General features: G+C 38.8%; 1 long non-coding RNA gene across 3 annotated transcripts; it reads right to left on the minus strand.

Annotated features, from left to right (window-relative positions):
* Positions 1-41,170: 41,170 nt before the first annotated feature.
* On the minus strand, positions 41,171-52,761 carry LOC141596907 (uncharacterized). Of its 3 annotated transcripts, none has more exons than XR_012522637.1 (4): positions 52,674-52,761; positions 52,507-52,560; positions 52,356-52,410; positions 41,171-41,257 (listed from the first exon to the last, which is right to left on the minus strand). It is a non-coding gene; the product is annotated as an uncharacterized LOC141596907 (long non-coding RNA). The 3 variants fall into 3 exon arrangements; XR_012522638.1 differs by lacking the exon at positions 41,171-41,257 and adding an exon at positions 51,056-52,135; XR_012522636.1 differs by lacking the exon at positions 41,171-41,257 and having other exon boundaries at positions 51,056-52,410.
* Positions 52,762-72,089: the final 19,328 nt, after the last annotated feature.

Raw genomic sequence — 72,089 nt, forward strand, 5'->3', positions numbered from 1 at the left:
GATTCTTCTTCCTGCTTTCATTCGGTAATTCTAATTCTGTAATTTCAGTTTACCTTTATTCATTCATAGATTAGAGTTGCATAGAGTAGTTTCTCCAAAGCCTTATTTCGTTTATGCGTCTTGTTTGCTTAGTTTATTTAATCATGCATCAAAATTCGTTAATTAATAATTTCATAGTTGTTATGAATTTTATCATGAGTAGCTAATCCCTTCGTGCTAAGATGTAGGGGACCTGTAGTGCAGGCGGCGTAGATTTCGTAGACTTGAGTCGCGTCATGGTCGATCGACTGCCTGACCTGGTCGATCGACTGGCTCACGTGAGATCAGCTCCGTCTTAATTAATTTAATTGCTATATTTGACGAATCGAGTGCACGCGACTAGTTGAATGCTTAGGAATTGACTGACCCAATAGATCGAAAGATAGGGGAGGGAAATAGACTACTTAATTAAGACGACTAAATTAATAAGATCGAGAGATAAGTTAATTTAGGCTTTTAAGAATCGCTTTTCAGGGCGAGAGTCAGTACTAGTGATATTAGGGACCCGTAGCTAGATCGAAAGATGCTACCTGTTAAGAATGGACCGAAAGGACTTCTTGTTTTCCCGTCTTACGTGATTATTTCAGACATACCTAGGATACTGCCGCCGAAACTACAGTGAACCGACCATCTTAACATCCTTTTAATATTTGATTTCATCCATTTTCTTTAATCACTCATTTATTTGTTTTAGTTTAATTTTAATTTGATTGCCTTCAGTTATAGAACTGTTCAAATCAAACCCCCTCGAGCTCACAACTGTCACTTTAGACTAAAATTAGACAACTATTAATTGCATCGCCTCTCTGTGGTTCGACCCTGACTGCCACTAGCTATAGTAGTAGTTTGGAATATAAATTTATCTTTGATACTCTACGACGGTATCAAATTTTGGCGTCGTTGCCGGGGAGGCAATTGTTTAAATTTTAGTTGTTTTTAATTTTAGTCTTTTTCTTGGTTTAAGGGACATCTGTTCCTTAAACTATTCTCATATTCTACTTGTAGTTTCTTCTTATGCGTAGGTCACAGGGTGATGAATTATGACCGTTAGATCCTGAGATCGAGAGGACTTTGTGTGAGTTGAGATGATCATCTAGAGTATTGCCGACAAAGGAAGAGCTGAGTACTCTGTCCAGTTACTACGAGAACGAGTTATTTGAGGAGGATCCACCTTCGTCTTCTATTTCTATTTCTTTAGCTGAGATCGTTACATCTCCAGATATGGATGAAGAAGCAAGTATAGCCAGTCACTCCGAGCCAAAAGCTGAGAATCTCTATAAGGGATTCGCGTTGCCAGCCGGAACAGAAAGAAAATTCGAAGCAAAACCGTCCTACATCAACTTGGTTGAGAGAAACCAATTTGGGGAAGCTGCGAATGAAGATGCAGCTAAACATATGGAGATATTCATTGACTATTTTTTTTCCATACCCCCACCAGCAGGTGTGACCCAGGACCAGATAAAAGAGACGATGTTCATATTCTCGCTCCGTGATGCTGCCAGGGAGTGGTACCGAGATCTGGATCGAGCTGCCAATGGGATCACTGATTGGAATTCGCTGGCCCTAGCATTTTATAAGAAATATTTCTCTGCATCGAAGACCAATGCGATTAGAGCTCAGATCACAAGTTTTAAACAGGGTCCTGAAGAAGATTTTCATGAGGCATGGGTCCGTTTCAAGAGGCTGGTGCGATCTATTCCGCACCATGGGTTCGAACAATGGTGCCTGTGTAATCAAATCTATAATGGGCTTTATAATGATCAGAGGGCTATCCTGGATGCTGCAGCTAATGGCAGATTCCAGGAGAATGTTGGAGAAACTAAGGGGTGCAAGATTATTGAAGATATGGCCACCCATAAAGCTGAGCATGGGAATTCTAGAGGAAATCAGAGAAGATCAGCTGAATCTCCTTACTGCAAGATTTGACAAGCTAGATTTTGGGGGATCCCAAAAAGGTGGGATATATAAAGTTAATGCAGTTTCAGACGGTCCCTTTACATGCAAAATATGTGGAGGAGAGGGACATGTTTCGGAGTTTTGTACTAGTTCGAATGAAACATGTGCTGCCTTTCAACACTTTAGGCAGACTGGTACTTATCCCGATCCCTATAATGTCCACCCCAATTTGAGGTGGACTAACCAGAATGTCCTTAATCCGGGTCTACAGCAGCAGCAGCAGCAGCAGCAAAACTATGTGCCCCCTCATAAGCAGCAGCAGTATTAAAAGCCTCCCTATGTGCCTCAGCAGCAGCAATTTCAAGGTTCTGATATTTCTGAATTGAAAAACATGGTTCAGAATTTGTCGGGTTTGCTGCAAAAGGAGTCTCTAGCTAGAGATACTTCTACAAAAATGTTGGAGAGTCAAATTGTCCAATTGGCAAGCAAAAGTGCAACTAGAGCTCCGGGGCATTTACCATCGCAGCCGGATCAAAAAGAGACTCTAAATGCAATTACTTTGAGGAGTGGGTCTACCCTTGATGGGCCCGCTATGGTCGAAGATGTTACTAGAAAAGATGGGGCGGAACCGAGTAAGAAAAAGGCTGGAATGAACAGTAGCAAGAAAAAGACGATCAGCAGGTACATCAGTCGATCGACTGACATACCTGGTCGATCGACCAGTTCAGGTAATAGTGAAGCTTCTGGTCCTGCAGAAGCCAGTCGATCGACTGACTTACATGGTCGATCGACTGAAGGTGCTGCTGATTGTGAACCTTTTCATCCTCCAATGCCAAATAACTTGAGGGACTACTTATTTCGGGGTACGACGGCTCCGAAATTATTGAGGCAAGATCCAAATGCTGATGGGTCAGTTCCGGTTCCAAAGTATGACCCTACGACGGTTAATGGTTCATTCCTGAGACGGTCTAAAGAAGGTTCGAGCTACAATAAGGACAAAGTAGTGGATTTTCAGCCTAAGTCCGTTGATGCCGGTATGAGAGACCTAGAGGAGAGGGCTAAGTTGCTTCTTACAACCCCTTATCCAGAGAGATTGGTGCCGACAAAGGAACAGGTATCATTTAACAAGTTTGAAAATGTTATTCGTAGTTTAAATGTGCAAGTTCCTTTCCTAGAATTAGTTAATCAAGTGCCTGCCTATATGAAATTTATGAAGCAGCTCTTGTCTAAAAAGAAGTCACTTGATACTGTGCAATCTGTCGCACTAACTGAGGAGTCATGTTCCTATTTGACTCATATTGCACCTCATAAGTTAGCTGACCCTGGTAGCTTTTCTAGTTCCATGTAATATTGGTACCTTCTCAATTGAGAAGGCATTATGTGATCTAGGCGCTAGCATTAGTGTTATGCCCTTGAGTCTTGCTAAGAAATTGAAATTGACCAAGTTTTCAGTTACTAATATGACTGTACAGATGGCTGATTGTTCTGCGGTCCAGCCTATAGGAGTCTTGGAGGATATTCCTGTGCAAATAGGAAAGTTCTTTTTCCCAGTTAACTTCATTGTGCTAGATATACCCGAGGATGCTCACATTCCTATCATTTTGGGTAGACCATTTCTGCACACTGCTGGTGCAGTTATAGATGTTGGCTCAGGGACATTGACCTTTAAGGTGGGAAAGCAGTCCATTATTTTTGCCCAGGCCTATAAGAAGAAGGATGATATGTACCCAGTAACTTGCAATATAGTTAAATCTTATGTTGTGTTGCCTGACATGCCTGCCCCTATGCCTAATCCTGCTATAACACCTCCGCCCCGGATTGGGAGCAAATTGGAGGAAGATCCTTCTGTTTTGACTGTTGCAGGAGCTGGTTTGGGGAAGGAAGAGTCGTTCATTGCTCCAGCTGTGAAGGAGCCAATCGTTCAAAGAGGCGGTCTAGGGTGTCTGAGATATGCAACTAATGAGGTTCCTGAGGAGGAGCCATTCAAGGTGACGGAGTCCGATTTGGATTTTGATGAGCCAGACGAGGTCGGTGATTGGGAAGATGTTAGAGGTGTTGATCCTTTGAGTTCTGCGGATATTGGAGTTGTTAGGAGCCCCGCTGAGGAGATGAGCACTGTAGAGGCTACTTCTTGTAGTCAGAAGCCGAGCAAGTGGGCCATTCCGTGGCCATTCTTGATCAACTTTTAGTTGATTAAGACTTTTTATAAAAACATTTTATTGCTTTTGTTAGACTTTTTATTGCTTTGGTGTGCGCGAGACTTCGCTTTAATAAGTTTGCTTAGGATTTAAAGATTTTAGACTGTTACTTTGGGTTTTGCGCAATTTTGGGCTTGTTATTATGTGTATTTACAGGTTCATAGACCATATTAGCTCAATTTATTGAGCTAATTCGAAGAAATCAGAAACTTACAGCAGGTATCTCAGTCGATCGACTAGCTTGTGTGGTCGATCGACTGTGCACGTGACTAGTTGAATGCTTAGGAATTGATCGACCCGATAGATCGAAAGATAGGGGAGGGAAATAGACTACTTAATTAAGACGACTAAATTAATAAGATCGAGAGATAAGTTAATTTAGGCTTTTAAGAATCACTTTTCAAGGCGAGAGTCAGTACTAGTGATATTAGGGACCCGTAGCTAGATCGAAAGATGCTACCTGTTAAGAATGGACCGAAAGGACTTCTTGTTTTCCCGTCTTACGTGATTATTTTAGACTTACCTAGGATACTGCCGCCGAAACTACAGTGAACCGACCATCTTAGCATCCTTTTAATATTTGATTTCATCCATTTTCTTTAATCACTCATTTATTTGTTTTAGTTTAATTTTAATTTGATTGCCTTCAGTTATAGAACTGTTCAAATCAAACCCCCTGACAACTGTCACTTTAGACTAAAATTAGACAACTATTAATTGCATCGTCTATTTGTGGTTTGACCCTGACTGCCACTAGCTATAGTAGTAGTTTGGAATATAAATTTATCTTTGATACTCTACGACGGTATCAATACTCCCATGTATTGTCATGGGTGATGACACAGCATTGTCTGTTGTCGCCTGTTTTGCTGGTGATGGTGTTGACGGTTCCATTGTTTTTATTGCTTTTCCTTTTCCTATTCCAGTACTCTTCCCTTTCCCCCTTTTCTTTCTTTTTTCCTCCTCTAATTGCTCTCTTCTTACTCGTCTTTCATCAACAAGCACAGGGAGCAACTCATTTCTCAAAGGTTTAAATTCTTCTACCTTCTGCAAGGTGTCATCTCTTGAACTGTTCAAGTCACTAAATATAAGAATTGACAACAACTCAGCACTGCACATAATCCTTGATGATATATTGTCTAGGGCACTGTCAAACAAACTGTCGACATAAAATGTCATGTGCATCATTAGGAATACCCCGCAGTCTGAATTATATTCTGCAGATTGCCACCTAAATGGCACATTAACCACTGGGTATTCGTACACTTCTGCCCCACTCTTATTGCCTTTGTCTACCAAATATATCCCCATTATATCAACCTGGAACAATGCAAAAACAAAGAATATAGTTATGGTGAATTATAACAAACCACATAATTTATGAAAATACAAGGAATGAGACATACAATCATCCTTTGTCACACCCTCATACCAAGGTACCTTACCAAGGACTACCCTATCATGAAAGGCTGTTACCATCTCGGTTGCCCAAGGTTACTATATCAAAAGCAACAACTCAAACACATTTATTAAAGTACGAAAGGTTTAAAGTTACATAGTCTCAAAATCCGACATAAAGAACTATCCAAAAACTAATAACTATAAAAAGACAACTAGAACTCTTGACAGTGGAAGCTAAGCTTGCGTGGTGACTCCCCATGACTGCCCCAAAGCTAAACGACTGCATCACGTGTCATAATCTACTCACCATCCCTGAATGGATCACCACGGATTTTACAAAACAACAACGGGGTCAGTTACCGAATAATTAAAATAAGACAAGTGCATAGAGTAACCAGCTGATCATCCTCCATCCCCGGTCTCCCGATCTCACACAGTAACCAACTACACACCGAGGTGTGTAGCCCTGCCAGACTACCCATCGCAACAGGTAGCCCACGCCGCCAATGGGGGACCGCAGCCAATCCCCGCCAAAATCCCGCTCATCAACGAGCAATAACCCTGTCCCTTAATGTGCACATCCCCTCCCGTGACGGGTTCCACGGAGGGCGAACTAGGGCGTGAAGCCACTCCCACAAGTGACTCCACCACATCCATCTTGGGAAAACCGTAGTATTACAATCTTCCCTCCTTAAAAAGAACTTCGTCCCCGAAGTTCCAACCCAACCTATAAAACATGTACACCTAACACTACCTCCACCAACCGCGCTTCCTTCCACAACATGACTCACGATATCGTCTCAACTACAACATAGGCTCCCAATACTAACTCCATAATACTATCGGATACCCACAACATAAGTGTTTCCAACTCTGTCTTACTTCCATAACGCTCACTAGCACCCTCAATTACCAAGACAATCCACCGGACAAGATCAACCATCAAGACGGAATGTTACATTTGACCACCCTTAAAACGAACTTCGTCCTCGAAGTTTACTCACACACATAAACATCCTCACACAATCCGTTAACACTATCGAAGTATACTCACACTCCTAAACATCACACTATTACGAGCACTGCCATTACCTGTAATAAAATCAACTACAACACGAATCCATCCTTTACTCTACACCAACCCTCAAACTTCCAATTGTACTATAACATGTATAACCACCAAACTCTCTTTTCCCCTTCTACTCCTCTTAAGATAAATGTTACGTCCTCGTAACTCACTATACTAGGTCATAGGTCCTTTGTTATACCTCCCATAAACCTCATTACCACCGCATGTCAACGATAACCCACTATAACCTCAAGACCTACAACCATTCCTATATCCAGGGCTCTCTTTCTCTAACGGTTCTCGTGCCTCCAATTATTCTGTACTCACATAACATATATCATAAAATCCTCAATACAACCACCACTCCATCTCTTCCACATTACCGCAAAACAACATATTTCTATATACTTATACACTCATCTCACATTAGCTTCTCAAGTTCATCTCTTTTATTACCACAAAACTCACCCTTAACATGACATGATACTAAGGTCCCAAAACTCCGTGCTCACTGTCCCAAGAAAAGGTGCTAAACCACCTGTAGTTTCCAGTTCATACCACACATGTTTATTGCCACAACTATGTCCACCAACGCCTTATCTAAAACAAGATTAAGAGTATTCTAACAACCTCTCACAGCTGTGTCCTATTGATACAATGTCACTATACCATGACAACAACGGAAACATACTCAACTTTCTTCCATAACCCACTCTACCCTAAATCCGAAGCCGAAACTGATAAGGAACATAAACAAACAAAACAACCCTTGATATGCCAACACCGACAATGACAGCAAACAACAGTAAACAAACAACAATCTGTGACAACATGAAAATACTCGTATCACAACACGAATTACCGTGCCCAATGCACAACAACCACATCGATAGTCATCGCAACTTTTACAATCTCATAACACCAACTTAGTACCACTTTCTTGACTATAAGACTTTATCAAAACCGCTTTAGTAGAACACAGCGCAGCATATTACACGGAATAACAACAACGGGGTTAGTTACCGAATAATTAAAATAAGACAAGTTCACAAAGTAACCAACTGATCATCCTCCGTCCCCGGTCTCCCGATCTCACACAGTAACCGGATATTGTAACACCCCCTCATACCAAGGTACCTTACCAAGGACTACTCTAGCATGAAAGGCTGTTACCATATCGGTTGCCCGAGGTTACTATATCAGAAGCAAAAACTCAAACACATTTATTAAAGTACGAAAGGTTTAAAGTTACATAGTCTCAAAATCCGACATAAAGAACTATCAAAAAAACTAATAACTATAAAAAGACAACTAGAACTCTTTACAGTGGAAGCTAAGCTTGCGTGGTGACTCCCCATGACTGCCCCAAAGCTAAACGACTGCATCACGTGTCTTAATCTGCTCACCATCCCCGAATGGATCACCACGGATTTTACAAAACAACAACGGCGTCAGTTACCGAATAATTAAAATAAGACAAGTGCATAAAGTAACCAGCTGATCATCCTCCGTCCCCGGTCTCCCGATCTCACACAGTAACCGACTACACACCGAGGTGTGTAGCCCTGCCAGACTACCCATCGCAACAAGTAGCCCACGCCGCCAGTGGGGGACCGTAGCCAATCCCCACCAATATCCCGCTCATCAACGAGCGATGACCCTGTCCCTTAATGTGCACATCCCCTACCGTGACGGGTTCCACGGAGGGCGAACTAGGACGTGAAGCCACTCCCGCAAGTGACTCCACCACAATCATCACAACATCGTCACAACCACCACCACCACACCAACACTTCGATGATCAGCAGAAAAACAGTCATACACAATACAATCACATTCTTAAATCAATTAACAGTAACTGAGTAGAGAAACCCTACCTTTTCGCAATCCGCTACGCTGCAATCAATCATACAAATGCACAACTACTAACACATCATCACCTATAACAACGATAATCAACAATCAACAACGCATACGATAACCAAAACCCTAAACCCCCAAATTAACCCAAATTAGGGTTTGTTAACTTATAAGAACGACAATAGATCAACAAGGATAAGACACTTACTATGGCGATTGACACGGAATGAGATGCTAGAACCCACAATCGACGACCTTTGCCTTGGAATTGATGAAGATGATTAGAGGAGAATGAAACGTAGTTTATGTTTTGGAGAGAAATGATTTTAGAAACTGATAAACGATTATATATAATCTCTAATCATTTTAATCAAAACCGCGGAAATAACACCCGTCAGACCGGATAATCGGTCGAGTATAGAGTATACTCGGCCGAGTGCCCTCTACTCGGTTGAGTATTCCACATACTCGGCCGAGTGTTCCTGGGCAGTAGCCAAACCAGGACACACGACACCCCTTACTCAACCGAGTAGACTATACTCGGTCGAGTACCAACTTAGGAAAACCGTAGTATTACATCCTTGCTGCAAGACTGTACATTGATGTCTCAAAATTATTATATGACATGTTGTCAAGGTACTCAATTTGCTTTGTTATGTAGTTGATGCACACACAGAAATAATGCCTGTCAATAACCATAGGGATGAATACCGGCCAAAAACAGATGAAGTTATATTCCATGTGACATAAAAGTAGCACACCTAAATGTATAATGTAACACTACAAATGATATATGTGACTTAGCATTTATGCATTGTAATCTATGTCATGCATACAACAGTTCTTCCACGTGTCCCAAGCTTGGAATGTTTCGACTAGTTGTCGTGGTTGTTGTTGTCTTTCTGATGTTACTAATGATGGGAAGTTTTCCTAATGACAAGAGTAATATTAAAATATAAATAACAGAAAAGGTTTAACTAATGATACGTGTGTTATAAGTAAAGGAAGTAGTGTTACATCTTGTCAAATTAACATAATATATACAATTTTTAAGTTGTTACATCTTGTCAATTGTTGTGTTACATTTTTAGGATCTATTTGTCATAATTCCAGGGAGCAGTGTTACATCTTTGCAAAATAACATATACAGGGGGTTTTTTTAAGTTGTAACACATGAGAAAAATTAGCATTCTAGAAATATGTAACATGCAATTTGTTGAATAGTTATAACACACCATATGTGTCAGTCCAAAGTAGATTCTTGTTGGCATTTGTGTAGCCCGCTGTGTGTATGACATCTCATTCAGCATTATTGCCCAACATTCTATCAACAGCGATGCTATATACTCATCAGTTCTCATTATCAAGACAACCTCTTTTGAAATAAAATGAAAATATCCATATGTTGCCAATCTTTCCCTGCAAACCGCATGATTATTGAGATTATGATGCATTTTTTCGATACAGAATGTAAAACTTACACTGTAATAAATGAAGATTGTAACAGTATAATAGAGGAAACTTACACATTGTCGACATTGTGATCATCAAGTAAAGAATAGTCAACAACATCCTTTCTTTTGCTCAAGAGGGGCTTCAGAATTTCCTTGTTGTCAATCATAAACTAGGAAACATATGTGGTGGGTCCTTTATCAGCATTTCCACAGTCGATACTACAACCAAAGTTGTCAACAATTGCATCTATGCATCGTTCTTGCACTGTTGTGTGTAACAAATAGGGGTTGTGGTCATATTCTTCTGCATTATTTACAACTGCCCGCTCACCATTTTCCTGACCACTCTGCTCAGGCCTCTCAGTATCACTTATTTCCTGATTATTGACTCTGTCACCACTTGGCTGACAAGAATCATCTTCCTCACCATTTCCCTTGCGACTTTCCTCCCTTTTCTCACCATTCTGCTGATCCTCATCAAATTCCTCAGCATCTTGCGTACTATTGTTGATGTCATTTATAACATCATGGACTATATCATTAGCCTTGTCATTCTGATCACCTTCATTCTCCTGATTCTTTCCCATATCATCTAACCCAACCGTGGTTTCTGTCTCAAAATCATTAGCCTTGTCATTCCTATCGCCTTCATTCTCCTAACTCCTCCCCATATCATCTAACCCAACTGTGGTGTTTGCATCAAACTCAAAGAACTCAGATCCATTATTACATTCTTCATTAACAGGTTCTTTATTAAGAGGGTCTTGATCAACAGTAGGGACTCTGTTGGCATTTGCCACTAATTCACAGACTTCTTCAAATGATGGTAGATTAGATGCCAAATCTCTCAATTCCCTAGCTTTATAAACAACAAAGTCACAATATGTATGGAATCTCATATCTCTAAAAAGAGATTGAGTTGGTGATAAAACAGGTGGGATTGGATTTTGTGAAGTAGAGGCATCATTGACTTCAGTATTTTGCTTGAACTCGTGCATCCGCGCAACGTTTCTCTCATAAAGCAGGTCATTGTCCCTTTTCATTGTTAGAAAAATTAGATGAATATCCTAAACAAAAATTATAGTGTTATGAAACATGCTTATAATGTGGATATGCTTAAAAGTTTGTGTTATAAAACATCTGTCAAAAAACACGCGTAACAATAATGAAAATAAAGGAAATAGAGAAGCACTCGTAACATTAATGAAAATAGAAAAATATTAAGTTCACTTACATCCACAGCTTTTGCTCTTAACTGTTCATCTGTGTCAATGCCACTTGGCAGCTCCATTGCAACATAGGATTTCCCTACTTGTTGTTGAACTGTTGTAGTTGGTAATTAAGACAAAGAGGAAAAGAAACAGTTGACAAAGCCCCACTCCCAAGTGCTTTTACCCCAGCTTCATCATTAAACCTTTATGTTGTAGTTGCATCTGTCCAATGCCTGATTAATGGTAGGGTTGTGGGAGGGGAAGTCCCTTGAAATTTGAAGCGATGCAAATACTCAATCAGGAGAAACAATGTGCATCCACGAACAGTTGATGTCCCTTTTTCTTTATAAGCTCTCACATGCTGAACCAATTGGTCAAAGACATATTTAGACCATTTATATGTCCTTATCTGGTTCACATCCTCCACAGTCTTCAGCAACCTCATGTCAATTGAATGGTTTGAAGTAGGGGCTAAGAATATTGCAAAGCTGTATAGAACATACAACTTAATGAATTCATCTCCACTTTCTTTTGTGGCTTTCAATCTTTTTTGCACCCCGTTTATTTTGATTATTTTTGTTGTCCCTTCTATACTAAACCTTTCTCTTCACTCATCCCTAAGATGATCATCTTGTGTAGGGTTTGAATTTCCTAATGCCATATGTGTTACCTCTGTGCCAGTCCTAGGCAGGCAGAACACATCATATACATCGTTAGCAGAAAGTTCAAATTCTTTTGTCTCAGAAGGCTTAAACATGTAGCTTCTATCATTAAATGCTTGTAGTAACAATGGCATCAACGCTTGAGGGATTTTTTTAAGTTTAAGATGCAGGAGTCCACCAAAACCCACATCTGTTACTGCTTTTTTTTGTCTTCTGTAAGTAGTCCAATTATCTCAGTAAGACCATGTGGCCTACATTTCGTAACAAACCCTATATCCTCCGTTACCTCCTCACAGTCACTGTCGTCTTCTCGTTTAGATTTGGACGCCTTATCTAATGTTATTGCAGTTATTTTTGCCAACTCTTTTATCAGCTTTGCTCGTTTCTTTGAAACTTGACCATCTGCTATGGTATTCTCTGGAGTTTTTCTTTTGCTGGTTTCTTTGGATTTGATTTTTTTATTTGACTTTTTAATAGGGCTTACCATCTGCAAATAAATAGAAGGCTATTTCTCAAAAATGTGAAACAACATGATATATAGAAAGTATATTCACCCATAACTTTTAAAGTTTTTATAACACACGAGATAATTAAATGTAACACTTAAAATAGTAATTTATAGGTTCATAACATGCATTTGTTGTGTTACATTTTTAATATATATGTGTAATAACTCCAGAATATAGTGTCACATGTTGCCAAATTAGCATATTATATAGAAAGTATATCCACGCTTTAGTTTTTAAGTTGCTATAATAGATGAGATAAATAAATGTGAGATGATTTTTTGTGTTACAATTTTAATATGTATGTGTTATAACTCCAGGAAGTACTGTTACATCTTGTCAAATTAACATATTATATACAAAGTATATCCCTCTTTAATTTTTAAATTGTTATGACATAATACAAAAATAAATGTAACATGCAATTTGTTGTGTTACATTTTTAATATATATGTGTTATAACTTTTGTGAGAAGTGTTACATCTTGGCAAAATAACATACTCCAGGGATTTTTAATTTGTAACACATGAGAGGAATTAACATGCAGGAAAATAGTATGTATTGCTTCAGTAGGTGTTGTGTTTGTGGTACAATTTTAGGATCTATGTGTTACATCTTCGCGAAATAGTATTAACAAAGGTCGTACTAGAATGTTAGGGTTAACAACAAATAATAATCCTAATATGATAACGGTAATCAATCAAATTGAGAAGTTTTAAGATAAAAACAGTATTATAAAGTAATATAAAGCACTTATCACTGGGAAAAAAACAGTAATCAATCAAATTAAAACAGTAAAAACAAGGAAGATTAACATAAGACAAGCAACTTATGTAAAACTGTTAAAATCAGGAATTTTTAAACTAAAATAACATCGATTAAGACAATAATAACAATAAAATCAACATCAGATCATAGTTTAACTACAATGCAATCAGAAATAACAACAAATCAACATTTTTTAACCTAAAAAAACAAGGAATTAAAAAATTTTATAAAAAAAGTAACAGTATACTTACCTTATCGTGTGTTTATAAAATCGTTGATGAAAATCGATGAAGTTCTACGCAATTTTAGTGTTTGCAGATAGATTTCTCAACCGTCAATTAGTTGTGCTTCTGAATTTGTGTGTTTTTGATTTTTGAAGGAGAGAGAGAGAAATAATTGAAGGGGTTTAGAGGTTTTGCAGTTGTGTAAAAATGATTACTGTTTCTTCATTACGCGCGCCTATGTTTTGCAACGTGTCACAATCTGAGCGCTCCATTCTAACAGATCCTATGGTCCATATTTGAACTCGAGACTCATCTAAGGGAGTGGACTCACCGGATCCTGCGGTATATATATATATATATATATATATATATATATATATATATATATATATATATATATATATATATATATATATATATATATATATATATATATATATATATATATATATATATATATATATAGTATTGGGATCATGTAAGTCCACCCTTTGAGAGTGAGTCCATAAGTCCTCATCCAAGCCATTGGATGAGGAAGATGAGTGGTTGAGATTAAAAGCTAAAAATGGTGATTATTAGCCTAATTAACACTCTATCTCTCTACTCAACCTAATCAATTACTAACCTACTTAATCAATCTCTAATTTAATATATATAGTTTTTTTTTAACCACTTCTCTCTCCATCTCCCACAATTTCATACCTCCTCTCCTCTCTCTAAAAGTTATAAACCCAAAAAAACTTACTCCCCTCTCTTATTCCTCACCACCACCGAGACCCACCCACTCCCACCACCTCACGGCGACCTCCCCCACCACACACCCCCAACCCAGATCTGTCATCACCACCACTCACGACCCACACCCACCCACCCCACACCGAAACCACCACACACACACCTGCCCACCACCACACCCTCTCCTACTCCGCCAACCATCGCGCCACCACCACCACAACACATACACCACCAACACCACACAAACACCAAATCTGTCGCACCTACACGCCACCACAACAACACCCGCCCTACCACCACCTTTAGTCGCGCCCTATCCCACGCAAATCACGACGACCGGTCGTCCTTCCTCCCTCCGGCTCGTTTCAGATCTAAAAAGCTTTTTTTTGTTTTAATTTTTTCTCAAAATATTGTTCTTTACTTGATGTTGTTCCTGATTTCGGTTTTTTTTTGTGTTTTTTTTTTTCGATTTTCGATTTTTTTGATCTTATTGTGGTTTTGTTTTTTTTACAAATCTTAGATCTACATAATATGTAGTAGATTTTTGATTTTTTAAGTATAATTTGTTATCTTTTATTCTTAGATCTAATTGTTTGTTGAAAAAAAATTGAATTTGTATCACGGGTCAAAAACTTAATATAGACACGAATCAATAAGACTACGAAAACCAACATGTACACTAAAGCGCATTCCAGGGTATCGCAAATCAAATTACGGGACTATAAGGAGAGGCGGAGAGTGGTTCATGGATCACATACACTGACATAGATCTAGTTGTTTGTTTAACCTTTTTTTTTCTTTTTCAGATTTCTTTAATTTTTTTTCTTTTTTTCAGATTTCAAATTAAAAAAGTACATGGTGGTGGTTATTTTTGTTTTGTTTTGTCTATAGAGATGTGGATTTTTGTTTTTGTTTTCTTTGATTTTTTTTAATGTTTTAGATCTGATTGTTTGTGTTTTTTTCATTATTTTTTAAATTTTAGATCTTATATTATTTTAGTCACATTTATTTTTTTTCGGTTTCTTATAGCTGTTGGTGGTGGTATTAAAGTTACACTTTTCTCCATTAAAATTACACTTTTTTTTCTATTAAAATTACACTTTTTTCTGTTAAAATTACATATTTCTCTATTGTTAAAGTTACACTTTTCTCCATTAAAATTACACTTTTATCTATTAAAATTACACTTTGTTCTATTAAAATTACACTTTTTTCTATTAAAGTTACACTTATCTCTATTAAGGGTACCCTCTCAAGGACTAAATTTTATACTCTCAATGGACTAAAGTTACACTATCAAAGGACTAAAGTTACACTCTCAATGGATTAAAGTTATACATTGAATATGGACTAGAGATATACTCTCAAAGGACTAAAATTACAATTTAATGGACTAAAATTACACTTTAGTTGACTAAAGTTACACTTCTGGACTAAAATTACAATTTAATGGACTAAAGTTACACTTCTGGACTAAAATTACAATTTAATGGACTAAAATTATGCTTTAACAGACTAAAATTACACTTTAGTTGACTAAAGTTACATTTCTAAAAGACTAAAGTTACACTTATAAGTTATAAATCACTCAATTTACAATGAGTTGTGTTAAAATTTGGAAAAAAAAAATTATTTCTCAAAAATTGACGTAAAATTGCTTCAAAATTTTAAATTTGTCGTAAAACGCAAAATTTGTCATAAACTTGCTTCAAAATTTGAAATTTCAAAATAATATCCGTTAAAACCGCTTTCTTTTTGTTAAAATTACACTTTTTTTTGTTAGAATTACACTCGTCAAATTTGTATAAACTTTGAAGTATAACAAGACCTTTTTTTGTTAAGTGTATAATAATGAATTAGTGAATGTATAATTAAAGTAGAGAGAGAAAGTGGGATTAATTAGTGTATAGGAAACTCATTAGTGTTAAGTGTGTTTGTTGTCTTCAATCTCAACCATCCATATTAGAGGATCTAATGGTAAGGGATAGGACTTAGGGACTCAAAACATATGGTGGACTTATAAGAACTTTACTACATATATATATATATATATATATATATATATATATATATATATATATATATATATATATATATATATATATATATATATATATATATAGAGAGAGAGAGAGAGAGAGAGAGAGAGAGAGAGAGAGGTGGGATCCGGTGAGAACGACCATTCGGTGAGAACGGTGAGAAAGCATTAGATAAATTAGATATATATATATATATATATATATATAGGGGCGGGGTCAGGTGCGAACTAATGTTCAATACGAACTAGCTATTCAACGCTGACTTTTATCAACCACTCAAAAGCCCAACCCTTTATACTCATCTACTGCCAACATTCATAACAACTGACCTACTCAAATCCTAACTTTCCATCACCTCAGCCATGATAGCTGCCGTCGGCCACCACCATGCTAGCGATGGATATCAAACCTTCGACCTGCTGCCGTCGTCGCCCTTCCGAAGAGCGCCATATAATCCTCACTGACGCACCAGCTTTACTCCTCCGTAATCGCACCACCACCGGTCTCTTAATCTGATGCTATTGTCGGTGCTGTTACGCCACTCACCACGAAGCTCCGATGGAGATCTTTCAAACTCTAGCATCATTTTATAAATCTGATTTTTTGGATTTCTATTTTTTTAATTCTGACGGTGGTTTGGTAGCCTGATGATGGAGGTGTGAAGGTTTGGAAGTGCGTCGTGTTGGTAGTGCAGCTGTAATGTCGTCGGTGTGGGGATGCTGGCCGACGGTGGGTTGTGAGGCTTGCTAAAATGAGAAGTGTCGATTTGGTAGGTGTGGCGTTAGTTAAAGGTGTGTGGTGTTGATGGTAGTGTGCGTCTAGGTGGTCAGGTAGTCGCCGGCGTGGCCACCTACGACGGTTGGTGATGATGGATTGAAGTGGGTTTACTGCTGATCTTAGGGATGTAGTGGTGGTATTCATGGTGGATGGCGCGGTGCTGATGTGGTTGTTGTGATGTGGTAGTTCATGGATTGTGTAGCGGTGGTGGTTGTAGTGGTAGGGTTGGTGGTGGTAGACTAGTTCATAGTTTGGGGCCTTTGGGGGTGGATACATGAAGTAATCTCACTGGATACATGTATGAATACTACTAGATACATGTATGATTTATGTATCTAGGAGTATTGATATGTGTATCTAGCTGTATTGATTTGTGTATCTAGGTAGTACTGAGAGAGGAATTTAATTTTGTTGTATCTCGGTGTACAAAAACGATGATGACGCTTCCATGAAGTATTAAAATTAGTTTGAAAGAAAGAAAGGGGATGAATATATGGGATTGGGAAACAGAAGAGATAAGACAACTTATACTACACCAAAAAAAAATTGTGATATTAACCGAAAACTTCGAAGTTGAGAGTTATGATGTCCAGTACTATCGAGAATGCAGTAAAAAGGTTGATTGCGTGAATGGAAAGAAAAGAGATGAAAGACAGAGTTGCTGAACTTAGTTATGCTCTTGGAGAATCATCAATGTCTGATGGTGATGCTCTGAACCGCCTAGAAATAGATACTTTCATTTCTCATATCACTAGACTGTCGTCGGAAAATTAGAATCCGCGGAAAGACAGATGTTTTCCTGTTATAACTTCCACTGTGCATTTCCGTTCTCTGATCTTGGTCGAAGCAGCGTCCGTGGTGGTAGCATCCGATGCTGTCAGTTTGTTTATGTGAGTTTAACAGTTAGCAACAGAGGACTTCCATGAAGTATTAAAATTAGTTTGAAAAAAAGAAAGGGGATAAATGTATGGGATTGGGAAACAGAAGAGATAAGACAGAGAAAAGATATACTAAGTTAACTACTCAAATGAGCTATATTATTGGTGAGAAAGATTGCAAACAAGAGTTTAGAGATTGTGTCGTGTGTAGTATGACTTGGAAATTGAAACAATGGAGTTGAACTCGTATCGTATGTTTATCTGTGCCTTTGTTTGTCTAACCATTTTTCCTAAACTAGCTACTTCTCTTAATAATCTTCATTTTGTGGCTTTCCAACAATGTCCCCTTCAAGACAAATATTGATGTATCTAATGATTCTAATCGTATAGTTTAACTACGAGTATTATGTACTCCCTCTGTCTCAATCATTTCTTTTTATCTTTTTAAAACCTTGTCATGGGCATCCTAATCAAAGGTGAAAAACTTGAATAGATGGAGGGAGTAAGTACTACCAACACCCTTAGCTTATGTCCATAAGTCAGTTGTGTATCCAGTAGTTTTATAAAATATTTCCCGGCCTATTTTGACTTAAAATATATTAACAAGGTAATGAAGTGTATTTAACTAGCACAAGATGTGTATCTAACAAGTTAAAAGAGTGTATCTTGCAATTTAAAAGAGTGTATCTAGTTTGCGGGAGATGTGTATCTAGCAACGTAAAGAAATGTATTTAGCAATGTAAATGAGTGTACCTAGGAATCAAAAGGAGTGTGTGTAACTAGCAAGGTAAAGAAATGTATCTAACACGGGAAATGAGTGTATCTAGCAAGACAAATGAGTGTATCTAGCAATTTAAAGAAGTGTATCTAGGTTGTCAAAGATGTGCATCTAGCAAGGTAAAAGAGTGTACCTAGTAAGATAAAGACTTGTATCTAGCAATCTAAAATAGTGTATCTAACTTGTTGTATCTAGCAAGGTAAATGAGTATATCTAACTTTTTTTATTTCTTATGAGGAGTGTTTTAATCAAAAATAAACAAATCATTGAGATGGGGAGAGTATATTAAATTAAGAAAATAATAGTCTAGAAACACAAAATAATATTGTTTGTAGATGCACAAATTAAGACTCATAGATGCACAAATATATGAGAGAAATAGTCTTCTTTTTCAACCGTAAAAAAATTTTGTAATTACACAATACTAAAACTCTCTATTTAATGCATGATTAAACATATCACCAAAAACGTATAACTAAAACTCGTACTCCGACAAATTATTGGTATATCCGTAGATACTACATCCGCAAATTGAGGGTAGATACACAAAAATCAAGTACTAGATACACATCCTCACCATAGTAGATACACAAGAACATATACAGTGTATCATACTACCATATACAAACATAAATAAAAGATGCTCAAATATACTCTATCCACAAAATGAAAAGTACGATGCAATTAGTCTGGAACTCATACAAAGGAATGAAATGATGCTTTAAGTTGATAGTAGGTATAAACATGTCCGGTAAGAATCCATATTGCCAGATTCAGGACCATTGTGCCTTCAATTTGATAGGTGAACTTGAGACCGTCTTACACTTGAGATCACATTACATTCTTTTTCATTCCTAACTCGTTGTAGATGAGACTGTAACAGTGTAACACGCAAAATTTTGTTACGAGAAAATGGAGAGAATTTATAAAATGTCAGGAGAACCGCAACACCTTTGTCCGACATCATTTGACTATTCCACAATACTCGAAAACAAAATATCAATGTACAGATAATTGATGTATGAAAAAGCAATATAAACCCAAAATAAATCACTAGATGTAATCATGTAACTTAATCCACTGGCGAACTTTCGCAAGCCTTGTCGGAGCACCACATAACGGAACATGTTTAATGACGATGTGTAACCACGCGACCCACTCAATGATGATTTCACAAACTAATTCATGTGATACCACCTGCCCAATCATTCCCATAACCAGTACCTCACCCAGACGACCACCACCAGCACATTCACCCGCAATCGCCCCACAATTATCATGCGACCTCCCTTCATCCTATTTCTCTTACCCCTTCGCTGTCCTTCCTCTCCGGGACACGGCCTCCACGCCACCCTCCTCAACGATCCACCAGGCATTGTGCTTCCTTCACTAGTTCACACAACAATCCACCAGTCTAATAGTATGCTATTATAGCTAAGGTCCAATTTTTGCAAGTCAAAATAAAAATCTAAAATCTAAAATCTAGATTAACAAAAACGAGATAAGAACCAGTTCTCGCCGGCGACGATATCACCAGCAAACCGGACCACCATAGCTCGCTCACGCGCCTGAATGACCACCGCAAAATCTCATTTTTTTTTGAAAAAACACTGTGATTAAATCATAGATCTACGAAAAACTAAGACGAATTTCAACAAATTAATCACACTAATGACATTGTTGAAAGATTTCGAATCAAATTGAGCTTATAATGACTGAAAATTCCCTTAATCACACTAATGACAGGTATGGTGAGTGAGCTGGTCGCCGAAAATTGATGGTGTCATCTGAGTCGGCGGCGCCGACAGCCAATAAGAGTACAGGTGAAACTCCGGTGGCGGAATCGAAGTCGGACTGTAGAAATTAAGAGCAATGTAGTTGAATGACTGTAGAAACTTGGTAGGTCGTGTGTGGGATGGCTGGAATTGGAGGTGTGCTGGCGTTGACGGCGTCGGAGATACGCCGGCGTGATGTCTGGTGAAGGTAGAGAGGAAGCAAAAAAAAAAAAAAAAAAAAAAATTCTAAATTTTTTTTTTTTTTTTCCGATCGAATAATGTGTTAGTAGGTGAGTGGAAGTTGGGAATTGGGATTGTGTAATGCATAGGGAAAGTAAAAGGAAGTTTAATATGTGAGTAGGTGGGACCGTGGGAACCGTTAATTTGGCTAAGTATCACATGATCTCATTCGAGGTCCATAGTTAGTTCGTAAGTTCAAGATCAAACTTTCACTATAACTTCTTTTCCTCTCATCCATTTCTCTCATATATCACACAACTCATCTTCTCTCTAAAACCCCAAAAAATAAAAACCCAAAAAAGGATCCTATTTCTATTATATATATATATATTACTCACCGCCCACCACCGCGCTACCGCCGCCACCGCACGGCCCCCATCTTTTTTTTTTTTTTTTTTTTTTTTTTTTGCATGTTTTTGGTCTTTATTTTCGGGATATTTTCTTTTATTTTGTTACTTCTCCTTTTTTAACTCTTCTTGTTATAGATTATGAGTTTTTTTGGGATTTTTTTGACTAAAGTGAGAACTCCTAAATATTTGAGGATTGAGGATTAGTGAATACAATATCACACGTTCTTCAATACAATATCACGAAAAATCTGACCTTTGCAAAAAAAAAAAAAATTTTAGAAAAAAAATTCTAATTTTTTTTTTTTGCTAGGCATATAATGTGCATTTTTTTTAGTGATATTTTATCGAATAACTCTGTGATATTGTATTGAAGAACCTAACGATATTGTAACGAAATCCTCAATCCTCAAAAAGATAGTGTATCCTCACATGATCTCATTCCTATATATATATATATATATATATATATATATATATATATATATATATATATATATATATATATATATAAGGTGTAATTTTTTTTTTTTTTGTACCAAATTTCATATACACTTTTAACTAAAGTAGGTACACTCTTTACCAAAATTCTATATACGCATTTTAAGAATGTAGATACACTTTTTTTTTTTACCAAATTTCATATACACTTTAAACTAAAGTAGGTACACTTTTTACCAAAATTCTATATACGCATTTTAATAATGTAGATACACATTTTTTTTTTTTTACCAATTCTCATATACACTTTTAACTAAAGTAGGTACACTTTTTAGCAAAATTCTATATACGCATTTTAAAAATGTAGATACACCTTTTTTTTTACCAAATCTCATATACACTTTTAACTAAAGTATGTACACTTTTTACCAAATCTCAGATACACTTTAGACTATTGTAGGTAAGTTTTTTATCCGACTTCTATGTACACGTTTCAAGTATGTAGATACACTTTTTTCAATCTTGATACAATTTTTACATGAATTCTATATACACTTTTTAATACTGTAGATACAATTTTTTCCATCCTAAATACATTTTTTTCTACTTACAATTAATGTATCTGAGATTATAACATGATTTATATGAGGCTAAATCATCAATTACTCCCTTTTATAGTACACTTTTTCAAAATTACTCTCTTTTATAAAAAAAATTTAAAAATTACTCCCAAAAAATTGCTGAAATTTTTAAATTGCTCCCAAATCCTTATTTTTGTACATTTAGGACGAAAATGCCCTTGATTCGCAAAATTGGGTCATTTTGTTTGCTTCATATCTGGAGTTTTACATAGACAAAAATTACGTTCTTTATACGGATAGAATCTTGAAGAAGTCTACTTTCCAATGGCGTTGGAATCAATAAGTTTTACCGTGTGAATTTTGCCCAACAAGCCTTCAAAGTAATTTGTTTTTTTTTTTAATATTATACGATTTTGAAAAAAAAAGCATTCGTATAAAATTCCCTATTTTCCATTGTTAAAAAATTATCTAAAATTATGAAAAAAAAGTGTATATACGATATTGAGGAGCCATTTCCATGATGTTATTTTGATTTAATGTAAACGCCCTTTCACATGGTTGTATTCCTTTGAGTCTAGTTTCCGAATTGGTAAGGTAGACTTATGGGTGATTTTTAGTTTGTCGGGAATCGCAATTCTCGTGGAAAGACGCAAATCTGTCTTAAAATCGTATCAGTCTTTGAAGGCTTGTTGGACAAAATTCACACGGTAAAACTTATTGATTCCAACGCCATTGGAAAGTAGACTTCTTCAAGATTCTATCCGTATAAAGAACATAATTTTTGTTTATGTAAAACTCAGTAGTGGTAGATGGGATGAGATGAAGCAAACAAATGACCCAATTCCCGAATCAAGGGCATTTTAAGAAGTCTATAAATGTATAAAAAAAGGGATTTGGGAGCAATTTAAAAATTTCATTTTAAAAAGCAATTTTTTGGGAGTAATTTTTAAAATTTTTTATAAAAGGGAGTAATTTTGAAAAAGTGTACTATAAAAGGGAGTAATTGATGATTTAGCCTTTATATGATAATATCTTTAATATATCTAAACCAAATACAACCCTAATCGCACTAATGACGGTTCACCATCAAATTAACTAAAACCGCATTATTAACAAGAAGATAAACAGAGTGGATAAAGCATCAACAAATATTCCTTCGAGAATAGTTGCTGCATTAGTGATCCTAGTGCTTGATTTCTTTTTCTTGATAATTGCACATATATTCATCCATCACCGTAGTTCAAACTCATCAAAGCATATATATCACATTTCGAATCGTAAGTCACGCCTTACTTTACCCAGTAACTAGCACCTCAATTAGCAGCAAAAACGAGATCAAGCTATCCTAATTCAATCAGAGTCTAACCCGAAATTCCCGAAATTAGAATCAAAATTGATCCAATTAAAGGCAAGAAAATTTTGCCCAAATCATACTCTAATTTGATCAAGTATTTTGCCCAAAATTCCGTCTCATTTGGAAGTAAACAAACAGATATGGAGGTCGAGGGTTTTCGGATCTTGCGTGTCAGCAGAGGATGCGAAGAAGACCAAGATTGCAGCGTCGATACTCTGGTGGTGAGTTGGTGTCGACGCAGCAGGGGACGCCATAGCTAGTGTTGGCAGCGGCGGCGAGGTGATTGATCAGGTGGCCATAGATAAGTCAATATGGGAAATTGTATAGGTCGTAATGACTCGACCGAGAAAAAGGAGGGAGAGCTTCGACTTACACGATTCGATGAGGGTGGTTGAATAGGAAAATGAGGGATGTTAGCAGCTTGTTTGTCAGTGTCGATGGCTATCATCATTGGCGACGACGGTAGGTGATGAATGGTGACGGGGGAAGATAAGGGGTGGTTATGGGTTAAGGAGGAAGCGGAAGTTGGAGTTTTAATCGTTGGAGGTTGCCGGCTCCGGCGAGGTGCTGTGTGGTGGAGTGGTGGCATGTTAGAGTGGTGATATGGTGGCTGATTTTAGCAGATGTGATATGGCGAGAGTTTAGGAAATTGGATATCGAGGAGCGAGAGGTAAATTAATGTGGGTCAAGTGTTTAATTAACTATTGTTCTCACCGTTCTCACCGAGTGATCGTTCTCACCGGATCCTAAATCTATATATATATATATATATATATATATATATATATATATAGGCAAGATCCGGTGAGTCCACCTATATATTTGAGTCCCATGAGTCCACTTATATATCACGCACTACACATAACAATATCACGAATATTTTTATGTTTGCAATTGTACTGGTTGTGGAGTTGTGGTAAATCCTCGTCAGTAGCCATGGAGGCTATACTGGATATTATATTTCATAGAATGTCAGCAAGTACACCAATTCAAGTTCACTTCATAACAGCTCAAATATGAAAGACCACATGCATTTATATGTTTTGACATTTAGGTAACACTTACTAGTGCTCTCTAAATGGACCGCCAGTCGAATACATTATGTGAATTAATATATCAAGTAGAGCAACCAATGGTTTGACCTCATCCTGCCGCTATTCAATGGCCCCTCCGTACCTTGGAACTGCTCAAAGAAATCTTAGTGTACGTTTTTATAAACTAACGGACTTTTGTGCTATTTTACTTGAATCTTTGCTTATGCTGTTAGATGATCTTTGTGTGCTTAATTTTGAGTTACATGTTAATTTATAGCTGGTAGTTTGTTGTCACATTGATTGTCGTTGTGATTGATATTGCTTTTACCTGCCGATGTCGCGTTGAATTTATCGATTTGTTTAAGAGGTAGTTATTGATTGCACTAAATCTAACTATATATTAGTGGGTGTTTGTTAATTTGCTTCTAATGTGCTGCTACCTTAAGGTTTAACATGTATAGTGATGTTTTGATTAATCTGACCATATAAGTAATGATATAGTATAAGACAATGTATGTAATGATGTTAATTTTGTCGTTTACGAATGAGTCCAAGGAGTATTTGCATTGTTTGCTGGCTTTAAAACTTGGAGGGACTAGTGTTTAAGTATGTGATGATGTGATTACTTCAGCTTCTTCTAGCTAACGTAAATAATTTGTGTAAGTGTGCTCTAATAGTATGCATTACCACTTGTTCATAATATATATGTGTGAAGATTAGGCATGAGCCTTCCTACAAGTTTATAGTTAATATAAGTTAGACTTTTGATATTGTATAGTATAACCCGTGATATTGTTTAGTACAACCAGTGGTATTGTTTATTATAAGATGTGATATTATTTTGTATAACTTGTGATACTTTTTTACTAGACTCATAGACTCAGATACAATATCACGGGTTATACAAAACAATATCACAGTTTAATTTTTTTAAAAAAAATTAAATTTTTTTTTTTAATTCATAAAAAAAATCGTGATATTTTTGTGTAGAGCGTGTGATACATAAGTGGACTCACGGGACTCAAAAAGATAGGGTGGACTCATGTGATCCTAATTATATATATATATATATATATATATATATATATATATATATATTTGAGTAAGTCCATCTAAATATTTGAGTTCATGAGTCCATAAAACAATATCACGCACTATACAAAACAATATCACGAATTTTAATTTTTCAAAAAAAAAAATTCCAGATTTTTTGTTTCGAAAATTTTTTTTAAAGATTTTTTTTTTCGATTTTTTTTTTCCGTGTAAGTTGTGATATTGTTTAGTATAACGTGTGATATTGTAAGCTGTGATATTGTTTAGCATAACGTGTGATATTGTATTACAAAACAATATCACGATTGTTTTTTTGAAATTTTTTTTTTCAGAAAGATTTTTTTTCAGTTGTGATATTGTTTAGTATAACGTGTGATACTCTAAGCTGTGATATTGTGTGTCATAACGTGTGATATTGTTTAATATAACGTCTGATATTGTATCATGGACTAACGGACTCATAAAGATAGGTTGGACTCATGTGATCCTAATTCTATATATATATATATATATATATATATATATATATATATATATATATATATATATATATATATATATATATATGAATGAATGAAGTGCGTGAATAGTAATGCGAGTCGGGATAGTTTACGGGAATGGAATACATACGTTGAGTTTGAACTTGTACCTTTGACCTTTTGGGAAATCATAGTGGGGGAGATATATAGACGATATTGTAGGCACGGAAAATTTATTAATGTGCCGAATTTATGAAATAAATTAATTATTTTGAGTTAATACTAAATTTTAACTTAATTTAATTATTTTTGTCCCGATTAAATGAAATATGGGTCAATTCGGATTACAAAAGGAGCTATTCGGATCACTAAACCCAGAAAGAAGCAAACTTGGGTCAAGTTCACAAATAAAACCACAAATGGGCATGTGACCACCAAAGTCCAACAAGGGGAATCGAAACTCTATAAATAGAGCTCTCCTCATTCATTTGAGGGGTTGAAAAATTCATAATTGCAAAGGAGCTAGAGAGAACAACGTACAAATTCCTACAAATCCTCTCAGTCAAAATCATTGCAAGCAGTCAACAAGCACATCAAATCGTGCCGCCTGCGTTGAAGATTCAATAACAAATTCAAACCTTCAAGAGATATTCAAATCATCGCGACCCTCTTAAGAAATCAAATTAACATCGCTCATAGAGTAATTAAAGTTGTCTACATGCGCACCCCTCACGTGTACCCCGTACACGTACCCCTTACGGCATATTAGAATCAGAGGATACATTAGAGATTGTACGCGTACGTTTTGATATTTATTAATAAAATTTACTTGTTTCCTTGTTTTGTATTTCAGTTATCGCAATACAAAATTTGCTGTTACAAATTTTGGTGAACCCGACGTGAAAATCTCTACCTCTCATTTTTACTGCTGTTTTAATCAAGTCTACCACAACAAGAAGATGTCTACCAATCAAAGCATCTCTTCTAGTCCATCCAAGAAGACCTACGCAAATATCCTACAGGGTACTCCCATTGCTGCTACCTCCTCAGCTGCGCAGTCAGTTGGCATCTACACAAGAGGAATGGTGAAGAAGGCTGCTGTCAACAATGTTGCTGCCAGTCTACGCTCTGCAAGCGTCCCTACTAGGCCACGCAAGATATTTGTCACCTCCATAGCTGTTGCCGCTACAACGCTTCTGGCTGCCTCTTCTCCTTCACGCGAGGAGGTTAGAAATGTTAAGCTCGACAAAAGGCTTCCCCTTGCAAATCCAAGGCGTCGCCAAAGAAGAAAGAAACCCCAACCCTAACGTTGCTTCAATCTCGGTGATAAGTGGCGATACTCTTGAGGATCGAGTGCAGAAAATGAATGAACTCCTTGAAAAGATGATGAAGGAGAATGAAGAAAAGAACAATAAAATTGATGAACTCCAAAAAGGGGTGGTGGCACTCCGTGGAGGAAAGCTGACAGCGAGCATGGTGACACCGACAGGGATGTTAACAGTGATAAAGAAGTTGGCAAGGATGACATTGGAAAGCCAAACAATGAGATCAGCACCTTCACTGAAGAGAACCTACAGGAGTTAATAGATGATAGCTCGATAAGCACCTTCACTGAAGAGAACCTACAGGAGTTAATAGCCAAGATGATCAAGTGTCAATTAGATGATAGCTCGATAAGCAGTGGACGCTACATCAAGCCTTACACTAAGAGGATTGACAGTCGGCGCATGCCATCTGGCTATCAGCCTCCAAAATTTCAACAGTTCGACGGGAAGGAGAACCCAAAGCAACAAATTGCCCACTTCGTTGAGACATGTAAAAATGGTGGGAAAGAGGGTGATCGTGTTGGAAAATGTGTCCTCAACAATAGTGCGATCACATGATTTAATATCATAATTAAATCTCATATAAAGAATACGTAAGGGATGATTCAATTATATAGTCAACTGATCAACATTAATCGGTAACGATTGGCTTGCTAGAGTTTGACGTTACTGTCGTGGGACGGTGGTGGTCAGTTGATCCCTTAAGGTCACACCTAAAGGATGATGCCCTTATCTGTAAAGTTGATTAATTGTATGACGATACAAGTTGATCAATTCCTTAAAATTAAACAATTCAATTGTGAGAGAGAATATTAATATCTTATTGCAATGTGATTAAATAAGATTTATTTTAGTAATAAAATGCTTTACTACTAAAATTACTTATTGTTTGAGAAACAATAGAGATAAGAATGAATGGTTAATTATAATTACAAGATGTTGTGAATTATAATTTTATGACTCATTTTATTTATGTGATCAAGTATCACTAGTCAATTTGTTGTACGTAATTTAATTAATTTTTAAAATGATATTTAGGTGATAAATATGCATTAAATTAATTAATAACATGTAAAAGACTACATGTGACATATTGTGTGACAAATGACAAATTGACAAAATAAAACGGAAGTCCATTTTATAAGGAGAAACCGGTTTTGGGTAGTATCAAATGGCTTTTGTTTTTTGCATTTGTTCATAGTGTATGGCATATGTAATGAGTACTCTAGCCTAGTCTTACACCTATGGTTTTAGAGAAGAACAAAAGCTAAAAGTGAAAGACCATATATTTGCTCTCCTCCCTCCCAAAACCGTGACACCCGCCTCCACTTTAGAGGATTATTTTTCTCTACTTATTCTCTTTATGCTTGTCCATTCAAATGACATGCAAAGTTTTCCTCTCTCACATATTCATCTTCTTCTTCATCAAAACATGAGATTTTTGATTCAAATTGTTAATAAAAGATTACTAATATTAGTAGTGTAATATATGAGTATTAGTAATCAATTTTAAGGTAAACTACTAACCAAATATCTAGCAAATATTATTTAGTGGGGATAAAGGATAATCTTGGGTGCAATCAAGAGGAGTGGCTTCTATACTTGAGGTCTTTGGAGGATCATCCTAATACTCATCATAGCTCAAGAACAAGTGAAGGTAGGTAGATGCCTTGAAAAGAGTGGGAAAGGATAAAGATGTTGATCACTCCAAGATCAGCATTCACATAGCTAGGTTCAACCCTAAGGAGTATAAGGGAAAAGGGGCGCCAATTCTGCTGGATAATTGGCATAGAGAGATGGAGAATATTCTTGAGTTGGTCCATTGCCCGGAGGAGTTGAAAGTGGAACAAGTTGCGTTCTATTTGAGAGAAGCGGCCGGTGAGTGGTGGGATAAGGTTAAAGTGAGTGCTCGGGAGTTGTATATGAAGCAGAAGCTACCTGCGATACCTTGGGATGAGTTCAGGAAAGCGATGAGGCGTGAGTTTGTGCCAGAGCATGTGTGTAGTAAGCTGAGGGAAGAGTTTGATGATTTTAAGATGACATCCGAGATGACGGTGGCTGAGTACTACCGCAAGTTTAATGAGAAGTCCAAGTATGCTGAGGACATGAGGCTGAGTGAAGAGAACTTAGCATTGAGATTTGAGAAGGGGTTGACCCCCAAGATTATGGAGAAGTTACCGGTGGGAGTTCTTACAGATGTAAAGGAGGTCTATGAGCGTGCTGGGAGGGCTGAGAAGTTAGTTGAGATGACCAAGGAGAGGGGTGCTGAGAAGAGAAAAGCTGAGAGCGAGGGAGGTGGTTAGTCCAGCTACAAGAAGGGTGGCCATAATCAGGTGAGAGCATATTCATCGGGCTTGGGGTTTAGTGCTGGGGCTTCATAAGGGCGTGGTCGTGGTAGCGGTAGTAGTAGTTGGGGTATGACCTGTTATAACTGTGGCGGTGTGGGCCACAAGAGACATGAGTGCACCAGTGCGGTGAGTGGGGGTTTCCAGAGACTGTCGCAAGGGAGCTTCTCACAGGGTCCCGTGCAGAGCTATGCTAGTAACAAGCCGGCTGGGTCGTGGAACAACAGGGGAGGTCAGAGTAACAATGGTGGGGCTAACCGTAATGGCGGTAATTCATATCAGAGACCGGCGACGAACAACAACAACAACCAGGGGTCGGCTGCTAAACAGGCTACCTCAGCTAGTCCTGTCCAGGGAGGTGGTCAGAAGACCAGTGGCAAACTGTTTATGATGGAGAAGAAAGCAGCTGAGGATCATGCTCAAGTTATCACCGGTACATTTCTTGTTAATGGAGTTTTTCCCTTTGTTTTGTTTGATTCGGGAGCGTCACAGTCGTTTGTATCATCGAGTCATGTTAAACGGTTGGGCTTGAGTGAGTATGAGTCTGTAAGAGAGGAAGTTTTTATACCTTCGGGGGAGTTTTTATCTTGTGGGCGGTTGTATAGAGGTGTTTCTATGTTAGTTGGACAAGTTGATCTACCAGTAGACTTGTTAGTGTTCCCTTTAGATGGTTTTGAGATGATAATTGGGATGGATTGGTTGGGAAAGTACAAGGATAAGATAGATTGGCATCAAAATAAGGTCTCTTTGAGGGGTCCTAAGGGGATTAGTGTGTCTTATCGTGGGTTTGTTGTCAAACCCAAAGTTAAGTTGATTGCAGCAGTGACCTTGAAGTCCTACCTGAGGAAGGGGTGTCCGTTGATCCTGTGTCATGTGAGAGATCACCGTATGGAGAGTCCGACAGTTGAACAGATACCAGTGGTGGGAAAGTTTTCAGATGTCTTTCCAGAGGAGATACCGGGGTTACCACCGAAGAGGGATATATATTTCACCGTTGAGTTGAAACCGGGGACGGGGCCAATCTCTAAGGCATCGTACCGTATGGGTCCTAAGGAGTTGGAGGAGCTGAAGAAACAGTTGGATGATCTAATTGAGAAGGGGTACATTAGACCTAGTGTATCACAGTGGGGAGCAACAGTCCTGTTTGTGAAGAAGAAAGATGGGAGCTTGAGGTTGTGCATCGATTATATGGAGCTGAACAGAGTTACAGTAAAGAACAAGTATCCTTTGCCGAGGATAGATGATTTGTTTGATCAGTTGAACGGTGCAGCAGTCTTTTCCAGGATTGATTTAAGGTCGGGTTACCATCAGGTGAAGATTAGGGAAGAGGACATACCAAAGACAGCTTTCACATCAAGGTATGGTCATTATGAGTATGTAGTGATGCCGTTTGGGTTGTCTAACGCACCTGCAGTGTTCATGGATTTGATGAACCGGATCTTCAGTCAGTTCTTGGATTGGTTTGTGGTGGTCTTTATAGATGATATATCTTAGTCTTTTCTAAGACTAAGGAGGAGCATGAGGAACATTCCAGGATAGTGTTGCAGACCTTGAGAAAGAACCAGTTGTATGCAAAGTTATCCAAGTGTGAGTTCTGGTTAGAGCAGGTTGCTTTTCTGGGGCATGTGATTTCAAAGAAAGGGGTAGATGTGGATCCTGCAAAGATTGAAGCGGTTACCAAGTGGGAAGCACCAAAGAATGTGGCGAGATCAGGAGTTTCTTGGGTTTAGCAGGGTATTATCGACAGTTCGTTAAGGATTTCTCCAAGATAGCTAGACCTATGACAGCTTTGATGAGGAAAGAGAACAGGTTTCGTTGGGATAAAAGTTGTGAGACGGCGTTCCAAACCTTAAGGAGCGTTTGACCACGGCTCCAATCTTAGCATTGCCTGAGGGGAGTGAGAACTTTGAGGTGTATACAGATGCTTCAAAGAATGGGTTGGGTTGTGTGTTGATGCAGAATGGGAAAGTGATTGCCTATGCTGCTAGCCAATTGAAACCTTATGAGGAGAATTATCCGACGCATGATCTAGAGTTGGGTGCAGTTCTGTTTGCTCTTAAGATTTGGAGGCATTATCTATATAGGGCGACCTTTAAGGTGTTTTCGATCATAAGAGTCTCAAGTACGTCTTCACTCAAAAGGAGTTGAACATGAGACAGAGGAGGTGGATGGAGTTGATTGGGGATTATGACATGGATATTATATACCATGAAGGGAAAGCTAATGTGGTTGCAGATGCTTTGAGCAGGAAGAGCGTTCATTCTCTTTGCACGGCTGTGTCTTTGATGAGATTGAGAGATGAGGTGGGGAAGTTTGGGATACATATGATCCAGAAAGGGGATGCTATAGGGGATTTGACAGTGCAACCAGACCTTTATGATGATATTCGCAGTAAACAGGCGTTAGATCCCAAGATTGAGGAGTGGAGAGCTGGAGTAGAAAAAGGGACAGTGTCTAGATTCTCTATTCATACAGATAGTAGTGTGATATTTGATGGGAGGTGGTGTGTTCCTAACAATGAGGAGTTGAAAAAGATAATCATGACAGAGGCTCATTGCACACCATACTCGGTACATCCAGGCGGTGACAAGTTATATAAAGATTTGAAGAATACCTTCTAGTGGCCAGGAATGAAGAAGGAAACAGATGAGTTCGTGGCTCGTTGTTTGACATGTCAGGGAGTGAAAGGGGAGTAGTGAAGACCACAAGGTAAGATTCAGTCTCTTGAGGTACCTGAGTGGAAGTGGGAGTCTATTTCTATGGATTTTATCGTGGGTTTACCGAAGAGTCAACAGGGTAATAACATGATATGGGTTATAGTGGATCGGCTGATCAAGTCAGCTCATTTTGTGCCAATGAAAGATACTTGGACTAAGATACAGTTAGCTATGGCTTATCGGAAAAACGTGGTTCGATTGCATGGGGTGCCTAAGGATATAGTGTCTGATAGAGATTCGAGATTCATCTCACGGTTTTGGAAAGAGTTGCAGGAGTCTTTGGGAACTACCTTAAAGATGAATACAACATTTCATCCTGCGACAGATGGCCAGACGGAGAGGACCATCAAGACTTTAGAGGACATGTTGCGAGCTTGTGTTATGGATTTTGGTGGTAGCTGGGAGCAGAGGTTGGATTTGATTAAGTTTTCCTACAACAACAGCTATCACACCAATATTGGCATGGCACCATTTGAGGCTTTGTATGGGAAGAGGTGTAGGAGTCCAATTTGTTGGGACGATAGTGCTGAGGCAGTGGTTTTAGGACCAGAGATGGTACATGAGATGGTGGAACTGATTAAACTGATCAGACAGAGGATGAGAGCGGCCCAAGATCGACAAAAGAGTTATGCAGATCTGCATCGCTGGGATATAGAGTTTCAGGTTGGGGACAAGATTCTTTTGAAAGTGTCTCCTATGCGTGGGGTCATGAGATTTGGTAAGAAAGGGAAGCTGAGCCAGAAGTTTATAAGACCATATGAGATCTTGGATCGGGTGGGTGAGGTTGCTTATCGGTTAGCTTTACCGTCTGCTTTGGATAGAGTGCATAATGTGTTTCATGTGTCTCAGCTGCGGAAGTATGTTAGTGATCCATCACATGTGTTAGAGGTTGAGAACATCGAGTTGGATGAGTCCTTGTCTTATCTTGAGGTACCAAAACATATTCTTGATCGAAAAGTTAGGAAAACTAGACATGGTGAGAAGGTGTTGCTTAAGGTTCTGTGGTCTAACCATGAGGTTGAGGAGGCTACATGGGAGGCGGAAGAGACTATGAGGGAACGGTATCCGTCTCTTTTTGATCAGGTATGTATGGTTACGAGGACGTAACCTTGTTTCTTTTAGGGGGGTAGGAGAAGGTCACGTAGAGTTTTTGCATGTTTTCATAGAGTTTTGTATGTCTTATGTTGGTTTTGGTACAGTTAGTAGCTGCCTTGAGTCGGGTTGAGTTTTGTTTTGAGAGGTGTGATGGGAGTTTGGTGTTGAGTTTTGTTTATGCTGTCGTGCCGGGAAGGTGTCGGTGTGTTTGTTTTTGTTGGTGGTTTAAACTTCGGGGACGAAGTTCTTTTTAAGGAGGGAAGACTGTAATACTACGGTTTTATGTGTCTTGGGGTACTCTATCGAGTGGGGCTAACTCTGTCGAGTAAGTATGGTTTTACGCAAAACAGTAGTCTGCCTGATGGGTACTCGATCGAGTAAGCTTGGCACTCGATCAAGTAAGTTGGTTAGCGGGTGATATTTGACGGGTTTTGTTAATAATGCGGGAATGCTATATAAGGCCTTCATCACTTTTATTAAAACACTTTTCAAAACCTAAAAGCTTCAAGAGAAGATTAGAAGTTACGTTGAATCATCCTCGCCGCATTATTAGCAAATCCCGGAGCTAGGAGTGTCAGTTTTCGTCGTTCTTTACACATTTGTGATCCTTGCGTCGTGGGTAAGCTCTACATATCGTTTTTATATCGTTTGGTTAATGTTGGTTAAACCCTAATTGGGTGAATTGGGGGTTTTGGTGGTTATGTGATTATGGTGGTAATAATATGTATGTATGTATAGGAGGAGGATTCGTTGAGGAGAGATTCTGATTTACCTGCTTGATCGTCTGATTCCGTGTTGCTTTCCAGGTAGGGTTTCCCTACTCAGTATTAGTTACATAATGTGTGGTGGTGGTTGTTGTGATTAAAGATTGATTGTATTGTTAAGTTGTTAGACGGTTGTTGTTTTCATACTGTTGATTAGTTTGTATCTGTCTATGATCTTCGGGGCACGTCCCTGGCTGAATGGAGTCACTTGCGGGAGTGGCTTCATGCCCTTGGTTCGTCCTCTGTAGAACCCGCCACAGGAGGGGATGTGCACATTAAGAAAACTTGGGTTTATCGCTCAGTGGTGATGAGCGAGGATTTGGTGGGTACTGCTGCGGTCCCCCACTGGCGGTGTGGAGTACTTGTTGCGATGGATACTCTGGCAGGACTACACACTTTAGTGTGTATTCAGTTGTGTGGAGATTTGTAATACTACGGTTTTATGAGTCTCTGGGTACTCTATCGAGTGGGCCTTACTCTGTCGAGTAAGGGTGTGTTGCGTTTTAAAATAGTTTCTGACCTGTTGGGTACTCGATCGAGTAACCTTGATACTCGATCAAGTAGGGGGCACTCGATCGAGTACCTCAGCTACTCGATCGAGTAGCCGGTTTACGGGGTGATGATTTGTCGGGTTTTGTTAATAATGCGATTAAGTATATAATTACTTCCGTCACTTTTCGTTAAACACTTTTATAAACCTAATCACTTTCAAAGAGAAAACAAACTACGTTCTTCGCATCAATCGCATTGTTGGCAAATCCCGGAGCTTGGAAGGTCGGATTTTACCTTTCTTTATACCTTTGTGATCCTTGCGTCGAGGGTAAGATCTACGTACCGTTTTTATAATATTTCGTTAAAGTTAGTTAAACCCTAATATTGGGATTTGGGGGTTTTGTTGTGTTTCGTGATTGGTAGTGATTATATGTTTGTATGTTAGGAGGAGGATTCGTAGAAGAAGCCTTTTGATATCAGCTGTGAGATCGTCTGACTGTATTGCTTTCCAGGTAGGGTTTCCCTACTCAGTATTAGTCCCATAATGTGTTGTTGGTGTGTTGTGGTTGTTGAATATTATCATACTCGTATTGTGACGATTGCTGGATTTGGTTGTTGATAGTAGTTGTGATTGTTTGTATCTGTCTGTGTTCTTCGGGGCGCGTCCCTGGCGAGTGGAGTCACTTGCGGGAGTGGCTTCACGCCCATTATTCGCCTCCTGTGGAACCCGCCACAGGAGGGATGTGTACATTAAGGAATTTGGGTTTATCACTCGATGGAGATGAGCGGGGATTTGGTGGGTACGGCTGCGGTCCCCTACTGGCGGCGTGGAGTGACCTGTTGCGATGGGCACTCTGGCAGGGCTACACACTTTAGTGTGTAGTCAGGATTGTGGAGTTGGGTTTGGAGTTCGGAGATTATCTGTGATGTTTGAGCTGATTATTTACTGTGTTGTTGGTTTATATAAATTGTGTGATTAGTACTGACCCCGTTTATTGTTTTAAAAACTGTGGTGATCCATTCGGGGATGGTGAGCAGTTGTTGAGCAGGTATGAGTCGAGTTACTTGGGATAGCTGGGATGTGCCACCGTCAGATGATAGAGTCTTTCTATGTAGCATGATTAGTTTGATAAACATTTCATTTAGCTGAGTAGACAGTTGGTTTTGAGAACTTGTATTCGTATTTTTGGTATTTGGTTTTGGATTGTAACCTTTCACTAAAGTTATACTATTTAAATGTTGTTTCGTTATTGTCTTATGATTATCATTGCCTTGGGTAACCGAGATGGTAGCATCCTTATACCTGAGTGCTCCTGGTAAGGCACTTGGAGTAGCCTCTACTCGATCGAGTAGGTTTAGGCACTCGATCGAGTGTGTTTTGGGTAGTCTGTTTTCGTGTTTTGGGGTTATAGTGCAAATGTTTATATCTACCCTTTCTTATATAGTTTCAAGATGCCGCCTAAGAGAAACGTCTTGTATGCGAGAGCTGAGAACATGAACATAGATGATATCGTCAAGATGTTGGAGCATCAGGATGCTCTTACGGAGGCCCTAAAGAAAGTGGGAAAGGATAAGGAGATTGATCACTCCAAGATCAGCCTTTATATAGCGAGGTTTAACCCAAAAGAGTACAAGGGGACCGGGGAACCAAACCTTCTTGACAACTGGCATCGTGAGATGGAGAACATACTAGACCTGGTACACTGTCCTGATGAGATGAGGGTGGAACAAGCTGCGTTCTACCTGAGGGAAGCAGCTGGTGAGTGGTGGGATAAGGTGAAGGTGAGTGCTAGGGAGATGTACACGAAGCAGGGCTTACCTGCTATACCTTGGGAAGAGTTTCGGAGGGCTATGAGGAAAGAGTTTGTACCTGAGCATGTGAGAAGTAAGCTGGGGGAGGAGTTTGATGGGTTTAGGATGACGTTTGATATGTCAGTGGCTGAGTACTACAAGCAGTTTAATGAGAAGTCTAGGTATGCTGAGGACATGGGTTTGAGTAAGGAGAACCAAGCGCTGAGATTCGAGAGGGGGTTGACCCCTAAGATCATGGATAAGTTACCCGTGGGAGTCCTTACCGATGTTAAGGAAGCCTATGAGAGGGCTGGGAGAGCTTAGAGGTTGGTGGAGATGGCTCAGGAGAGAGTAGTTGAGAAAAGAAAGGCTGAGAGTGAAGGTGGTGGCCAATCTAGTCGCAAGAAAGGTAACCACAATCAGGCTAGAGGGTTTTCTTCTGGGTCAGGGTTCAATGCTGGGGCTTCCTTTGGGCGTGGCCGTGTGAGTGGTAGTGGTAGTTGGGGAATGACCTGCTATGGCTGTGGCGGTGTAGGCCAAAAGAGACATGAGTGCACGAGTTTACCTGGAGCTTTTCAGAGATCGGCTCAGGGGAGCTATTCTCAGGGGCCGGCAAAGAGTTATGCGAGCAATATACCGTCTGGGTCATGGTCTAACCGGGGAAGTCAGAGCTATCAGGGTAGAGGTAACCGCAATGGCGGTAATTCTTATCAGAAACCTGCTACGAACAACAACAACAATCAGGGGTCGGGTGCTAAACCGACCACATCCAAGATCTTGTCCAGGAGGTGGACGAGAAGACCAGTGGAAAGCTGTTCATGATGGACAAGAAAGCAGCTGAGGATGATGCACATTTTATCACTGGTACTTTTCTTGTTAATGGTGTTCATACCTTTGTTTTGTTTGATTCGGGGGCGTCTCAGTCGTTTGTATCTTCGAGTCATGTTAAACGGTTGGGTTTGAGGGTATATGAGTCTGTAAGTGAGAAAGTTTTTATACCTTCGGGTGAGTCTGTACCTTGTGGGAGGTTGTATAGGGATGTACCTATGATAGTAGGGCAAGTTGATCTACCAGTAGACTTGCTAGAGTTTCCTTTTGACGGTTTTGAGATGATAGTCGGGATGGATTGGTTGGGAAAGTATAAAGCTAAGATAGACTGTCATCAAAAGAAAGTGTCTTTGAGAGGTCCTAAGGGTGTTAGTGTGTCTTATCGTGGGTTTGTGGTCAAACCCAAAGTTAAGTTGATTGCAGATGTGACCTTGAAGTCTTATCTGAGGAAGGGATGCCCTTTGATCTTGTGCCATGTGAGAGATGACCGGATAGAGAGTCCGACGAGTTGATCGATACGGTGGTGGGAGAGTTTGCAGATGTTTTTCCAGAGGAGATTCCGTGGTTGCCACCGAAGAGGGAGATAGATTTCACGGTTGAGTTGAAACCGGGGACGGGGCCAATCTCTAAAGCACCGTACCGGATGGCACTAATGGAAAAAACCCCTATTGCGTCAGTTGTAGAGGCCCTTTTGCGTCGGTTGTGGCCTGACGTATATTGAGGGGTCGTATTTAATATGCGTCAGTTTCAAAACTGACGCAAAAAGTCTACCATTTGCGTCGGTTGTTCTTATAGAACTGACGCAAAAAATCTACCATTTGCGTCAGTTATGTTTTAAAAACCGATGCAATTGATATCATAACTGATGTATTTGCTTATATTTTTTGCGTCAGTTCTTTATAGAACCGATGTATTTGCTTTATTTTTTGCGTCATCTATTACTGTAACTGATGCAATTGATATTTTGTTTTAGGACCAATTCATTATTTCATTTTTCTCATTTGTATCATTTGTTTCAAGAACCGACGCAACTTATTAATGCTTTTTTTTGTATAAAAATTTGCTGCCGAAATTACATAAAACTCACAATCCAAATACCAACTTAAAAACCAGCTACAAGAAATCCAATCAACCACTAATAATACATCACATGTAAAACAACATTACATCTTATTCAACCCAACAACGTTCCGAATATTATCCAAACTACAAATAATACCATAAACGTCTTACTTACTAAGCTAATCTACGCTAAATGTTCCCTAAACATCTAGTTAACTTACATAAAAACATATTACCTGTGTCTAGATTACAAATGACTGAGTAATAAAGCTAACTTAAGATACACATATGCCATTAACACCAACTGAAGCAACCAGGTGCAACACTCACTTTTACGAGCGAGCTGCATTTGAACTCCATCTGAACTCTGATGTGTGTTGCATGTCCTTTTTTATTTCCTATAGCATGGTTTCAGGTTCTCAAATCTAAGTATAAGGTTCTCAAATCTAAGGCCATAATCACATACCTTCTACAAAGATGCCTCCCTCTAAGCCTCAACACCATTTTTTAAAGCACCTACAATCATCTGTTAAGAAATGAACAATTGAAATAACAACACTGTTGTAAAAAGACCGTCACCTTCAAAAAAAAAAATATTACCCTTAACAAAATTTAGATCTAATGGTAGCAAAAAGGCCTCCTTAATGAGTTTGCGAATAAGAGTCTGTTTCCAAATTACCCAACACAGTAAAATGTACCCTTCATTATCAGGGTCCATCAAATTAAATGTTTTCTTGTACTCTATTTGTCCCAATCATTTGTTTACCTTTGATAATAGCACCCCTCACAATAAATATAAAAGGTAAACAAACGACTGAGACGAAAAGAGTAATAGTTTGCCTCAACTTACCGTCTCAGCCTAACCTTCCAATTTTAAAGCGAAAGGGCGGTAGCCTATATTACTCAGACTCGGTTACAAGTGTCAAACACGGGTACATTTCCATGTGTGGATTTGGCATGACTCCATTTGTTAGACATGGCCCATAGGGACCGTGTCAAAACAAAGTTATAGTAAATGGGTCATTGATATATCATACTAATGGTTCATAGTTCATACCCTAACACTTCCTCTAATTATTATGCAGCAATAACAAAACATCATAGTACAATCATTAAAAGTTCATATTGTAGTTTGTAACTCAATAGATGGCCCGAGAGAGCACATACATTCAAGCAAGTGTAGAATCGAAGATGTATGGGTGTCGAGTGTAGTCTATAGGATCAATCTGGCATATCATATTAATACAACAACCTGAAACATTGAGGTAGAGCCAAGGAAAAAAAATAGTTGGTTAGAAGTAAGTTGAAGAGAAATGTACAAGAGAAATAGAGGGATACATTTTCCTTCTCAAAAGCCAAATTAAAACATCTTCAAGTTTAGACACAGGAATGTTAGGAAGTAAAACACAGTGTTCAACTTCCCTTCCAACTTTCGACAAAAACAAAACCTCAAGGAGGATTCAGGAAAGTGTAAAGTACAAGAGATCAAATATACTAACTGCGACCGGTTGTGGCACAACGCGCATTGCACACAAAGTGACACAATGGTAAGTAAATTAAACAAGCCATAATCGAAGCGAATCGTGGAAAATTTGAGGCACCGAAATCGATGGAACATTAATGATAAAATGTGTTACCAAAGTGACAACTAGTAGATGAACCAGAATGATGTATGTAAACTGAAAAGCCAAAGAAAGAGAAGCACCTTTAGAAGGTACTTTGAAAGCGGGGAGCACCTTTCGAGTGATTTTTAATTTTTATAAACTCGGTTAGAATTCCATTTTCAACTTGCAAATTTGAGATAAAAAGACTTAAGGCTTCCTTCAAGCAACTCCATCTATGAAGCCATTTAAAGCACTCTTGTAACATACACAAAAAACCTGAAATATGACAACAAAGACAATTATACATTCGTATCATCGCGATAACCATGCCAATAAAGCTCATAATTACTCAGCCTCAAATAATTAAATTTGTTAACGTATATAGTTTATAATTGATGAAAACACCCGTCACAAAGAACAAAAAAGTAAACAATTGCTCGAGAAGAAGGGAATAATAATGAACAAAATTCAGATAGTCTATTGCTGGTGATCAAATTTTATTGAGCTACTGTTGAACTAGACAGTTGATGCATTATAAAGTTGCTGGAAAACTGCCGATGATCTAAAGCATGTTGTTGATTTTCATAAAAATGTGCTAAGATAAATAGTTTTGACCGTGAACATGTAAACTTGAATAACTAAAATTCAGATCAACAACCATGCTTACAACAGAAGGTGTATATGGTGTGTGGAGAAGACAAAGTAAAACAACTTTGGCGATCAACTCAGTAGAAAGGAAGACATAATCAAAACTACCAGGTTAACAGGGTGCTCATATAAATAAACATTTAAGGCGAAAGAATAACACCAACTTGATATCCAAACTCTAAAGTGAGACCCACAAATAAGCTGCAACAACTTTAGAAGAATATATAACTTCTTTAACATGAAAGTTAAGTTCAATTAACACTACATCAGCAATAAACAATAATGGTACACAACGTAAATCAACTAACTTGCAAAAAATAAATCGCAACTTATAAAGCAAGAAATTAAAAGGAAAATAGCATACAAAAAACGAAATGAAGCAAGGCACTCACTCGATTATCATCACTAACATTTCAATTAACGAATAGAATTGGAGATTTGCTATGTTTATTAGCTTGAACTGCAATTAAACTGAGAGGAAAATTAAATCGTAGCTTATGTCAACCACTTCAGCATCAACACAACTCAAAATTGAGAATTGGGAAATATGAACAGCTAAAACTGAATGCGTGCAAGGAAGAGTATAATAACATGGAAAGACTCTTTCAAAAAAAATATTAATATTAATATGGAAAGGCATATACCAGATAACAAGTGACTCAACAAATAAAAAAGTAGTAACTTAAATAAGGTATGAAGCAACAAACCTTCAATGGACTAGTATTCGATGCCCTTGTTGTAGAGCTATCTTGAGCTCAAGAGCGTTGTTTCCGATTAAACATGTCATCTGTTTGAGTGTACGATTAGTAAAACAAATTTGACACTCATTTTGAAAATAGAATAAAAACAAGAACACAAGCCACATAAAGACGATGTTACTGTTACCCAAACAGAATAATCAAAACGTATAATCAAAATTTCATGCCTCATTGGACCATTTCTCACCCATCATCCGCCATTCCTTCAGATGGCCCCCAAAATCTGACGCCCTCATCAACACAATTGAATAACATGAACATATGATTGAAAAAACTAGCATAAAACTGAAGTAAAGAGGAAGTCATAAGACAAAACCTAACACCAAATCAATTTTTCCCCAATTCTATAAAAAAAACAAAACCCTAGCTCAGAAATTAAAGCAACAAACTTGAAACAAGAAAACCAAAACTAACCAGTCATCAAAGAAAATACATTTAGGCCAAAATCATCAATCAAAATCAGAAAAAAAAACATAGATCTAGTAGGGCTGAAATAGAAAAAAATAAAAATAAATAATCAATGAATTTCACCCAAGAATCAACAAAACCCAAGTAATAATTAATATAATAAAAGAGACGAGAGAAAGTTTTTACCAAATACCAATTATTAGGACTTATTTCAGAGCGTCCCAGATCTAAGGGTCTAAAAGGAGACCGTCGGAGTCGAACAAGCAAGGACGGTGGCCATGAGTGATGCACGATGTACGTTGGTGCGTTGACGGTGATGGAGGAGTTGTGCGTTGACGGTGATGGAGGACTTGTGCGTTGAGGAATTTGAGATTGAGTGACTGAGGTGGTTGAGAGATGGGAGTACTGACGAAAGTATTGAGAGTCTCAATGGTGTCAAGGTGTGAGAATTGAACGGGAATTCGAGAGTTTTGTTTTTTTATTAAATATCATATGCATCGGTTTCATTTGTAAATGACGCAAAAATATAATATCAAATACGTCGGTTAAAGGAAATAACTGATGTATTTGATCAAATACGTCAGTTTTGCATATAACTGACGCATTATATACGTCAGTTTATTTAAAGAAGCGACGCGTTTAAAATAGCTTAAAAAGGGCGAAAAATGCATTCCCGCCAAAAGTGAGTACTTTTTGCGTCGTGTTTTATAGAACTGACGCAATTTAGTTGACGCAATAGGAGTTTTTTCTACTAGTGTGGGTCCTAAAGAGATGGAGGAGCTCAGGAAACAGTTAGATGATCTGATACAGAAGAGATACATTAGACCTAGTGTATCGCCGTCAGGAGCACCAGTTCTTTTTGTGAAGAAGAAAGATGGGAGTTTGAGGTTGTGCATAGACTACGGGGTGGAACCGTAAGTGAGTTTGTGGTGAGTGAAGAACAAGTATCCTTTGCCAAGGATAGATGACTGTTTGATCGGTTGAGTGGTGCATCTCCTAAGGTAGCGAGTTGGGGTCTTTTCCAAGATTAATTTGAGGTGGTGGTACCATCGGTGAAGATTAGAGAGGTGGACATACCAAAGACCAAAGACTTTCACGTCGAGGTATGGCCATTATGAGTATGTGGTGATGCCGTTTGGGTTATCTAATGCACCGGCTGCGTTTATGGATTTGATGAACAGAAATCTTGAGAAGTTAATTGTTTTGTTTATAAGGTTTTTGGACAAGTTTGTGGTGGTTTTTATCGATGACATCTTAGTCTACTCCAAGACTAAGGGGGAGCATGAAGAGCATCTGAGGATTGTGTTGCAGACTTTGAGGGAACATGAGTTATATGCTAAAGTTTAAATGGATATTATTAATTCGTTATTATATCATTGAAAGTTTGTCCAAGTGTGAGTTCTGGTTAGAGAAATTTGCTTTTCTGGGGCATGTGATCTCTAAGGAGGGAGTAGTTGTGGATCCGTCAAAGATTGAGGCAGTGACAAAGTGGGAAGCACCAAAGAATGTTGCTGAAATCAGGAGTTTCTTGTGTTTAGCTAGATACTTGGTTGCGGACGGTTCGTGAAAGATTTCTCCAAGATAGCTAGACCTATGAGCTAGTGATGACGGGTTTTGATGAGGAAAGAGAACAAATTATTAATTTCGTTGGGATGAGAGTTGTAAGAAGACGGCGTTCCAAACATTAAAGGAGCGTTTGACCATTTAAATAATGGTGGAGATGGATTTTGGTGCCCATTGGTTAAGGTGGGAAAGTTACTATATCGGAAGCTCTTATCTTAGCATTCACTGAAGGGATCGAGAACTTTGAGGTTTATACGGATGCCTCAAAGAATGGGTTGGGATGTGTGTTGATGCAGAACGGTAAAGTGATTGTCTATTGTTTATCATGTTGCATTGATTCTTTGCGTGGGTTGGAGGATGGGGTGAAGGGTGCTTCTAGACAATTGAAGCCTTATGAGGAGAACTATCCTACACATGATCTGGAGTTGGGTGCAGTGGTGTTTGCTCTCAAGATTTGGAGACATTACCTTTATGGGGTGACCTTTAAGGTATTTTCGGATCACAAGAGTCTCAAGTACATCTTCACTCAAAAGGAGTTGAACATGAGACAGAGGAGGTGGATGGAGCTCATTGGCGATTATGACATGGATATTATCTACCATGAAGGGAAAGCCAATGTTGTTGCTGATGCTTTGAGTAGGAAGAGTGTACATTCTTTGTGTACAGCTCTATGTTTGATGAGGTTGAGAGATGAGGTGGGAAAGTTTGGGATACATATGATGCAAAGAGAGGATGTCGTGGGAGATTTGACAGTACAACCTGATCTTTATGAGGATATTCGAGGTAAACAGGCGTTGGATCCTAAGTTGGTTGAGTGGAGATCTGGAGTAGAGAAAGGGACAGTGTCTCGATTCTCTATTCATACAGATGGTAGTTTGAGGTTTGATGGGAGGTGGTGTGTCCCTAATGATGAGGAGCTGAAAAAGACAATCATGACAGAGGCACATTGTACACCGTATTCAGTACATCCAGGTGGTGACAAGCTATACAAGGATTTAAAGAACACGTTTTGGTGGCCTGGGATGAAGAAAGAAAAAAGTTATTTATTTGTGATTTTGAGTTTGTGGCCCGTTGTTTGACATGCCGAGAGAGTTAAAGGAATTAACAATGTTGGACGACCACAAAGTAAGATTCGGTCTTTAGAGGTACTTAGTTGACGAGTGGAAGTGGGAATCCATTTCTATGGATTTTATCGTGGGTTTGCCAAAGAGTCAATATTGTTATCTTGGTAAGTTGGGTAACAACATGGTATGGGTAATAGTGGATCGGATCGTTGACCAAGTCACTCACTTTGTGCCAATGAAAGATACATGGACTAAAGCACAATTAGCTATGGCTGTTCTTATTTGCATAGTGGGATAACTCTATCGGAAGAATGTGCTTAAGTTACATGGAGTTCCTAAGGACATAGTATTCGAGAGATGCGAGATTTATCTCAAGGTTTTGGAAAGAGTTGCAGGAATCTTTGGGAACAACTTTGAAGATGAGTGCAAATACGGCATTTCATCCTATGGTGACAGCACTTATTTGTCGGTCGAGAGAACAATCAAAACTCTTGAGGATATGTTACGAGCTTGTGTGATGGACTTTGGTGGTAGTTGGGAATAGAGGTTGGATTTGATAGAGTTTTCTTACAACAATAGCTATCACACTAGTATTGGTATGGCACCGTTTGAGGCCTTATATGGGAGGAGATGTAGGAGTCCGATTTGTTGGGACGACAGTCTTTGAGGCAAATGGTTCTAGGACCGAGAGATGGTGCATGAGATGGTGCAAACGTTGATAATGACTATTTTACAAGTTGTATTAATGAAAATTGAATTCTACCGATTTTAATAAAGTATGGTTGCTAAAATCTTAATGTTTATGTTGCACTTGTTTGATGAGCGATTAAGATGATCGGATTAGAACGGATGAGAGAACGGATGAGAGGATAGGCAAAAGAGTTATGTTAGATCTCATCGCCGGGATATAGAGTTTCGGGTTGGGGACAAGGTTCTTCTGAAAGTGTCTCCTATGCGTGGGGTTATGATATTTGGGAAGAAAGGTAAGTTTCGAGTCGAAGTTCATCGGGCCTTATGAGATCTTAGAGCGGGTTGGAGAGGTTGCATATCGTCCGGCTTTACCTTGAGGTATTGAGTTATGACTGCGTTAGAGAGGGTGCATAATGTGTTTCATGTATCTCACTCTGTTTTAATATTGATGAAGTATGTGAGTGACCCGTCACATGTGTTAGAGTGAAATGAGGAGAGAGCTTAGAGCTAGATGAGTCCTTATCATATCTTGAGGTCCCTAAATGATATCGATTAATTGTTAATTATTCTTGACCGAGGGCGTGGAAGGTCGGGAAGACTAGGAGTGGTGAGACAGTTTTGCTTAAGATCCTTTTGGTCTAACCACGAGCGACCGAGGAAGCTACATGGGAGGCGAGAGGAGGCCATGAGAGAGCATTACCCTTTCCTTTTTGATCAGGTATGTATGGTTACGCGGACGTAACCTTGTTCCTTTTAGGGGGTAGGAGATGATCGCGAAGAGTTTTAAGAGCTTTTTATATCTTTTTATGTTGTGTCGGTATGTTTGTTGTGGTTGAGTCGGGTTGAGTTTGGGTTAGTAACATGTTTTATGTTGAGTTTTGTTTTGGTTGTTGAGTCGGGAGAGTTGTAGTGTGTATCTTTGTTTTGTTGTGGTTTGAACTTCGGGGACGAAGTTCTTTTTAAGGAAGGAAGACTGTAATACTACAGTTTTATGAGTCTCTGGGTACTCTATCGAGTGGGCCTTGCTCTGTCGAGTAAGGGTGTGTTGCGTTTTAAAATAGTTTCTGACCTGTTGGGTACTCGATCGAGTAACCTTGATACTCGATCGAGTAGGGGGCACTCGATCGAGTACCTCAACTACTCGATCGAGTAGCGTGCCCTGGTGTTTTAATTTAAAGTTGAGGGGTGATGATTTGTCGGGTTTTGTTAATTATGCGATTAAGTATATAATTACTTCCGTCACTTTTCGTTAAACACTTTTATAAACCTAATCACTTTCAAAGAGAAAACAAACTACGTTCTTCGCATCAATCGCATTGTTGGCAAACCCCGGAGCTTGGAAGGTCGGATTTTACCTTTCTTTATACCTTTGTGATCCTTGCATCGAGGGTAAGATCTACGTACCGTTTTTATAGCATTTCGTTAAAGTTAGTTAAACCCTAATATGGGATTTGGGGGTTTTGTTGTGTTTCGTGATTGGTAGTGATTATATGTTTGTATGTTAGGAGGAGGATTCGTAGAAGAAGCCTTTTGATATCAGCTTGTGAGATCGTCTGATGGTATGCTTTCCAGGTAGGGTTTCCCTACTCAGTATTAGTCCCATAATGTGTTGTTGGTGTGTTGTGGTTGTTGAATATTATCATACTCGTATTGTGACGATTTTTGGATTTGGTTGTTGATAGTAGTTGTGATTGTTTGTTCAGTCTGTAGTAACATGTGTGTTATCTTTGTTTTGTTGTGTTCTTGGGCGTGTCCAGGAAGGTGAGTGGAGTCACTTGCGGGAGTGGCTTCACGCCCATTGTCGCCTCTGTGGAACCCGCCACGGGAGGGATGTGCACATTAAGGAATTTGGGTTTATCGCTCGATGGAGATGAGCGGGGATTTGGTGGGTACTTTGTGGTGCGGTCCCCATATGGGCGGCGTGGAGTGACTGTTGCGATGGGCACTGAATATTATCATACTCGCGGGGCTACACACTTTAGTGTGTAGTCGGGATTGTGGAGTTGGGTTTGGAGTTGTGGGAGATTATACGTGATGTCCGAGTGATTGTTTTCTTGTGTTATTGGTTTATATAAATTGTGTGATTAGTAAATTGTGTGACCCCTTTTATTGTTTTAAAAGCGTGGTGATCCATTCGGGGATGGTGAGCGGTTGTTGAAAGGTATGAGTCGAGTTACTTGGGATAGCTGGGATGTGCCACCGTCAGATGATAGAGTCTTTCGCTGTAGCATGATTAGTTTGATAAACATTTCATTTAGCTGAGTAGACAGTTGGTTTTGAGATCTTGTATTCGTATTTTTGGTATTTGGTTTTGGATTGTAACCTTTCACTAAAGTTATACTATTTAAATGTTGTTTCGTTATTGTCTTATGATTATCATTATCTCGGGTAACCGAGATGGTAGCATCCTTATACCTGAGTGGTCCTGGTAAGGCAGTTGGAGTATGGGGGTGTTACAAGATTGGTTATGGAGACTGGGGAATTGTTGAGTTGTTTATGCACTTGTTCGTTGTGGCTTTGTTTTATGTAATTAGTACTGACCCCGTTAATTATTTTAAAAAAAACTGTGGTGATCCGTTCGGGGATGGTCAGCAGTTATTGAGCAGGTATGATATGACGCGTATGGGATAGCTAGGATGAGTCATCGCGTGGCAGTTAGAAGTCTTCCGCTGTGTCAGACGATGTTTTGTAGTTTTGATAGTTTTATCATTTAGACCGTTTTGAGTACTTTGTATTTCAGTTTAACAGTTTTGGAGTTGACATGTAATCACTTTAAACCCTATTTACTTTTAAATATGTTTCGTTATTGTCTTTTGATTATCATTGCCTCGGGTAACCGAGATGGTGATGTTTCCATACCTTAAGTGGTCCTGGTAAGGCACTTGGAGTATGGGGGTGTCACAACTACATGCAGGCGCATACCATACACTTGTTCTCAAAAGTTGATCCAATCAAGTACATACTCTTAAGACCAGTCTTGTCTGGAAGACTTGCGAAATGGGCAGTGTTACTTAAGCAGTACGACTTCTTTGTTGATCATCCAGTGCCAGCAGAGTGGGAAATTTCAAATGATCTCCCGGAAGAAGAAATTTTCTATGTGGACGTCCTACTTCCATGGCAAATTTTCTTTGATGGTGCTGCAAGGCAAGATGGAGCTGGAGCTGGAGTTGTATTCGTAACTCCACAAAGTCATCTCATGCCATATGCCTTTACACTCACTCGGTTGTGCACAAATAATATGGCAGAATATCAAGCTCTCATACTCGGCCTTCAAATGGCGATCGAAATAGGTGTCGGGGATATGGACATCTACGGAGACTCAAAGCTGGTGGTCAACCAAGTCCTTGGTGAATATGAAGTGAAAAAGGAAGACTTGATTCCCTACCATCAACGGGCATTACAACTGCTGAATCAACTTGACGACATCCACGTTGGTCATGTACCAAGGAGTGCCAATAAGTTGGCTAACGCGCTTGCTAATCTTGCAGCCACTTTGGCACTGAGGGCAAAAGAGTCTACGCAAGTCCTAGTCTACAACCGTTGGGCAGTATCATTGCTTGAAGGAGAAGAAAACGTAGATGGAACTAATATGATTTGTGTCTACATAGCTGATGAAGATGATTGGCGTCAACCTATCATTGATTTCTTGGACCACCAAAAACTGCCCGAGGATCTCAGACACAAGGTAGAAATACGCCGACGTGCTCCAAAGTTCATTCATTATAAAGGGACACTCTACAGACGTTCTTTCTCAGGCCAATGGTTAAGGTGTCTAAGTAAGGGCGAAGCTGCTGAAGCAATGCATGAATCTCACTCTGGCATTTGTGGCACTCATCAATCTGCGCCTAAACTTCATGATCGTGTAAAAATAATGGGGTATTACAGGTCGACCATGGTGCAAGATTGTATGGACTTCACAAAAAAGTGTGAACCTTGTCAGTTCTACGCAAACTTCTTACACCAACCGCCAGAGCCGCTACACCTTACGGTTTCTTCATGGCCCTTTGAAGCTTGGGGACTTGATGTTGTGGGACCTATTACTCCAAAGGCCTCAAATTGACACGAGTATATTCTCGCTAGCACTGACTACTTCTCAAAATGGGCGGAAGCCATCACATTACGAGAAGTCAAGAAAGAAAATATTGTGGACTTCATTCGAACCCATATCATTTACAGATATGGTGTACCTCAGCGCATCACAACTGGCAACGGGAAATAGTTCTTCAACCATCTCATGACAAGTCTGGGAGAAAGGTTCAAGTTCAAGCAATACAAATCATCAATGTACTATGCTTCTGCAAATGGTTTGGTTGAAGCCTTCAACAAGACCCTTTGCAACTTGCTGAAGAAAGTAGTAGCAAAGTCAAAGCGAGACTGGCATGAAAGTATTAGTAAGGCATTGTGGGCGTATCGTACCACATACAAAACACCTACTCAAGCAACCCCATATGCGTTGTTGTATGGAGTGGAGGTCGTGTTGCCATTAGAATTGCATATCCCTTCCTTGTGCATCGTTATTCAGGAGGGACTCATGGAAGATGTAAATGACAAATTGCGTTTAGCAGAGTTAGAGGCTCTCGATGAAAAAAGACTAGAGGCTCAAAAAAAGCTCCAGTGCTATCAAGCAAGGTTGTCACACGCATTCAACAAAAAGGTGCGCCCTCGTTCTTTCCAAGTAGGAGACCTTGTCCTTGCGGTACGAAGGCCAATCATCACCTCCCAAAACCAGTTGGTAAATTCACCTCTAAGTGGGATGGTCCATACGTGGTGCAGGAGGTCTACACAAATGGTGCTTACAAAATTGTGGATGAAGACGGCGTTCGGGTAGGCCCAATCAATGGTAAGTTTTTGAAGCGTTACTATTCTTAAATCCCAACAGTAAAGGATCCTAAGCAAGAGCTTAAACTGGGCATCAAAGCTCCTAAGCAAGAGGTTAAACTGCATACCAAGCCAAAAAAAATATATATAAAAAAAAAAAAAAAAAAAAAAAAAAAAAAAAAAAAAAAAAAAAAAAAAAAAATGCTTTCATCTTTTATGAACTACGTCGGCTTCATCTTGTAAAGTACACCGTGCTTTACAGGTACATAGGCAGATTTGGTAAACATGTAGCTCAAGTGCAGCCACACCTCCAAACAAACCCTATACCTCTTTTGAACTACGTTGGCTTGATCTTGCAGGTTGTCACCCCTGGTAGCTTTGCGAGAACGTAGGCAGTTTGAGCAAACACTTTGTTCAAGTGCAGCCTACACCAAAAAAAAGAATTGTTCCTAGCCGCAAGAGCTTAAACTGTGCACGGCTAAAATTAAAATCAACCGTCAACCAAGTTGGTAAAGTCCAAGACCGTGTTAATTCATGACGAGTTTTACTTCAGCCGAGTTCTCACACTCTTTTCACGGTTAGCCTTGCGAAGATCACAAAATTTGAAGGACCTTCAAAAAACGATCATCGTTCGACTTGATAAAGTAGCATTGTGCCTTGACACTTGGTAGCTCGAACTCTCTAGTGGTCAACGGTTGTGTTCGTTGCATGGTAACTCCAAGGTGGAGAGACCGAAAAGACTCAACGCGGAGTAGCTCGTGATCTCTCTTGCATTCAATGAGTTAGCATGTCAATTCTTCTAGGAGAACTGAAATCATCCTACTCGGAGTAGCTCGCAGTCTTTTGTCTCTTGCACCTCCTGCAGTTGACGGGCTAGGTTCATTGCATGGTTCTTCAAAAGTGTGTCGCGATGACCCGAACGGGTTCACCCTGTCGCGATGATCCAAAATGGGTTCACCCTGACAAATAATAAGTCTTCACGTCGCGATGACCCGAAATGGGTTCACCCTGACATGTAATAAGTTTTCATCCTGTCGCGATGACCCAAAATGGGTTCACCCTGACAAGTAATAAGTTTTCACCCCATCGCAATGACCCAAAACGGGTTCAACCTGACAAATAATAAGTCTTAATGCACCCTGTCGCGATGACCAAACGGGTTCACCCTGACAACTCGATTGAAGACTGGAATAACTTGTCTGAGTATCGTGATGACCAAAAACGGGTTCACCCTGACAACTCAATTGAAGACTGGTTAAACTTGTCTGAGTAATAATAAATCTTCAGCTGTTGATTAATAAATTGCATGGTTTGCCTAGAAAGATGTTGTATAATGCCTGCATATACTATCAACACTCAAGCATACAAACAAAGAAACCGGACAAGATTTATTTGGTGTACGAAAATGATAGAGAGGAAGATAGGAAGATGGATACAAGGAGATGATAAACACTCTTGTAGTCAAATATGAGGCTGCAAAATCCAAGCTGCACAAATCAATAAGACATGGCTCTAATTAAAAGGAATGAAGTGCGCCAAAAATCCACCACTGTGGCACTGTCAAAGCAAATTGGCAAAGAAAATAGTGCACTTAATTATTTTATTCATAGAAAAAAGCAAGGTCATCTCCCTTTCGTAACCAAGTTCATCCCTGCCAAAAATTTACGTTTCTTTAGAACTTGAGACAGGCAAACATAATAAATCAAAGGTCAAAGTTGAAAAAAAAAAAATCTTAGTCCAAACTCCAAAGTCAGGCGAGATGCAAGCCAAATCAAGATGCAATTTGGGGTAGATTATTCATGAAGCTATCAAGCTATTCGACTCTGTTCGTGTTGAGCTCAGCTCGAAATTCAGGCTAGTATTCATCGGGAACGGGTCGGGATTTTCAGGTTGGGAATGCAAGCATCAACTGATCAAATAAATTAAGAAAAGGTATTCATCCTGTTCTACCAGATATAAAAAATTGTCGCAAGCATCGAAGATTCGAAGCGGGTTCCGAGCATGTCTGCCGAACAAGAAAGTATACATGACCATAAAGCCTCATCCGTTGTTACGCACTTACGCTGACCTGGAAGGTTTTGGCTGCTGATTCTTCAAAAGGCCTGCTTATAGTTGAGGCGAGTCTGCAATTATCGTCACGGCTGAAAATCTTCATCGCGAGATGTGAAGACCAAAGGGAGCGTGCTGTGTTTCCTCCTCTTCTCGTTTCCCAGCAGAGTAGACCATATATCGAATCATGTAAATGTTTGGCATGCATCAAAGGGAGTAAGACGAAAAAATATAGGATTTGGCTATCTCCACCCCGTCTCCTTTATATGCTCATCAGAATGCTGAGTCATTGAACTAGACCAAGTTCCCCTGACACTATCGAATGCATGAATTGATGATAAGGAAGGTTCAAGGTAGATGAACTATTTACATTTTAAACAAAGCGAAAATACACGCTGTCAATCAAGAAGAAAATGAGACAAAAATCCAAATAAAAGCAAGTTAACATGATGCCAAAATCGATCGGAGTATAGGCAGAAACACAAGATAGTCGCCACATGATAACAAAGAGTAAAAAGGAAGGTGAACCTCGTACCCGATTTTCAGATAGTCCAAGATTCCAGAGCATAAAGAAAAAAAACCTGCTTGTACTGAGATAGCAAAGACGAAGGACAAGCTTCGGTGGTAAATATCTCAAATTTAAGGACAATGAAAATAGTCAAGGGAAAAGGAAGAGAAAAACGTACCTCTATAGTTCTATTCCAAATCTGCCGCAAGCCTCCAACTCTTAAAGCCGGTTTCTGCAATGTCAAAAAAAAAATATAATAAATAAATTAATGAGTTAAGATAGTTGAGGAAAAGTATGGCTTTCGATGACGCTTTTCAAATCTAAAAGCATGGATGAAAGAATTACTCATGTAACATTGAAGTGGGGGATTGTTTGTTATATGCGATGTACATGGTCTCTTTATATAGCTTCCGGATGTAGCCTTCAATCTAAACCCTACTGTGAGTTGATAAAAAAAAAAAAGTGATTCTTCCTTATATCTATCTTTCCTAATTGGTTTTTAGGAAATCTAATACCCACATAATTCAATGAGGATCCTCTGTCCCATTTGGTGTCCCATTATGTGTGCCACACCACTTAGCTTCTAACACCTCAATAAAATTAACAAATATATTTGTAATATTTTATTTTGCCACAAGTGATGTGTCGAAATGTAAGTAGTGTGGCACACACAATAGGCCACAAAAGTGGGACAAAGGATACTCACTGCACATAAATACCTTAACGAAGTCAAGTTATTCTGTCTCACCAAGTTATGGTATGGTAACAAATAAAATGGTGATACCATATTACTAGCTGATGAGACGTCATGCCAGGATGTCGTTAAATTTTGCCAAAGTTTGAGTGGAGTACATCTCTCGAGAAGACTACCTTTACGAATAGTTTGGATACACATCGACTTTCAAGTCAAGAAAAATGTCATCCGCCAAGTCAAATATTGACAGGATCACATTAAAAGGAAAAAAAAATGAAAGGTTGCCTATACGACAAGTTCAGGTAATCGTTGACTTTGAAGTCACACACAAATTCACCCGCCAAGTTAGATAATGACAGGGTGACATTACAAGAAAGAAAGATCGTCCTTACGACAAGCTAGAGTGCTCATCATCGACTTCCAAGTCAAACACAAATTCACCCGCAAAATTGGATAATGACAGGGTGATAGTACAAGAAAGATGGATCATCCATACGACAAGCTAGGGTGCTAATCATCGACTTCCAAGTCAAACACAAATTCATTCGCCAAGTTGGATAATGACAGGGTGACAGTACAAGAAAGATGGATCATCCTTACGACAAGTTAGGGTGCTCATTATCGACTTCTAAGTCAATTCAAGTAGAGCTACCCTCGCGACAAGTTAGGGCGCTCGTCATCGACTCTCAAGTCAAGGCAAAATGGATCGAGACCCCGCCACATCAAGATACCAAAAGAGGGTGCACGTGACAAGGTCCCGAGGGGGCAATTTGTAGGCACGGAAAACTTATTAATGTGCCGAATTTATGAAATAAATTAATTATTTGGAGTTAATACTGAATTTTAACTTAATTTAATTATTTTTGTCCCGATTAAATGAAATATGGGTCAATTTGGATTACAAAAGGAGCTATTCGGATGACTAAACCCGACAAGAAGCAAACTTGGGCCAAGTTCACAAATAAACCCACAAATGAGCATGTGACCACCAAAGTCCAACAAGGGGAATTGAAACTCTATAAATAGAGTTCTCCTCATTTATTTGAGGGGTTGAAAAATTCATAATTGCAAAGGAGCTAGAGAGAACAAGGTACAAATTCCTACAAATCCTCTCTGTCAAAATCACTGCAAGCATTCAACAAGCACATCAAATCGTGTCGCGCGCCTGCGTTGAAGATTCAATCACAAATTCAAACCTTCAAGAGAGATTCAATTCATCGTGACCCTCTCAAGAAATCAACTTAACATCGCTCGTAGAGTAATTAAAGTTGTCTACATGCCCACCTCACACGTGTACTCCGTACACGTACCCTTTAAGGCATATTAGAGTAAGAGGATACATTAGAGATTATACACGTACTTTTTGATATTTATTAATAAGATTTACTTGTTTCCTTATTTTGTATTTCAGTTATCGCAATACAAAATTTGCTGTTGCAGATATCATCTTTATATGAGGTTAATCATGAGACATCATTAGTGGAAAAAAAGTGTGTTTAACCAAGAGTTTTACTAAATATGGATTTTGTTAGATGGATAATAAGAATGTTCATGATATTGAGCGGTGAACTTCAGGACGAAATTCTCTTTTAGGAGGAGTGGATGTAATAACTGGGATTTAAAGAGGAAAATAAGCATAATATGTGGACGAGCGTAAGAGAGTGTACATGGTAAGGGATTACAAGAGTGAGTCCAAGTGAGAGATATGACAACGACAACGCCATGATAAGAGTGGGTGCTTGGAAAGGAGAGAGACTTGAGAATCGGTATTGAGACGGGATGATACTTGAGAGAGTATCGGAAAGGAGAGTGAGGCGAACTTTGGGGTTGAAGTTCTTTTTAAGGGAGGAAGATTGTAATACCCGGATAATTGGGACCCGTAAAGGAACGTTGGGATGCGTAAGAGGACCATCGGACTTGATGAGAGACTACTCGGGAGTAAAGTATAGCCATACACTATACCAAGTAGGACTTAGACTAAACCTACTGAGACTTCATCAGTAGACCAAGAAGAGCTTTCAGCTGATCAAGTGGCTGGCACTCAGCCGAGTACAGCAGTACCCGACCGAGTGAGTGGCACTCGGCCGAGTGGACTCGACACTCGACCGAGTGCAGCTGAACAGTGCACGCGATAAAACCTAAGTGGATTTTATCCTAAATCATTTTATCATTTCTTATTATCACTCTAAATCCTCTTCCTTCTCTATAAAATCATCACAAATACTTTCTCCATGGGATTCAAGCTTGGTTTAGAGGATTGCTCACCTTATCCTTCCTTCTTTTTACCTTTTAAGTTGAGATCTATCCTTTTTCAATTAGTATGAACCATAACTTTTGGGAATTTGTTATGGATAATTAATTAGTATTAGTATGTGTAAAATGGGTAATTAATGGGTAATAATAAGGGGTTTTTTATTGTATAATAGTGTAGGATGTATTGTGATAGTATTATGTGAAATGTATAGGATTTGACGGTCTCATGAAATGGAATCGAGTCAGATTCGGGTAGTTTATGAAAATTGCTAAAAGGTAGGTTAATCCTACTCGGTTTTGATAATGTGTATACTTATTTGTGTGTCTTTTATCATCATTTGCATAATATGAATAGTATTGCATCACATGGTGATATTTGAGGATCGTGGTGAGCCTCATATGTTGTCGGAAATGCATTATAATATGATATTGAGTTATGGCGACTCTATGAGTCGGGATAATGGAGGATTTGATGTTCATAGCATATTCGGAAACTGTATTTCATAATGAGTCGTGTTTGGCATATTGAGTTGTGTACTATATTATGGTGATACTTGTGTATATCGGAGTTTGGTGGTGATACTTGGTTGTTGAGAAGACGTAAGGCGGTTGGGAGACCGTCTTACGCTGGGGTCGCCTCTTGGAGCTTCCTACTCTAAGAGAGATGTGCATATAAATAACTTGATTATGGAGGGAAGGATGTGGTTAAGACACGACATTTGGTAGAGTATCTGGTAAACTTCCGGGCCCGATACCACAGGTGTGTCCCGAGTACCTTGTTGCGGACTGCGGTCCGGCTGTTTGATGGGCGGTGCTGCGGTGCCGTCACCGGGTTGTGGGTATGTCTGGCTGTGTCCCGGTACCGGTTTGGCGATTACATCATCGTATTTGTATATCATTGACATGTTGCATATTGACATATCGTCTAGTGTCGTATGTCTTTATTTATCGAAAATGACGTGTGTTGGGTTGTGTGTAATAGTTACCTACTTTCGTGATGGCCCGTGTTGATCCATATGATATTTTCGATCATATGGGGACCAGTTTGAGTACAGGTTTTGCTTCTTGACGTGATCGGGGTTCGGGCCGCGCTTTGAACTTGGAGTCTAGTAGCATAGTTGAATGACATAGATGGTAGTCGAGTTGTATATAGTTTAGTTTACATTTGTTATTCATTTATTCATATGCAATTCGCTAAACTTGTCATTTATATATATTGTTTCTTAATTGTAATTCCGATTTCACTGTCTCGGGAAACCGAGATGGTAACATCCTCCCATTACTTTGGTCGGGTAAGAAGGGGGTATTACAGTTGCGATCCGGCACGGTACTCCATGTTGCAATACGGGTACCTTCGCGTTGCAGTGCGGATGTTGGTGGCGGTGTTGCAATGTCGTCATCGGTTGTGGTGGAGGTGACTAAATGGTTGAAAAAGAAAAGAAAAAAAAACGAATTTTGAAATATTAGGTTCATTATATTGGTGGCATATGGATTGGTGTCGTGTTTTAATACTGTTGTTTTCTTTATTTTTCGACTTGTGAGTGGGAGAGTAGAGTATATTATAGATGGGAATTTCAGATGCGGTTGCTTTTTCATCATATTTTTATTGATATTTTGTTAATGAGGCATGATTGTTGGAGTACTTTCGAGCATGATTGGATGAATCATTTATGGACTTATTATTGACAAGTAGGTAGCAGAGTGTTATGTCGTGTTAGACTAGAAGCCATAAGTGGGGCATAATGTTTTGTTGGCACAGTAAGGATGGAGTGTTGGGGATGAATACCATGTTAAGGTATGGACGAGTTTGTTAGCGATAAAAACTGTTGGGGCTGGTGTCCTCTACAGTTAGTGCAATAACATTTAAATCTCTAAAAGGATCAAAGGGTATACTTTTGTATTATTATCAGTTGGTCCACGTTTATCAATAACGGTTGGCTTGCTAGATAAGTTTGACGTTATTGTCATACAGATGGCGGTGATCAACTGGTCCCTAAAAGTCACACCTATAGGATACGTTTGAGAGATGTGACAAGATGAAAATACTGATCATGTTGATGCCTAATATGACTAAGCAGTTAGTCGGAGTTATTATTGACTAATAATTAGTCAAACGCGATGTTGAGATATTTATTTAATACGGATTAAATAATAATGGCTAAGGCGAATTAAGCAGTTAATTCGTAAATTGAATATAAACGATTATATTTAATTAATGTATATTGAATTAATTAAATATACAATATTGTCATTGTCGGACATGTAGTAATATATCGACTGAGTCATGTTACTAGTTGATATTTTAATAACCGATAACCGATGACGATTTATAATAAAATCCCGTCATATACATTTTAGCATTTTGAGTCGGACCACGAGTTAAAATAAGGAGAAAGTGGAAAGCCCACTCCCTCCTTAATGAACCTCACGGCCGAATGGAACAAAAGGGGAGTTTCTCTCCTTTTGACCTAAGGCATTTTCATTTGCACAAAAAAATTAGGTTTTTGGAGGCATTTTCTCTCAAACCTAGATCTCACATCGAAAACCTCACAAAAACTCTCTCAATATTGCAAGGCAATTAGAGAGTACTTTCTAGCACAAGGGGCATAGTCTCAGACGATCTTGGGTGCAACGATTAGGAGGAAATCTATATTGATTTCTGTTCTTAGGCCGTATTTACAAAGGACCCGAGGTTGATTCTTGTTCTTTATCGTTTCTCTATTGTTTTTCGTTTATGACCATAAATCGCATGCTAAACTTACGTTATAGTCCTAAAATTTAAGGGAATTTTACGGATATTTCCCTACAAGTGGTATCAGAGCGAGGCCACGTAATTTTTCCACTGTGATTTTCATTAAACGAATTGAATCGATAAATTTTTTTTTTTTTTGCATAAAAATCGTGCGGCCGAATTTTTTTTCACGGCTGGTTTATTTTTTTGCATTGGAAGCCGTGCCACACGGCTTACTGCTGATCAGTCTCAATCGTCTGATTTTGTTTTTCGATTTGTTCTTTGCATATTGTTATTTTAAACGATAATCATAGCAATATGTTAAAGATTTGTCATTTGTAATTTTTATTTTAATACGGATTATGTTCAAATTGCAATTGGTTTTTGTCAAATCGATTTTGTTTGGCCTGTCATTGCTCACGGCATGAGCCATTGAAAATAAAAAAAAAAAAAAAAATTGGCAGCTCTCGGTCAGGCCGTGAGAAAAAGAAAAAAAAATTTATGTTTTTGTTTTTTTTTTTTGCTCTCGGCAATTGCAGCTAAAAAAAAAAAAAAAAAAAAAAAAAATTTCGGTATTATTGGCCATAACATGTACATTATACGGATGTTGTACACTCGCTTGATAGTGAAACGGTTCACTCACGTACCATTTAGTTATTTTAAAGCGATTTAAAGTAACGGATTATCATGAATTAAAATTAAGTTGATAGAAGCGGTTTTGTCACATAATTTTAATCGTTAAAAGGTGGTTTGGATAAATTTAACATAATTACGGAATTATGTCACGAATAAATTTTATTTTAGTTGATGCATTTTTATTTATTTATCGTTACTTTTTGAATGCCATGAATGTTTTTTTTTACGTATTTAATTTTACAAACGGTTGTAACTTAGTGTGGCCTTAGTAGAACGTGTTACCGTAATAATGGAACACGGTCTTGGTTGTATTTTGAGATCTCGTATCTCCGTTTTGGTTTTTCCTTGTAATTACAGTTTTTATTTAGAATGTAAATAGGTTTATATTTTGTAATTTTTAAATTGTAATTTTGAGAAGACCAAAGATGGAGATCGGATGCTCACTCATTTGCATGGACAAAGATGGAACATCAAGACAAGCTTCTCGGGTCCAACGGTGGATTCCAAAGTTGTATTATGTTCTTTTTACTAGGATAGGCCACACTAGAACTTTTATTTACGTTTTGCATTCTTTTACTTTTTATTGTAACGATAGTTTGCATCATTTTCCGCCTAAAACCAAACCACCTAATAATTGCATGAAAACTGACTCATATAGAGGTCACGCGTTAGTTTTCTTTGATATACAGATATCACATGTTTTTTACATAAGCCATCACCTAAATTAATTCATTCACGCAATGCTAGTTTTTCGTTCACTTAAAATGAATTAAAACTAAGTTGATGGGATCTTCCTCGTATAACCAAAAATTGAGAATAGTCTTTATAGGTCAAACTCCAATGAATCCCTTCTTCGTCGGTAGGCATAATATGACCCCTTCTACGTCGGGTAAGTTGGAACTGATTGACCTATTTTATCTCAACACTATGGTCACTCGTACGATCCTGTGATTATGGTGGACTATAGATAGGATTTGTAAATCTATCGACCAAGAGTTCTAACGATAGAACTAGCTAAACAGTTGGCTTATCAATTTACGGAAATTGAGTCTTGAGATCATTTGTATAATTGTTGAGGTAGATCGATTATACAAGTGCAATGAGTCTACACGTTAAAATGAATTTTAAATAGACTTAAATCACCTCGATGAGTTGCTTATTTCGTTTTGTTTTTCCTTTCTTTTTCAGTGTAGATCACGATCACTTAAACCGCTAATAACAAAATGGTTGGCGTCTTGACGACCCAATGCCAAGTGCCACATTGGACCGTGAGTCCCGGCTTCGGATCTTCATGAATCGATGAATCGTCTACTCGACTAAAGAATGATGGATCAAACTTCGCGGACTGGGAGGCGGCATTACGGAATGCCGCGCGCCGACGGGAAGCTCAAATATCCGACGAGCCCATCCCGTCAAACCCAGGCCCACGGCTGGAGCTAACGAAATCGCCAAGTATAACGATTTCGTCATGGAAGCGGGTGCGATTAAAAACGTACTCATTTTTGTAATGGAATCCAATTTGCAGAAACGCTTCATAGCCCAAGGTGCAAACAAGATTTTCACCACGCTCACTAAGGAATTCTCGAAAGCACCGAGAATCGTGACCTATGAGCATACCACTCGCTTCTTTGATGCGAAACTCCAGAAGGGCCAACCGGTTAGCCCACACATTCTCAGCATGATTGAGACTGTCGAGAAACTGGAGGCGCTTGATTGTAAAATCAGCGAGAACATCGTGATTGACCGCATGCTTCATTCACTCCACGATGGTTTTGCGCTCTTTAGAGCGAATTACTATATGAATGATTTGAAGAAAAGTCCTCATGAACTACACTCCCTACTCGCATGCAGGCGAGAAGGATATGAAGTTTAGTGGGAGCTTGAAACGGGATGTTCTCGTTGTGTCAAACAAGGGCAAGGGTAAGGGCAAAGCTCAGGCAGACCTAGCAGTAGGTAAACCGAAGTTTAAGAAGTCGGGATCAGGTAAGAGTGGGCCTGGTGAGTCGAGCACCTCATCAGGCGCGACAAAGAGCAAGACTGGTAACATGGAATGTCACCATTGCCACAAGACTAGGCATTGGAGGCGTACATGTCCTGTATACCATGAGGACATAAAAGCAGGTCGCGTTAATCCTGTTGGTATGTCTTCTTCTTCTTCTTCTTTTATTCATATGATTGAGATTAACCACGCAAGTTACGGAACTTGGGTACTAGATACTGGTTGTGGTTCTCACTTGTGCAATCATGTGCAGGGCCTCCGAAACATCGAACCCCTCGTAAAGGGTGAGGTGGACCTGCGTGTCGGGAATGGAGCACGAGTGGCTGCCGTCTCGAGGGGAACATATGTGATCCAGCTTCCTAGCGGATTTGAGTTATTTCTATATAATCGCTATTATGTACCCAGATCTTTCTAAAAACATTATTTCGGTTTTGCACTTGACAAACTTGGTTTTTCATTTGTAATAGAGAATAATAGTTGCATTTTCTCATTACACGATATGATTTATGGCAAGGCAGTCTCCATGAACGGAATTTATGTTTTAGATCAGACCACCGAAATATTACACGTAATGAATAAGAAGTTAAAGGTTGGTGACAAAGATCAAACGTATCTATGGCACTGCCGTATGGGACACATTAATGAGAAACGCGTTAAACGGCTCATACGAGAATGAAGCTATCTCGGCCTTTGATTTTCAATCATTTGGCACGTGTGAATCATGTCTCATTGGCAAGATGACTCGAATTTCCTTCAAAGGTGTTGGAATACGCTGCGACCTATTAGGACTCATACATACGGATGTGTGTGGACCTATGTCAATCACCGCACGAGAAGGCTATAGGTATTTCATCACTTTAACGGACGATTTAAGTAGATATGGCTATGTCTACTTAATGAAGCACAAAAGTGAATCCTTTGAGAAATTCAAAGAATACCGAGAATCGGTGCAGAACCAACTGGGTAGAAAGATTAAAACACTACGATCAGACCGTGGTGGCGAGTATCTTTCTCACGAGTTTGATCAACACCTTAAGGATTGTGGGATTGCCTTACGATTAACTCCACTGGAACACCTCAATTGAATGATGTGTCCGAACGGAGAAATCGAACACTACTTGATATGGTTCGATCCATGATGAGTCACACCATGTTGCCTGATTCATTGTGGGGTTATGCTCTTTTGTCAGCTGCTCTAATACTTAACCGAAGTCCGTCTAAAGCTGTTGACTAGACTCCATATGAACTATGGAAGGGAACGGTCCCTAACTTGTGCTTTATACGGGTTTGGGACTGCGAGGCTTATGTCAAGTGGAGACACGAGGATAAGCTCGGCCCGCGATCGGTCAAGACATACTTTATAGGTTATCCTAAAGGAACGCTTGGTCATTACTTTTATTCGCCAACCGAACAACGTGTATTTGTTGCGGCTAGTGCGACATTCTTAGAGAAGGAATTTCTCGAGAATGCGAAGAGTAATAGAACCTTCGAGCTATCGGAGATTCCAGAACCAAATACCGAGCAACCATTGGAGGAACCAGTTTCTTCAATCCCGGCTGCGGTGAATATTCCTGAGGAACCTAGGAGGTCGGGAAGAGTCTCTATTCCTCCAGACAGATACATTGGTATGGTCGAGGAACATGACATAGATGACATTCTACTCTTAACGAGTAGTGAACCCGCAACCTATAAAGGTGCCATGACTAGTTCCGACTCAAAGATATGGCTTGAGGCCATGCAATCCGAGATGGACTCCATGTATGAGAACAACGTATTGGATCTTGTTGACTTACCTGCTAAGGTTCGTCCCCTTCAATGCAAATGGCTTTACAAGATAAAGCATTCTGTGGAAGGTCAACAAGACATCTATAAAGCACGACTAGTTACTAAAGGTTTCACCCAAGTGCCAGGTTTTCACTACGATGAAATTTTTGCACCCGTAGTCATGCTGCGTTCCATTCGGATTATCTTAGCGATTGCCGCTTTTCATGACTATGAAATTTGGCAGATGGATGTGAAAACCGCCTTCTTAAACGGTTTTTTGGAGGAAGAGTTGTACATGGTACAACCCGAAGGTTTCATCGATCCTGAACATCCTAAGAAAGTGTGCAAGCTTAAGCGTTCCATTTATGGACTTAAGCAAGCTTCTCGGAGTTGGAATCATCGTTTCGACCAAGTGATAAAAGAAAATGGATTTACTCGATCGGTCGAGGAACCATGTCTATATATCAAGTCGAGTGGGAGCAAGATTGTCTTCCTAATATTGTATGTTGATGACATACTCCTAATTGGGAATGACATACCTCTCTTAACTTCGGTAAAAGTATGGTTGAAGAACCATTTCCAGATGAAAGATCTGGGTGAGGCACAAAGAATTTTGGGCATCCGTATCTATCGAGATAGATCACGTCGGATGTTATCTCTCGTCAGAGTCTTATATAGACAAAATACTAGAGAGATTCAGCATGACTAACTCCAAAAAGGGGTTTCTTCCTATGGCTCCAGGGGTGCATTTGAGCAAGTCTCAGGCACCAGAGACACCGGAAGAGAAAGAGCGCATGACACGGATTCCTTATGCCTCGGCTATAGGATCAATCATGTATGCCATGATATGCACACGTCCGGACGTGGCATATGCATTGAGTATGACAAGTCGATTCCAACAAAGCATCCAGATGAATCACATTGGATGGTGTCAAGAACATTCTTAAGTACCTACGGAGGACTAAAGATTGGGCATTGACTTATGGAGGCGAACAAAAGCTATGCGCAACCGGTTACGCAGATGCTAGCTTCCAAACGGATCGAGATGACTCGAAATCTCAGTCTGGATTCGTTTTTACTCTTAATGGCACTGCGATCAGTGGAAGAGTTCCAAATAAAGTGTTACAAAGAGATTCTACGACCGAGTCCGAGTACTATGCCGCGTCGAAGCTCGCAAAGGAAGCGATATGGATGCGTCAATTCTTACAAGGACTATCCGTAGTGCCTAGTTCGAATGACCCGATCACCATCTATTGCGACAATAGAGGTGCCATCTTCCAAGCTAAGGAGCCTAAGTCTAGCAACAAGTCTAGATATGTACAACGGAAAGCTCATCTAATCCGAGATTACGTGGAGCAAAAGGAGGTAGTGATAGAAAAGATTGCTACAGATGATAACATAGCAGATCCTCTCACTAAACTATTACGACAAGATAAGCATGAAGGGCATGTTAATTCCATGGGAATTAAACGTGTTCCTGAGTTGTAGTACTCTTTTATGGATTAGATTCATTCTCTTTTGTACTCTATACGACATCATCGTTTTGATATTTATATATTTTATTTTTCATGTGGATTTGTACGACAATTTTGAACACCACAAAGTGAACTGAACAAACATTATATTTTTGGTCCTTAATTGCCCACGTGAGCTGATAACTCTGGCAATTATTTTGTGACGTTGGTTGATGGTGGGTTCAACGAGCCATAAGTCAAACGGTTGACTGACCAATCACAGAGGCGAGTTATACGGATATCTCGTAGGACACAATTGTGACATCGACGTGGAGTCCTAAATGTTTTATAACATTCGGTGCCAGGTCGTGGATAGGACCTCCATGGTGATCCTAAGAGTCGATTCTTTTGACTATCAACTGTCTCTTGAGACTAAGGCATATTTTGGGTGACTTTGGTTTCTTTCTCACGGTCATCCGTAACAGGGGGCCTAGTAGATTTTTTCTGGGTCATTTCATGCTGTGCTTAGATCGGCAGGAGTCGAGTTGAAGGAAATATTCAGCCTTTATCAGGTACTCGATATTTCTCAGGGCCACTCGAGGAGCTGTAACTGAAATGCATGGCCATGCTCGAATACGAATTCGTTTTATCAGTTAAGTTACTCTCTAGTCGGGGAAACCACTCATGATACAGATCGATTGTAAAATACGACCTTTGCGGATCCGGATCTGCAAATTGTTTTACATTGAGTGGGAGAAATTTTAAATGAATATGAGAATCGGTTATCGCACATACACTTGTACGGACAAGTGGGAGTTTGTTGGAGCCGTGTCCTCCAGTTAGTGCGGATAACGTTATTGCACATACACTTGTACGGACAAGTGGGAGCTTGTTGGGGCTGGTGTCCTCTACAGTTAGTGCAATAACATTTAAATCTCTAAAAGGATCAAAGGGTATACTTTTGTATTATTATCAGTTGGTCCACGTTTATCAATAACGGTTGGCTTGCTAGATAAGTTTGACGTTATTGTCATACTGATGGCGGTGATCAACTGGTCCCTAAAAGTCACACCTATAGGATACGTTTGAGAGATGTGACAAGTATGAAAATACGATCATGTTGATGCCTAATATGACTAAGCGATTAGTCGGAGTTATTATTGACTAATAATTAGTCAAACGCGATGTTGAGATATTTATTTAATACGGATTAAATAATAATGGCTAAGGCGAATTAAGCAGTTAATTCGTAAATTGAATATAAACGATTATATTTAATTAATGTATATTGAATTAATTAAATATACAATATTGTCATTGTCGGACATGTATTAATATATCGACTGAGTCATGTTACTAGTTGATATTTTAATAACCGATAACCGATGACGATTTATAATAAAATCCCGTCATATACATTTTAGCATTTTGAGTCGGACCACGAGTTAAAATAAGGAGAAAGTGGAAAGCCCACTCCCTCCTTAATGAACCTCACGGCCGAATGGAACAAAAGGGGAGTTTCTCTCCTTTTGACCTAAGGCATTTTCATTTGCACAAAAAAATTAGGTTTTTGGAGGCATTTTCTCTGAAACCTAGATCTCACATCGAAAACCTCACAAAAACTCTCTCAATATTGCAAGGCAATTAGAGAGTACTTTCTAGCACAAGGGGCATAGTCTCAGACGATCTTGGGTGCAACGATTAGGAGGAAATCTATATTGATTTCTGTTCTTAGGCCGTATTTACAAAGGACCCGAGGTTGATTCTTGTTCTTTATCGTTTCTCTATTGTTTTTCGTTTATGACCATAAATCGCATGCTAAACTTACGTTATAGTCCTAAAATTTAAGGGAATTTTACGGATATTTTCCTACAAAAACAACTTTGAGGATCTTGTTAGTGTGTAAGAATTTTGGCTTGTGTGTTATCTAGTTGATATAGGTGCACGAATAACGGAGGATGTTGTTGTGAGATAACGTTGAAGAGTTAATTTGGTGGATTATGCTGAGGAATTGTATGGTCAATCTTAGGTGGCGAGAGGCATAATTGGTTGGAGGAATGGAAATTGCTAGAGAGAGTATTGGATATTGAAGTAGTTTTTTGTGGTGATGTTAAAACAATAACTGGTTATCAGTGACACGGAGAGGCGATAATGGAAAGTAACAACTAAGGATTTAGTACTGGTTAGGTTACAAGGACGTAACACTTGTCTTAAGAGGGGTAAGATGTCACACCGCGGTGATGGCTCTATGTTATGGTTCTACTTTTGTGAGTGTTTTGAGTCCTTATTATGTAATCAAGGATGGAATTACTTGTTTGAAAGGAATGAAGTGATGGAGTAAAGTGATAAGCATGTAGGGTTGTAATAGTGTTGACGGTATGGAATGGTAGCAGTCTTGAATATAAGAGAACTTCGGGAGCGAAGTTTATTTTAAGGGTGGTAGAATGTAATAATTCACTTTGATAGTTGCCTTTGCATGGTGAATTGCAACGGTGGTGGATGTGTTAGTGAAATGTAAGTTAGTGAGACGGTGTTGGTGGCCGGCGGGATGAGAGTTTGGTGGTGTAGCTTTTTGATTGTGTACACTAGTAGAAAAAACCCCTATCACGACGCAGTTATCGTGGCGGTTCTAATAGAAACGACGCGAAAAGCCCAATAAATTGGCGGGAACAAAATTTTTATGTATGTAGGATGTCTATAGTGGCGGTTTAAGTAAGAACCGACGTGAAAACATAAGCTTTTTACGGCGGTTCCAAATAGGAAACGCCACCATAGGTCAATTATGGCGGTTCTATTAGCAACCGACATTAAGAATGTCGCTAAAAGTTCATACAAAGTTACAATATTTTGGGCTAAAAAACCGCCATGATATGTTTTCGTGTCGGTTTTTAAATAAAACCGACTTTAATTAAAAAAAATAAAAAAAAATTGAATCCTCCAAAAACCCTTTACAGTATACATTATTATACTTCGTACTCCTTGTTGATATTTCCTTCGTCTTCTTCTTTTTCCTACTGCCAAAACCTCACAATCCCCTCACAATACAACTCCGGCAACCGTCCATTTCTTCTCTCACGCCGCACTTGAAAACCGTCTATTTCCTTCTCACGCCGCCGCCGTCAATCGTCAATCTCCTTGTTATTTAACTCCCGACGATTACCAATAGCTCTCAAAGATGTGATTTCCCCTGCTGCATCCAAAACGTGCACCACAAACGGCGTCGGATTTCGATATAAGGTCCTTTGCGCCGCTTCTCCTGATTTTCAACAGGTTTCTTTCTTCCTTTTTTTCAATTTATTTGTTGATTTCATCATGGATTTGATTTATTATCATAATTTTATTTTATACTTAATTATTTGATTGTGATATGATAAATTGTTGATCATTAGGGGAAAGTTAAACCCTAATTTGGATGAATTTGGGTTTTGATTTGTGGTAAGCCACTTGTTTAATTTGGATGAAATCGGATTTTAATTCCGGTTAGCCAATGAAATTCGGCGGTATATTGCAATGAATATCAGGCAGTGAGATCTGAAGTCGATGCTTGTATAAGAGGAAAATTAGAAGTTTCAGGAACACAATGTCACTCATAGGATTGCGAACCTTAGCACGAGGGAACTATAATATCAGGCTCGAGAAACATTGATCGAAATCTATTTTTGCTATTTGTGTTCACAATGTCTGTCAGAACAGACAAGTCTGAACTCTCCTGGACAAATGGTGAACACATCAATAAAATGAGGCATTTAAAGTGTCAAAAAAAGCAGGCAGTAACCGCAAAAAAAACAAAAACCTGAACACGTCCTTTAGCATTCCATGAGCTAAGGCTATGTCTAAGAAGAGTCATTTCTGACCGCCACCGTAGGGGTTTTTTCTACTAATATATCATAGGAACATGATACTGAAATTATTTCTGAACTATTGTACAATGTTAAATGTGTAAGACTGTAATCTCTTAGCTTTGCTGGCACCTCGTTTTATTGTCTAGGAAGAAAATTTCCGAGATTCCAGAAGAAAGGCGGCATCGGCTGTTGTACCTCTTCAATCCAAGGTACCTTGATAAATGCCTACCTAATACAATATGTGGAACATGATGGCTTTTGTTCCGTTTTCTTTCAGTTTCGTGTTGTGATCTTTGTGCAATGGAGGGTTTGAGTAGACTTGTTTGACGTTTAATGCAGGCTAATTTCTGCTGCTTGGGAGGCTGTTGGTACACGTTATGATGATGCTAAGTTAGCAAAGATGAGCTCCTCCACTTTGCTCTCTGCTAAAAATGATGCTTTGTCACTTGAATTCTGGAACTGCCGTAAAAGTGGAGGTGGGACTTTCTAAAGCCCTTGATTTTTATTTTCTAACTAATGTGCTTCTAGTTATGAGAAATTATCGACTTTGATTGCATGACATTGTGAAATAGGACTAATACCACTTGCACTGATCAATCACTTACAGAAGGTGCTTTCTCTGATTAGTCTTATGGTTTCTTTTGTTCCTTACGCCCTTATTCACAAATAGTAACACCTCGTTATCACACAACTTGACCAGCTGCAAGTAAATATTCAGGTATTCATGAAATATTAAGTTAGGAGTCCATTCACCAAGTGGTTGTCTTTGAGGGCTATAAGTCAATGGGGAGTTGGATACTCAGATATTCATGAGATTTGATGAAGTATACTAATTGATTTCTGATTTTTGTTGAAACTAATTTGGAGCACCAATCAAATCACCATTGAATGACACAAATTTCTGCATTATTGCCATTGAAGTCCTCACTGGCCATACTGAAAATTAATGTAGGTTTTTTTTTTCCTTTTTAATCTTTAATTAAGAGTCTCATATTAAATCATGTTTAAAATTACATTATACTGACCAGCTAATCTTAAATTCCTTTGATTTTGTGTGCAGGTTGACTACTTCCATGTGTTGCGAAAAAGTGATCCTCCTTTTGTCCCTTATGCGATAATTATCAAGCAAGGATGTAGTTCATTCGTATGTAAATTCCTTCATTCTTTAACTTGTGTAAATTATTGTTGATATAGTGTAAGATGATGTCAAATATTGTTGTCTTGATATAAAATAACGTATCTGACTTCAAACATTTACTAAATGGGAATAATAAGCTACACTACTCGAAGCTAAGCAACACACTAGTATACTAAGTGGGGATAATAAGCTACACTACTTGTTTTGCCACAACCTGTTTTTCTAATTATTGGTTTGCTAAATTTATTATTGCAGATTCAAGAATGTTACTTGACGAGATGAAAGATGTTAAAGACGTGTGGGATATTAAATGTTTAGAGAACATGAAATGTTGGTTATTTTATTAACTAAGACGTGTATGTGATTATTTATACACTTGGATGTATAATTTTGGAACATAGGCATTATTGTTATGTCGGATGATATGCAAGTTCATTGGTTGGCATTCTTTTGTATGCATTGTTTGTTTATTTCGTTATTTAGCTTGTTAAATCTATAGATATTGTGGCCAAAAATTTTGGTAGCAAATATTTTTTTTTAAAAAAAATCTATCTATGGCGGCGGTTCTTAAGTACCTATTGTGGCGGTTTTCAAACAATAACTGCCACGTTAGATGAGTTACAGTGGCGGTTTTTGTCTAACAACGGTCGTTTTATATAAGCCTATAATGGCGATTTTGTTTGGAAAACCGACAGTGTAGGCGAGCTATAGTGGCGGTTGTACAACCGCCGCAAAAGTATATACGACCCCGTGATAAACGACGCACCCAAAACCTTTAAAAACCGCCATAAAAGGTCATTTTCGACCGCCACCGTAGGGGTTTTTTCTACTAGTGGTAGCGTGTGTGCGAATTTCCATGACGAAGTTAATTTTTAAAGAGGAAAGACTGTAATACTCCATATTTTAGTTGGAGTACTCGGTCGAGTACGTGGTTGGTACTCGGTCGAGGTGTGTCACTCGACCGAGTGCACTTGACCGAGTAAACCGGTTCAGTGGGTTTGGCGGTTTCTATTTTGTTTTGACCAAGAGTTTTGTTAATAACGACGCTTAAGTCATTTCTATTTAATTTAAAATCTCTAAACTCATTTCTAAACCTAGAGAGAGGGTGTGAACCCCCGCAATAACGCGGAAAATATAATTTATAAATTCAAGCGGAAATTAGGAAATTTTTGAAACTTTTAAAATTTAAAACGCGGGTTCATTAAAATCCAAAACACAAATAAAGATGTGGAAATAAAGTTTAAATTATACAAACGTGATAGTCAAGGTGAGGGAAAATATATCCCTCGGATGACAAAACAATGAAAGGTGAGTCTAAGCAATTCTACTAAACCGACTACTAGTCCAAGGTGCTCGCTAGCTCACACATGTCTTCACCCTATAGATGCACCAACTAATACCTGTCATTCATGTAAACATGAACGCCACAGTCAGTGGGGAGTAACTCAAGGTTCTCCCAACCACAAAATGTCGAAACGAACATAACAAAGAACTAAAACAGGTAAGTCATGTAAGACACTTACAAAAGATATGAATATCAAGTTTATAATTAAACATGGCAATTAAATGAGATGGAACAAGATAGATCAACATTATCATAATAAAGAATCAACTATTCATGTGAGACAATTAAATAATATGAAAGACAAGAATACGGTCATTTATACAAAAGCATGCATTTCAAGGAAATACAACATAGATATGAGATTAGAATCCGAATCATGTGAAGCAGTTAAGTAAGGGATCAAATAAAAACTGTAGCCATTACTTTTAAAACCTCTTAACAAACATTGCACGGGACGTGGCTACTAATGTCACATTCATACTTATGTCTTGCATCTCACCATAAGAACGGATGGGAACATCAATCCCGGCGATCATATCGCAACTAGAAGGCTTGCGTCTCACCTCTAGTATCCGATAGGACCAAGACTAACAACACAAGGCATAACTCTTGCCTTCAAAGATAAATACCAATATCTATAACCAAGCAAGACCTTTACTGCTCGTATAAATATAATTCCTATGTAGGGCGACAACGATAAAACTCACTTGCCAGAACAGCACAAGTGACCAAAATCGTACTTGCCAGAACAGCACAAGTAGCCAAAACCGCACTTGTCAGAACAGCACAAGTGGGCCAAAAATCGCATTTGCTAGAACAGCATAAGTGACCAAACACCGCACTTTCCAGAACAGCACAAGTGACCAAAAATCGCACTTGCTAGAACAGCACAAGTGACCAAACACCGCACTTGCCAGAACAGCACAAGTGGGCCAAAAATCGCACTTGCCAGAACAGCACAAGTGACCAAACACCGCACTTTCCAGAACAGCACAAGTGACCAAAAATCGCACTTGCCAGAACAGCACAAGTGACCAAACACCGCACTTGCCAGAACAGCACAAGTGGGCCCAAAATCGCACTTGCCAGAACAGCACAAGTGACCAAACACCGCACTTGCCAGAACAGCACAAGTGGGCCAAACCCATACTTGCCAGAACAGCACAAGTAGGGCGTAAATGTAAATCAAGCATATATGATAGTATTATGGCATTTCTACAGGAATACGACTCATATCAATTAAATACACAAAATGACATGAATCAACTTGGAATGAGAAAAATAGGAGAAATGCGCAATTAATGAACCAAGTAGATTATTCCAAGCCAATTTATACTAATAAGCGTGAATTGGCAACTTATTTCTTAAATACTTGTCACTTGAATAAAAATGTAAATAACGGAAATAAACCATTTATAATAAGCAAAACAAGCATTCAATTATAAATGACTTAATTTAATTAAACAAGTAGAATAATACACTCATATTTGAGATACGATAAATAAATGAGAATGAAAGATTAAAAATTCATATTATAGGTAAATGAGACATTTCATCAAATTTTGACTTGAATAAATAATAAATTCAACATTCATGATTAATGATTAATGTGAGAGAAATATATGAATGAACGATATTTAACGAATTAAGTTATATAAAGCATGAGACGGGATTTAAGCACCTCAAATGATCCGAAATGGACACCAACAACACCCATGATAAGTGTGGCCCAATAATATAAAATGTAAACAACCCAATCAAAAAAAAATATGTGAAAAAACGATATCAACGAATTACGTTATAAAATACGGGGATTTAATTGTTTCAAATGGCTCGAACTATGCACCAAGAGCATCCATAAATACGACTCAAAAAGAGCTATTTAGCCAGCCCTTTTTCCCACCT

Source organism: Silene latifolia, chromosome 8 (genome assembly GCF_048544455.1).
Source record: "Silene latifolia isolate original U9 population chromosome 8, ASM4854445v1, whole genome shotgun sequence".
Taxonomy (NCBI): Eukaryota; Viridiplantae; Streptophyta; class Magnoliopsida; order Caryophyllales; family Caryophyllaceae; genus Silene; species Silene latifolia.